Genomic DNA, 65333 nt, shown 5'->3' on the forward strand with positions numbered 1-65333 from the left:
CGGGGACGGGGGCTGGGCACGGGCCGGGGGGCGGGAGCGGCTCTGTGTGTGTGAGGTGGGCAGCGGTCCGAGGTAGAGGAGGCTCGGGGGTGGGTGGGCACAGGTCAGGGGGGCCGCCGGGCGCTCTGAGGGGGTGCGGGTGGCGGCCGTGCTGTGCAGCGTCTCAAGGGGCCTGTTTTGCTCTTCTAGCAACCACTGAAACCGAGACGGAGCCAAGCCTCACCCCCAATGTGATGCTGAACACGGAGAGCAGTGAGGGGTATGTGGTGAAGGTCAGGGGGCTGCCTTGGTCCTGCTCCACTGAGGAAGTGCAGAGGTTTTTCTCCGGTAAGCAGAACTGCGAGGGGAATCCTGGGTTCCTTCTGGGGATGCTGTGGTAGTGGGAATGCTGCAGTGAACAGTTCCAAAAAGTGTTTAGGGAATTTCAGTAGCTGATAAAGTTTGTAATGCAGTAGGTGCCTCAGCTAGGACGTGGTGTGGAAAGCCATGCTGTAGACAGCAGGAACTAGACATAAAGGACCTCAGTCATCAAGTCACTGGGATATGCACAGCTGCCTTAGTTTCCTGAGCAGCATGAAGAAAGAAGCTCTCAGAAAACTTCGAAATTTGATTGAACTAATCGATTTAGTTTTTGATGTTGTCGTAATAGGATGTCTTGTGTGAAGTGCTCAATGTGTTGTGTACTTCCTCCTAATTATTAACATTCTGTAAATGACTAACGTTTTACAGTAGTAAACAGCTGTGATAAATACATACTTTTCTCAGTGGCTGGGGATCTTAAAATGCCTCAGGAATTTGGTGTATTGGACTTTGTTCTCATTCAGTTCATTACACTTCTGTTGATTGATATTACTTCTTGCTTCAGTTCATGCTGATGAGAAAGTCTTATGTCAGCTACGGCCAACACATGAACTTGACTTGAGGCAGTAAACCTTCAAAAACAGCTAATTTGCATTTATCCTTCATGTTTTGCTAATTCTCAGAGTCTGCAAGAAGAGTGACTTGATTTTAGTTATTCCTTTGGTCACTATCAGAACTAGAATATTGCTGGCTTTGTCTTCTTGATATAACATGGTAGTTGTTAGTCTTTTCCTTTCAGAATGTCTGAAACTTGTAGAGTCACTTTACAGTGTGTAAAGAGCATTACAGTGTTTCTGTAACAATTAAATCAATTTTGGCCTTCCTTTTTCAATTCCAGATTGCAAGATTCTGAATGGGGCTTTGGGAATCCGTTTCATCTACACCAGAGAGGGCAGACCAAGTGGAGAAGCATTTGCTGAACTCGAATCAGAGGAGGATGTGAAATTGGCTCTTAAAAAAGACAGAGAAACAATGGGACACAGATATGTTGAAGGTTTGACTCAGTTGGTTTTGTAACTGACTAAATGTGTTTGTGCTCAATGGGTTTTTGGCTAATTGCCTTTTGTTTCTTTTAAATGCATGTGAAAGGACAAGTGGACTTGTATGTCATAACTTGACTAGTTTCAAGGCAAATGGCTGTTACAACTGTTGCATATTCCAGAATGCATTAATTCTAAGTGCCTTTTACAGTTTTCAAGTCAAACAACGTTGAAATGGATTGGGTTCTGAAGCATACTGGTCCCAACAGCCCTGATACAGCTAATGATGGTTTTGTACGTCTTAGAGGACTCCCATTTGGCTGTAGTAAAGAAGAAATTGTACAGTTTTTTTCAGGTATGTGGGATTAAAGTAGTAGCTATAGCACTATTGGTTTATGCTAAAAAGAAAACAACAATAACCAAGCAGCCATGGATGCCCAGTAGTATTTCCAGCAGTAACTGATGGGTGTTAAAAATAAATAAACAGTTCTTGTTACTTATCTGGGCTTGAAGGCTCAATTCCTAAAGTACTTACTAAATAATTGAGGGAACTCAAAAAATCAGCTCTCGTTTATATTTAATGGGACATACAGTCCCAAGTAAGGGTAGCAGAAAACAAGTGTTTCACTTTCTAAATTCAAAGTGAACAGTTCAGGTGGGAGGATATTTCCACCCCCAGTCTCAGGTGGCTCATGTTGTTCAGCAGAGGCTGTACAACACCCCTAGTGCTGGGTTCAGTACAGGAGCAGGGTTTGAGGAAGGGTGTGCAGTGTGTGCATGGCCTCTCAGAAACATAGAGTTAGTATTGAGTAAGATTCCAGAAAAACATCAACGTGCTGAACTCTGCCCAAGTACGGATCTTCCCGCTCTGCTTCCTGGGGAAAGAACCCTGAAACAGTCTTTGGTTTTGTCTAACTTTATCTCATCATCCATAAAAACTTTGTTTTGCGTTGACTCATTTTCACTTTTTTACAGCTGTTGTATGTTTTATGAACTGGAATACTATTATAAATGCCTGAGAAAGAAATCTGCTGATTTAGGGTTTAACTTGTTAGTGTTTCAAAGTAGTAAATTTCTAAATGTGAGCGTTTAAAATTAGCTGAAATGTTTTGCTATAGCAGGATATGATGGAGTTCGCTATTTTGCTTTAAAATACGGTATAAATATTTCCGATTTTGCAACTTCAGAATTTATTTTTTGTTTTCTAAATCCGTATATTTCGAACAAGAGCAATTCCTGAGCATGTGCATTTTAAGTTGTTTCTTTCTTACATGGTTACGTAATTCAAGCTTTAAAAACTGTTAATGTGCTTAATATACAAAATGTGCCTCTTCTGTTCAGAAACTAATACTTTTGAAATTACTTCATGATTTTTTTCTTAATTAAGCACTCCTAAAGATAAAAGAAATTAATGCTGAAACTGATGTTTGCATAAGACTAATAATTTTACCTGAGTGACTTCTAGTAAAAATACTTGTCATATATAGAGCTGTTTAACTTGCTGTGTTTGAATTTAAGTTAAAGTTCATCTTAAATACTTTCACAGAATTGAAGGTTTGTAATAATATGTGAACTTCTTAATGCGCCCTGCATTAGATGCCTGGTCTGAGGAGTTGTTCCTGACACTCAGAATGTTTTCTGTGCTCTGCAGGGTGCGTTAAGAACATAAACTGAATGGTATGTTGTTGACATGCTTTTTCTTCTGCTGTTCTGGACTCAACATACCATTCACTTACAAGTGTTAAAATTCTGGTGTATTTAAAGCTATAAGAACTCATGACTGGGCTTGTGATGTTAATATTGCCCCCCTACTGGGGTTATTTGTCCTTGGGTTGAAGGGTTGGAAATCGTGCCAAATGGGATAACATTGCCGGTGGACTTCCAGGGGAGGAGTACGGGGGAGGCCTTCGTGCAGTTTGCTTCACAGGAAATAGCTGAAAAGGCTCTAAAGAAACACAAGGAAAGAATAGGGCACAGGTGGGGATGGATGGTTGGTTGGCTCTGTCACTTTTCTTATGGTAAACCATTAAATCCATATTCTCTCTTCTGAAAGCTTTAACATCTCACCAGAAACACTCTGCTGGTCTCTAACTTGGCTATAAGTAAAGCTATTGCTAATGTGCCTGTGGGACAGGCTGTTTGGATCTACCCAAAATGAAAGATGAAATTGGGCCAAGCTGAAATGTGCTTTGGAATCTGGGTAATAATGGAGAGTACAAAACTTGATAGCTTGAATGTGACAAAGTTGAGAGACTATGGCTTTAACTTCTCAAATAGCACCAATTATGCCTTTAGCTCTAAAGACATGCACAGTACTCTTACTACCATAAGAAAATGTGATACTTTCTAAACTTGTCTTATAAGTTGAAATGTAACAAATTTTACTTACTGTATTAATCTTCAATGTAATAAGCATAGCTTTCAAGAAATTGTCACAAAGGGGTTTTATTCTATTTGACTTGTGACTATTTTTCATTGAAGCATGCACTTTTTGCCTACGCTGAGTCTCTGAAGCATAGGCTGGGTTCAGTAGCATATGCCAAGCTTCTTGTAGCATCCTGATGGGTTGAAGTCCTGGTGGAGGCCAGGTGTTCAACCCTCTATTTCCATTGCCATGTGAGCAAAACAGTGCTGAGTTGAGTGGACACAGTCCCTCCTGTGGGTTTTTGTTTTTTTTTTCTGACTAACACTTTAAATTTGGGGGGAGGAGGGTTGGGAATCAATATTGCTCCCCCACCCTTAAGGTTGGGATACTGCAAAGTATGTTAGGAGCATGTAAACCCTTCAGTAATTGTAATTTCTTGAAAATACACTGATTTGGAAGTAATGTAGTGCTTAAAATAGTATGTCATTGCCTACATAATGTAAAGAAACCTGGCTTAAAATACACTGCCAGTTTCAAGGCTATGACTGAATGGCTTGTTTTAATGTAAAGTTGTGTTTGTGGAAGGAATTAAAGCCTGACTTCTCTCTGTGGAAACGCTTTGTAGGTACATTGAGATCTTCAAGAGTAGTCGAGCAGAGGTGCGCACTCACTACGACCCTCCACGCAAGCTGCTGGCAATGCAGAGACCTGGTCCTTACGACAGACCTGGTCTCACACGTGGATATAACAGTCTTGGTAGAGGAAGTAGCTTGGAAAGGATGAGGCGTGGAGCCTACGGAGGAGGTAAGTAGATGGTGTCCAAGAGAGGGCTGCTCATCTGAGAAGCAGCAGCACTTGGACCTGGTAGTGTCCTCCATGCTTCGTAATCGCTGGTTTGTATCTGTGTATACGTCGTTCGCTTTATTTCTTCTAGAAGAAAAGAAACTTCCTAATACTAGTTGTCTGCAGTGTGCTCGTGTGCATTTGGATTTTTCTGTAGTTGAAATGAACATGTTGTCCAATCTATTTATAGGTTATGGAGGTTATGATGACTACAATGGGTATAATGATGGCTATGGTTTTGGTTCTGATAGATTTGGAAGAGGTAAGAGATCTCTAATAGGAATAGTAACTGAACTTACAATACGTCTCAAAAGAACCTAAAATACATCTGAAAGACCTAGAATGGACTCTCTTCTCTGCAGGGATGTCGGACCACAGATACGGCGACGGGACGTCCACCTTCCAGAGCACGACTGGCCACTGTGTCCACATGAGAGGGCTGCCCTACAGAGCTACGGAGAATGACATCTATAACGTGAGTCCCAGAGCCACCCTTCTCCCAGTGCATGGCTTCCACATTCCATACCCATTACTGGAGGTGCCTATGGCACAGCAGTTAACGAGTGCTCTGTTAAGAGGAAGCAGTTTGCTGTGGAACTCAGCTCTTGCGTTGGTGCGTTTTAATCTTTGTGACTGTTCCGTGTAGTTCTTCTCACCTCTGAACCCCGTAAGAGTACACATTGAAATCGGACCAGATGGCAGAGTAACTGGAGAGGCAGATGTGGAGTTTGCTACTCATGAGGATGCAGTGGCTGCGATGTCCAAAGACAAGGCAAATATGCGTAAGTGCGCCTGTTCTTCAAGGGGGAGCAGCGCTGCTGTGCCTCTCCTCTCACTGGAGAGCTGGTGGTGTTCCTGCAGGCCGGCTCATAGTGTGGCAGACTCTGGGGGGTTCATGTAAAATGTTCTCATGGCAAATTATTCTTCTTCCAGAACACAGATATGTAGAACTCTTCTTGAATTCTACAGCAGGAGGAAGTGGTGGTGCCTATGGCAGTCAGATGATGGGCGCAATGGGTATGTGTAGACAGTCTTAAGTGTGCTTCCGAGCCAGCATTTGGTCTTTAATGAAGCTGGCTCATGTTGTACAGCTCCTGCTTGTTCTGTGCCTGGCACAAAAACTGAAATACAACATTTTGTCTTAATCACACAGTCAAGGAATCGGAAGGGGTAGTCCAAGATTGGAACACTAGCACATTGGCAGGTACGATATACCTTTTTGGAATACATTCAAACAATTAATAGGCTGAATAAACTCTGATGCTGACTGTGGTGTGAGTAGTGGGGTGAGAGGCTCTTGGGAAGGGTGGTGGTGGTGTGAAAGCAGTGTAGGGGATGCCTGTGCTCTTACCTTACTTCCCTCTCCCTTGGTTTTGGAAACTGGAATGTCATCTGGTGATGGAGGGTGTATCTGTGGCACCACCTGTGACCTGCTGTTCAAGTCTGGGCTTGGTGGTAAGGGAAAAACTGATTTGGAATTTGGAGAGACTGCCTGGATTGCTCTAGCAAACTCCAGGAGTGTTTGAAAATCTAAACTGTGTTTGCAACATAAGTTAAACAAGCAATGCCACTCTGTAGAGCAGATACCCTTCTTGATACCTGACTTGTCTGGTTTCTTGGAGATCATAGTGGTGGTTGGGTTTTGGGGGGGTTGGTTGGGGATGTAGTACTTCGATAACAAAATGCTTGGAGTTAGTGCTGGTGTTTTAATAGCAAGTGTTACGGGAGCATAGACAAGTGATGAGGTGAAGAGCAGTGGTTGGTGAGCTGAAGCAGAGGTCCCCTGTGTGGTGAGCCATAGTGCTGCCATGGTAGACAGCCGGTCTGGAATGGGACTGAGTCCGTGCCAGGGAATGTGCTGGGATGACTCCATTTGATGAGTCAGTGTGTTGATGACAGCTGCAGTCCTGTGTAAGAGCTCAACTCTGTTGGAGTGTCTGTGATACACAATAGCAGATTGATCCCACTACCTATAGCCCCTAGAAGCTGCACAAGTAAACCCTTAGTGAGCTTGAGGTGAAAAAATAAGCAGACTTGGACAAGCAAACTCTTAATGCATCTATCCTTAACTCCAAAGGAAGCCAATCCAGTTATGGTGGCCCAGCCAACCAGCAGCTGAGCGGTGGTTATGGAGGTGGATACGGCGGCCAGAGCAGCATCAGTGGCTATGGTAAGGGCAACTTTTGTCTGCGTCAGAAGGTGCAGCTGGCTGAGCAGGCTCACGGCGCTGCTCGCTGGCATCGAGGGGTTGTGCTTCAGGCTGGGCAGTGCTGCAGGCTGACTGCTTGGCCGGTGTGAACCTGCACTAACGGGGAGCTGGCGGGGATATATTCAAAGCGGAAACTTGGTGCTGGGGATGGGAATGTGGGAAACCATTCTGAAAGGGGTCGGCAAGTGGTGGTCTCTGGGCTTGTGTTGCTGTGCTCGCTTTCTTGGTGTGGAAGCTGGAGTCCAGCCTGGCTTCAATACAGCATGAAGCAAGGGGAGGGATGGGGCACATGGGAGGCTGGGTCCTCCCCGCTTCCATGGGGCAGTTCAGCTGAGCTCGGAAGCGGGGTGAGACAGAGCTGGCTCTTTTCATTAACAACCAACAAACTCCATGACGTTGGGTACGGAGCTGTAAACTGCCACTTTGCAGCGTTGGGCACAGTAGACGGTATTTACGAGGTGGCCCAGCAAGGACAGGCGTTGGGGGAAGGATGCTACGAATCGGCCTGAACCAGCTGTGAACCTGCTGTCGGTTTCCCCCCCAGACCCCGGGAGCCAGGGCGCCATGAACAGCAGTTACTACAGCAGCGGGAATCGCGCGTCCATGGGAGTGAACGGCATGGGCGGCATGTCCAACATGTCCAACATGAGTGGTGGCTGGGGAATGTAACCGAGCGCTGACTTTTGGTCACATCCTTTTTTTAAAAAACAAAAAAACAAAAAACTAAGTTTAACAGTTTTGCAATACGAGCTTGTGATTTCTGCTTGACTGTCAGTGAACCCACGATTGGTCTTTTAAAAACCCTTCAGGTTCAGTATTTTTGAACATACCGAAATCGAACCATTCACCTAGGATGTAATAACCGAGTTGAGTAAAAGACTATAACTGTTAAACAACTTCGGGCGTTTCTCAAGTTAGTTTTGTTGTAGGAGTGTATTTAAGCAGTAATAAGCGTATTTAGGTTAAAGCTGTTTGAATTACGTTAAATGTTGCTCTTATACCATATTACATCCGACACTGTTTTGAATACGTGTGGAAGGAGATGCTTCTTTTTGTAAAGAACTGATGCTATAGGAGCTGTGTCTGAAATTCAAAGTGAACATTTGGCATGTTAGTTCTAGTTTCTTTCTTTTAATACCCTGTAAGGCATGTTAAAGCTTCTTTATTTTGGATTTTTTTTAAGTTAATGGGGAAACATGTCGAGACGCAATACGGCTACTTTAGGATTTGGGTCTTGGTGTTCGTATACAATTCTGAGGCCTTGATTTAATCTTTCATTGTATTGTGATTTCCTTTTTAGGTGTATTGCGCTAAGTGAAACTTGTTAAATAAATCTTCCTTTTAAAAACTGGAACTCTCCCTCCTTCGTGTAGCTGTGCCTGTAGAGGGGGGCCTTAGGGACTCTTGACACCTAACATGTGCCTGCCATGAGCAATGTGAGTGCTCCTAAGGAGCATTTCCACCCCAGTGGGACAGTGGTGGTGACCAGCACCTCCAGGGTGGGAGTTGAGTCAGAGCATGGCATGGCTGTGCTGGGCCTGGGCATGTGAGGCAAGAGGCAATTCTGTATGGCCTCATCAGCTGCATTACTGCAGCAACAGACAGGGCAGCTCAGTGCAGTTGTGCTGCAACAAATTGAGCTTGTTGAAGGTCATGCTTATTAAAGATGGGGGGGTTTATGAGCAGCTTGGGCCCAGCTTTTGAGCACTGGAGCAAATCTGCTTCCAGGGATTTGCAAGGGTGAATCTACTTACCCTTTCAAACCATTCTTCCCTGAGGGTTGGAAATGGAAGGGCCATTTCTGCACTGAAGGAAACCTCCCATGTTCCGGGGCTTAAATTGGCATCATTTGATCCCATTGCCATAGTAAAGCTGCCGTGTGCCTGGCTCAGGACAGCCCTGTGTCCCTGCTGCTCCCATGGGAGGTGGCCGGAGCAGCCGTGTTTGTTCGGGTCTGAATGAAGCCATTGAATGAGGCTGTGCATCATCATGTGCATGGCAGCCGCTGCATCACATGGCACTGATGCAGCAGCATGGGCACTGCTGCCCCCATCACTGCTGTGCTTGGCGTGACTGCAGGGCTCAGTGTCCTGACACCAGCAGCAGAGCTGGGGATCCATTAACAGGTTCTGTCGAGCACAAACTGGACTTTGGAACCCGCCTCACTCAGGTACCAGAGAACGGCTTCGCTGGTGAGGGGCTGGTGGAGGGAGGTGGCTGCCTGGGGTGTTTACAGCGAGCTGGGAATGGAAGCAGGTAATCCCATGAGGTGCACTGCAGCAGCTCCAGGTTGAGCCCTTGCCCGATGGGGCCGTACGCAGCCCCCTCTGACAGCTGTTAAACACCAGAACTCGACCTCACTTCTGTTCTAGCAAAAGGCTTTATTGTGTAACAGTGACTCAGGACAAGTACAATGTGTAGTTTCTGATGGCAGTGACCAGAAGGCACCTGCATTGACACCATAAAGCTCTTTCTGGAGACAACCATAAATTGGCTTTTCCTCCCCGCACTGGAAGCAGACAGACTGAGCACCAGCCTGTGGAGGAACAGAAGCACCTACCGCAGTGTAGGGAGGAACTAAAGTTAATGTGCAGAGCGACAGTGACGTCTGTGGGATCAAACGGATGTAGAAAGGCCATATACAAATTTTAATACAAATATCTATAAAAATCAGAAAAGTGAAGTTGCATTTTAGTTTCAAATAGAACTTTCAGGGAAGTTACAACTAATACAGTTTCCTTAATTATTCCAGTGGGAGAAACACGAGTTTGCATCATCCCTACACCTTGTTTCGCACTGTTGGGCTACAGTGGAAAACACCATAGAGCAGCACCTGCTGCATGGACAATGCCTGCAATTCAGTTACAAAAATAATGGCTACTTTCCATGGTAAAGGGCAAGGTTCCAACAGCCTTAGGAGGAGTTAGAGGAACACCGCTGGAGGAGTAAAGTGTGACAAGTGTCACAGACACGGACGGGTTTAGGGTACGATGGCAGCGCCAGTTCGTTACTGGAACAAGTGTTGCAGAAGATGTCCCCGCAGTTCCTGCAGTGGTGCTGCAAACACAGGGTTACAATCAAAACAATGCCAGAAAACCCAGCACGAGGGAGAGTGAAATCAGACCTCAGAGAAGCTTTTGGAGCAGACTGACATCACCCTCCACTCCCAATAGGCCCAGCCCTCTCCACAGCTCTGCTCTGCTGTGATCCCTGCACAGCCCAGCTGCCCGCCCGGGCTGGAGGAGCTGCTCTGCTGCTGCTCTGCAGCCCACCAAGCAGGCAGCCCCTGCTTCCAGCAGAGCTCTATGGGAGGAGAGCTGGTGCCTGGGCTGCTGGGGACCCCGTGCAGCCACCTCCAGCTGTCCCAACCCACCAGCAGGACCCCAGCACTGAGGCACAGAGCACCCAGACCTCCAACAGGGAGGGGAGGAGAACACAGCACAAGAGAATTCAGGCTCCAACAGCTCCCTACCAAGCACAATACTACTATTTTTAGCATAGGAAATGCCGAATTACTTCTCCCTGTAGTTATCATGCCAGCCAGATCTGGAACGGAAACATCTTCCCCAGCAAACAACAGCACAGTTTCTGTTTTCCGTGACAAAAGGAAACAACAAGGCACCGAACACCACTACCTTCCTTCTGGAGATCGAGAACTCCTTGTCACATTGCTTGCAGTGTGTGGCTTCATCATCCTTCAGCCAGGTATGACCCTAGAAAATGGGAACAAAAAGTCACTGCAGATACAAGTTCATTTCTAAAACACAATTCAAGGGCAGTTTGCAATGGTGGTCATGTTTCTCCACAGCCACCTTTGGGAGTGGGGTAACCAGGGTGAAATGTGTATGTTCAGTTATATCACCTGTGAGGTGTAAGTACCTTTAGTGCTTTATTGACTTCTTTAATATCTTCCATCTTCAGCTTCGATCTGAAAAATAACGAACAAAATGATTCCCTCTGCATGATTTTACCTTCAGGCACGCTCCCTCTGACCTGCAGTCCCACTGCCAGCCACGGAATTGGAACTGATTCTTCAGTCAATTCCGTGCTCAGTATCACCAGGAAACCTTTGTCATTGTCACCTCAGGGTTTGCTCCTTTTCAGTATATTCAGAGGAACGTGGGACAAGCACAGTTCCTCTCTGAGAACTAAGCATTTCCTGTACTGGTTCCCATCTTGGCCATCTTAGTCACGCAAGGATCTCTCCTCGCTTTTATTTCATAGCTGTTCAGTTCCCTGCGCATAGGAGCTGCCTCCTGAACTTCTCAGGTTTATTAACACACTGGATGTGTTCTAAAATGATCTGTATCAGCAAGGTTCTCCCCCCTCCACGCCACTTCCAGGAGTTCAGTTTCTAGGACTTACTGGCTGAGATGAAGTCCCATTTCCTGCAGAGCTTGCTCCTGCTCCTCACAGACCTTCTCTAACTGCTGCTTCTCATCTTGCAGTTTTCTCAGTTCCTACAAAATCAAGCACAAACCCAGGTTTGACCTATCACCTCGGTCAGTCTGTCCAAGCTACCCAAGCAGTTCACACGAGTAAGCTCCTTACAACGCTACCTATTTCTAAGGTGTGATTTTTAGAATGACGTGTGTGAACTACCCATGGGCTCTGCACAAACCGTTAACCAGATGTACCAGAGAGAGGAAGATTTTCAGGCTTTAAACCTCCTTGAGCATTGCTGGAGTGCAGCAATGCTATGCCTGCACATGAGTGTAGACACAGACACTGGTGTACAGTTGTGTCTTCAAAATCTAAACTCCCAGAGACAGCAGAAAATGCTTGAAAACGTGTTTTTAGGTTTGTTTAAACACAGTTGTAAGACCTCCCACAGTCACCGAAAGCCATGAACCTGCCACTCTCCGTGAACAGGGCTGTCTCACCAGGGGACAGCAGAGGAGCTTTGTGTCCCCAGCTATCCCATCTCAGCTGCAGCTCCTGAACAGCCGCGGCTCACTCAAGTGGCTGAGGCAGGGCAGGGAGCTGGAGGTGGCTGAGGAGGCTGCTTGGCTTTTGTCAGGCCTGAGCCCTGTATTAGCATCTCATGTGCAGACTTGTCTTACATCAGCCAAGCTTTGGAAGCCCTCAGAGGAAACCTTCTACTGCAGATACAAATGCAGCATTGGTGCTGAGTCAGCTTCAGCCCTCAAGTTGCACTGTGCGTACCTTTTTCAGTCCTTCCATTTGCTGCAGTTCTGTTTTAAGCAGGGTGGTAGCATCCTTCTCCTGGTGTAGTTCTCTTTGCAAAGTCTGTCTCTGTTCCTTTTCAGACTTTAATTCCTTTTCCAGAGTTGAGCTATTTAAAAAGAATTCATTCTAAGAAATCCTATAGCAGAAAAACACCTCACAGCACTTAGTGATAGCGACAGTATGAGAAGCAAAAGCCTAGTCCACAAGAGGGCAAAAACTGGAGTGGTGTTCTGGGAAAGAACAGGGGTGCTATGGCAGCAGACATTGAAAGCTGTATTAGCATTTTCAGGTCACAGAAAACAAGCAGCAGTGAATGGCTAGAAGAAAAAAGGAAAAAAAAAACCAAACCAAAACCCCAAACCCAGTCCCCACAGGTACGTACTCAACCCCGTGTTTAAACTGCCATGTTTAAAAAAGACACTCTAGTATGAACCCCAAACCACTCCAAACCTCCAACCTGTTTGCATGCCAGTCACTTGCTCAGCCTACAACCATGACCATGTCTATTTAGTGGAAAAGCAATGGAAAGCTCCAAGGCCACTCAGAATGGGCAGACTTCCACTGGCATTTCATGCTCTAAACTGGATATTCTGGAAAAAAAACAAACATTTCCAACCCCTCCTGCTACCTGTGCTATACAGAAGGGCTGTGCTTTCCTAGGTCAGTACTTGCCAAACTCAGTATGAGCACCACAGGAGCAGAAAGCACTTCTTAAAGCAATGGCAGAAGGGAAGTTAAAAACCACAATGAGACAAAATACCATTTACTGTCCATCTGGGACATCTGCTGCCGGCAGGAATCAAGCCTCCCAGCGAGCTCTTGCTTCATCTTGTTGCACCTTTCTTCTGCAGCCTGCCTTGCCTTTTCTGCATGTTGCAATCTGCAAAGGAACAAACATGTTAATTCACATGCTCCTTACCCACACTCTCTCATTCTGCTCTTTTAGATTTACCACTCAGAGCTTTGTAAAAGCTTAAACTGAAAATGCTAATGGAGAAAAAAAACCACAAACCACCACCAGGAAAGCCTCCAACTGTTCCTGCACACACTCCCCCCTGCCCCAAAGCTGCAGTCCTACCTGTCCTTAAACTAAAGTCAACATGTTTTCAAAACAGACTGCCTATGGAAAGGGCTATGGTGTTTGAATGGGTCAATATAGACATGTTTGCCTGGGAAAAGAGAATAGGCAAGCACTGGGGGGTGACAAGGAGGAGGAAGGAAAAGGAGCATTGTGTTGACACACATGCCCAGAGGTCTATGGGAGGTGTATAGAAGGTCATCCTTTCAGCTGGAAACTTTCTACTGACTTTTCAGAATCTAATTATTACCTCTCTTCCATTTGTTTCATAGAGGACATCATCTCATTTGTTTTTCCTTCAAAGGAGGATATTGCTTCTGTTTTCTGTTGTAATGAGCACTCTGCATTCTGTAGGAATAAGGGAACAGACATTCCACATAATATATTTCAGTTCTCTAAAGCACAAAGTGTTATGTTTAATGAATGTCTGCCACTAGATAAAGAACGTTCGGCTTGTTAGAGGCCATGACTGGGTCTAACTGGAATGTACAAACAAAATGCTGGTAATGCCAGAGCAGACACTCCTCAACTTGTTTTTGTAAGAGCTCAGCAAAAAAAACCCTTAACGGTACTAAGTTCTGACCTGTGAGATCAGCTACAAGCCCAAAACCTTCCCTTTAGAAACAAACTTGAAGAAAGAAATTCTCAGATTCAATTGACAGGGCCAATTATGATCTGAATGTAACAACTGCACTCAGTGGGCATGGAACCAGGAAGCCAAATAAAACAAGTAACGCTTTGGAAAGCAAAGGCCTCCCTCAGCACTGGGGTTCCACTGGCCATTGCCTGGCAAGTTTCTGTGCATCTCTGGAGCAGCCAAAGGCCTGAATGGGCATCAGGGAACAGTCCATAAAATTGAGAGAAATCTCTTCTGCATTCGTGGCCCCAGCTATGGCAGGGGAGGTTTAATTGAGCTCTCACTTCATTAAGGGAGACAAGCTCTGCATGTTTTGTGTGAATACTCCTCCATTGCTTCCCTGCTTGTATGTTTTGTCCAATTGAAAAATCAAGACAAAACAAGATAAAAAAAACCCCACCCAAACAACAGAAAGACACAAAACCATCCCCAAACCCCTGCAGTAGATATGACAAAGGAGAGTCTAAAAACTGCAAGGGCAGGAAAAGACTGAGGAAGGGAGACATGCCCAGAAAGCAAGTTTTCCTCTTCTCTAGCCATCTTACCTCTGGAAAGCCAGGTCTTATACCAAAAGGGGTGTAACAAAATACCTAAACCCATCCAAAAACTTTCTGGTAGCTCCAGAGGCCAGACTGAGCACAGAGTTCCTCCCTCCTCAAATCCTGTGTTGCCTTTCCATCGCCTATAGCACTCAGCTGACCATCTGGATACAGACTGCAGATGATACACAAAAATACCCACGTTTTCCATTGGTTTAGGGAGGCCTATTGTTGGTTTAACACAGTAAACAGCGTTAAATATGGTACAGGTGAAAGGCAAGACAACACAACACGGATGGGAAGCAGCAGCAAGACAGTTCTAGGCTGCAGTAAGTCAATTTTTAACTAACTGTTTACTGGTTAGGACAAAAGACTCTTGCAAACACCTTCTCCCCTGGGAGAGCTCTCCATTTGTCTCAGCATTTGTTGATGATCCTGTGCAGCACATCCAAGGAAACCCCCTTTCTTTCCAAACATACCAAATATCATACCACTAATGAAGTGTAATGAAAAAATGAAACAATTCCTTCTACAATTTTAAAATATTCTCAAGAAAATTGTGGCATCTTAAGTATTCCTTCCAGTTCATATAAGTGCGTTTGCAACCCCAGTGCATGTTTCTAATGTAAGGATCAGGACTACAGCTGCTCTTTCTCTTCACTCTGTACATACCTGAGATTTGTGAAACATCTGCAGGTTTATAGCCTTCACTTCTTCTAACTGTTGGCGAAGTGCAACTAAAGTGTCTTGTTTTTCATGAGTATCTTTCTCCAGAAGTTTCATGGCAATCTCCATTTCTGTTTTCATTCCAATTTGCAGTTCCAACTCTTTCTCTAGTTCCTTACAAAGAGGTTTTCCAGTTACAGCTATGTGGTCATATGTCAGAGATATGCATTTCCAAAACCCATTTAGCCAACCCCATACAGAAACAATGTCCTACTCTGAGGTAATGTAGAGCTATGACTTTACAGAAGAACTAGGTTTTAAATGATACCTTAAGTTAATAAAACCAAATTCTTATTTCAGCTCTTCAGTTCAGGGCAAGGGTGCAGCCCTGCTGGCATGAAGTACAGAGCTCAGTGTAACGTAGCAGCCTGTCAACTGAAGCATTTCTCCTGGCAGCTGGACTTCAGCTGACTTAGATCCATCTGCTTCAGCAAGCCTGGGCAGCCTCTTCGCAAGCCACAAATTAGCAGTAACTGTGCAAATGATGTGCACGTACCACATTTCCTTCCCTAAAGACAGCTGCTTCTCTGTGTTTTGAACTTAGTCTCTGCTATAATAATGCTGGTAGGTTCTTAAAAAGGGAAAGAACTTTTATTTTCAGCATTCCAAAAGCCCCAGTTCCCAGTTCCTTACAGACACTATTAATAACCAATTCCTACTTGCAATTCCTTTATGAATTCTGAATAGCTGCAAAAAGTGCATAGCACACATGTTGTATTTGTAATGCTCCCTTAAAGGATGCAGAATCCTGGATCTTTCATTTCAATTTCTATAGTTAAGTTTCCTTACCAGCCTAATTTTTTTTTCTTCTTTCAACTGCTTCCAGACATCACTGTACATTTCATCAAGGCCCTGACGTGACTGCTTGTAAGTATCCAACTCTACTTTTGTATCCTCCTTTGTTACCTACAAGAAACATCAGCAAAAAAGCCACATAAGATCACAGAGCTATGTATCTAAAGCATGCCTTAGAAGTACTGTGTCACACACAAGAACTTAGGAGTTATTCCAAGTAAAATCCCACTGTTTTACAGTTACAAGCTGGCAAATGTTAATAAGCTGAAATTTCAAAGAACAGAATAAAAATAAAAAGAAACCATTCTAATACTTTTACTGTTTTCTCCCTCTTCAAGTATATGTTTAAATGTGTAGTAAAGAACAGTAAAATCTAACGCCTGTGCATACAATACACAAGAACAGTGATCTATACAGCATCTTGCCAAACTGTGCTTAGCATTGCAGTTCAAAGTGCTGTTGAGGGCACTAACTACAGCTAATCAAGAGATCGCTTATTTCAAGGAGCCATCATCTTTAACTGGGTGTCCCACCTCTACGCTTTTTTCACTACGTTCACGAATCAATTCATTCTGTTGTTTTAGCTGCTGCTGCTCCTCCTGAAGTGATCCGATTCGGTCAGTGGCTGCTGCGAGCTGTTTTCAAAGAGAACATACCTATATTTAATCACTGTGCAGGCATGCAACATCTGGAGGAATTCTAAAGTCAATAGCTCAGCCTTTGTAGCAGGTTGCACTGCTCACTTCCCCTTTCATCCCTTTCATTCTCCCCAAAAGCTGCCTGGCCCTTTTGCAGCCACTTTCACTGAACAGCCCAAATTAATGGGCCCACCAACATTTGTTCACTTGTCCTCTGCTTCACTCCCTCATCAATTAGTTTTAAATATTAACTGTGCAAAGAAATGCATCCTGGTGTAAAAGGCGAAAATCCACCAGAGATCACAGATCTGTGTATTCATGCTGGTATGAACTAGAAGTCACACAGCAAGTCAGGGATGACATTCACTGGGGGAACCTTATGGCATTTTCAAGAGAAGATACCCCAAAAAGTATCAGAAACTGGACTATACAGATACAAATATATGTGTGTACCTATATACAGATACATGTATATATGTACACCTCGCTCCCCACATCCACCCCTGTCATGCATACTGCTAGACTCTCTTTTAGTTCCCAGTTAGAAAAGATTTCCTAATTGAAGTGTGATTCTTCTGTTTTTCCAAGTTCTGTTAACTCACATAAGCAGAAGAAAGAGGGACAAGTCATGTTCATTACAGTGACAGTTTTGGGTGGGGACACCATTGCCAGACAAAAACCTGATTAAGGAAACCCTGTCTACCATATAGGCGCTCCAAAGCATTTTAACAACTAACATAACGTGGAAGGTCTCCACAAAGCCTTTCCCACGTGCCAACCCATGCCAGTCCTACTGATTCCCCCACATTCCACCAGTGTCAACTCAAACATTTCAGGTCTAAGGTATATTCTCAGGGAGTTTTGCCTTTGCTTTTGGTAAAGAGCTATGAGAAATATTTAACAGAGGAGATACAAACCTCTTCCTGGAGTTTTGAATTGGTCTTTTCTAAACAGTCTATTTTGTTCTGAAGATCTGCAACTGTGCAACTGCAGCCAGAAAGAAAAGATGCATAAAACAACAGAAGAAGTGCCAATGTTCCACATTTATTCCTATCCTCAACCATACTTCTACCATCTTGCATTTGTTAACAAAGAAATACTTTCATGAGCTGGCAAGAAATCCAGAGGAAGGACAACAGTTCCTCTTAAGCATCAAGAGGACTGTGTATTTCCCGACATTTGGCAGCCTACTGTATTAACTGGCAGCCCTGCTCAGGCTTAGCTTTTGCAGTCTTAACACCTCTTGTGTTCAAGAGGGTAAGTGAGGCCTGCTCATCCCAAAGAGCAACCTATGGCAAAAGAATAGAGACTCTTCCTTTAAAGAATGAATTTCCAGATGCACTTTTAATAGTTTCTCTTGCAAAAGTAGCTCCAAAATCTCAAAAGAAGTAAACTATTGTTACATAGACTTTTTTGCATTTCATATGCCATCAGAGGAGTAAGATTACAAAATGAAACTAAGATTCTGGGAAATAATCAGAAAAGGCATTTCAGTATCAGACAAAAATCTACAAGACTGACAGCAGAGACATTCAAAGCCATACCAGAAAACTAAGCAGGACAAGTGTTTGTACATTAGAACAGCGGAAAATCCCACCTTAGATGTCGGTTCAGTTCTTCCACATAATGCTTCTGGTCAAGGACAGCTGTAATCCCTCCATCTCTAGTTGCAAAAGTGAGAATTTATTGATTAAGAAGAAATCCCTTCATTCTAAAAGGCTAGTTTGTACCAGGGTTTTCAGCACAGACCTGCACACTGAGTGCCAGAAGTACACAAACTACCAAGTCCGCTGCATTCATGCCAGTGCTTCTAACAGTTGCAGTCTCTAACCCAACTAATGTTTCACCTAAAACTAGGATTTTTTCCCTTGTAACTTATCTTTCTCACACAGACAACTACTAAATAGAGAGCATTTCTGAAACAGCACTTAAGAAACAAAGCAGCGATTTAGTAGTGGGTGACTTGGCATCTTGTAAAACCAAATAAAACCCACAATCTAAAACTCTGGGTGCTTTTAATTTGGTCCCAGCTCAAGACACAAACTCTCCACACTGTAGTGTTGTTAGAAGTACCATGGGCTCAGCTTTTAAAAGTTAGCACTTTTGTTTAAATAACAAAATCTATTTTGGATTCTTTTTTTTTTGATGATTAAAAGAGTTTGACATCTCCAGTACTCGTGTGCTGCCACAGACTGACAGGTTTGTTTGACAAAACCTATAAGAATTTACAATCACTAATTCACCATACTTACTGTTTGCCATCACTGTCCTGGGTTTCTTTAAGGTACAAGGAAAAATCAATCACTCCAACCTGAAAGAATATATTTAAGGTATTAACACGCCTTCCCAGTGCAATTCTGTGTTGCAGCAGGCATTCCTTTGTATTTGGAAAAAGGTAAAAACCTGACGTTTAAGTGTAGACAGGGAAGATAATACCTACATTCTTCAGAGCTGAAGCAAACATGCAAGCATCCAAATAGTTATATCTGGTGTGCTCAGTTTCCTGGCAGTTATTTGAGAGCATTTCCATAAACTGCTACTTAGAAACGGATACTTATGTACTATTTTGATTCAAGACAGGCCATTCTGGACAGAATTCTGGACCCATCTCAATAAAGTATTTACAGATATGCTTAATTCTACTACAGTCTTATACTGATTGATCTCATTTAAGCATTAATCTTTACCTGTGAATCCAAGTCTTCTCCTTTTAAGCAAAGGTTTGCATCAATAACATTCAGTCCAACCAGCAGACCCACAATGACTGCTCCTTCCTCCTCCATCATCAATGCATCAGGTTCATAAAATTCACTAGAAGAAATAAGATATCACTACACATCAAGATTATTATGATATTTTCATCACCGAAATCATACGAACAGTATGAAGCTCAGCTGATCAGCCCCTTCTCACTAACTTATTGTACAAGGCAGAAGACGCAGAACTCTTACAGAAAATATTCTGCTTGTTCTTGTAGGTTTACTGCAAAAAACAGTTAACAACTTGCTCCTCTGTGGGTTGTAAGAACAAGCTTAAACAGGTCAATTAATGACCTATTACTACAACAAAACAAGGTTTCAGTGATTCAGTGAATTCAATCTACCTGTGTCTGTACTGTTACCTCAATAGATGCTTATGGTCCAAGAGTACTTTGAGATAATCTGCCAGCTTCTTTTGCATGAGCGCTAGATAAAGCCAAGCCCTTCCTCTTCCCACAGCAGTCCTTCAAAGGAAAAGTTGCATGTTTTGGTAAAAACAAAGCAAAGGAAGATGAAGTTTGCTACTTACTGAAAATACAAAAATTAATAATAATAAAAATCTTGGGGAAATGAAATGCTGTTTCCAGAACACAAAGCAATTAAGTATATCCCATTGCTTCATCAAAGGGAAAGTATATTGTAAGGTCTTCCTCACTTGGAAAGACATACATATTTTCAGCTACTACCATAACCCGACTATTGATGCATCCTAGCCTTGAAACAAGTCTCTTTGCATCATCCTGAATTACCCACACTGAATACTACTAGAACATGCACAAAGTGACACGAAAAATAAAAGCAAGGGAAAGAAGAAGGAAAATGCATGTAAAGACTTTACAGTTATTTTTAGCAAGGTGATAGGAGCTTCCAGATGCTGTTTTTAAACTTGCAGCATTATCTGAATCAGCAGCACTGCATATTTTGAAATATCCCCTTATTTCTTGAAGAAGTCAATGCCTCCTACATATCCTGTTTTATTCTTTGGGTGTAAGAGCTCATTAAGGAAGGCGAGAGGCTACAAGAAGGATTCTTTTTTTTCCCAGAAGTATAAATGAAATGCGTCATCCCCAACAACCAACTTACTTCAACTCTGGCAGATTTTTAACACTAGTTGCTATATCTGATGCTTCAGGACAAAGTTTTTCCACTAGCTCCAAAGGACCAAAAAACGATTTGTTCTGTCCAATAAAAGTCTTCTTCACTAGAAGGAGTATACAGAGAAGTTTGTGAGGTAAAGTGACAGCTTTCCAACCCCAAAATTATGGATTTCAGTCTACCTTTTGTTTTACAGCTCCTGATATGTCAATGAAAAGGGGGCATTAAAAATACCTTGACAGTTTAGGAGGCACAAAATACAGGGCACAGAAGGCAAGGGCAGGTAGGGACAGGACAAGGGGAATGGCTTTAAACTGACAGAGGGGAGATTGAGATGAGCTCTTAGGCAGAAGCTCTTCCCTGTGAGGGTGCTGAGGCACTGGCAAGGGTGCCCAGAGAAGCTGTGGCTGCCCCATCCCTGGCAGTGTTCAAGGCCAGGTTGGACACAGGGGCTTGGAGCAACCTGCTCTACTGGAAGGGGTCCTTGCCCGTGGCAGGGGTTTGGAACTAGATGAGCTTTAAGGTCCCCTCCATCCCAGATCATTCTATGATTCTACCTGTAATACGAATGAGCATTATACAGTGTATGTGATTAATATCAGCATCACACAGGACTCAAACTGGAGACACGGGGGGAGGAGGGGGGGGAAACACAACAGAAACTCATGGATCTGCCTCTGCTGGTGCGGCAGCCGGGGCCGGTGTGGGGAGTGGGCGCCCACCTTTCAGCCCATGCTTGAGGCAGTGCTCCAGCACCACGAAGAACTGCTGCAAGGGCGGGAAGTCCGAGTCCAGCGTCCGGCCCAGGCTCAGGGCCGACTGGATCAGGGTCTTGATGCTGAGCTTCATCATGTTCATGAGGTTGGCGCGCTCCTCCATGGCGTGACACCGTGCACCTGCGTCGGGAGACATGGGTGGAGGAAGAAAAGCTGCTTTTAGAGCCGCAGTCCAGAACCCCTCAGCGCTGACGAGAGCGATGCTTTCCCGTCTCGATCTCTGTCTTGCGGAGGTGAATGGCTTCCGAAGAGCTGGGTGTAAGGCACGAGTGAACCCCCCCACCCAACACCTGTACGCGCGGATCTAGAGCGGTCATCGTGGGGACCGGGGCCGCTGCCCGAGCCCTGCCGCTCTCCGACCCCGCCGCCACGGCCCCCCATGGGGGGAACCAGACCCCCGGACCCGGGCCTAGCGCCACCTCAGCGCCCGCGGGCGGGGGCCTACCTGAGCGGCGGGCGCGGTGCCGCAGGGCAGGCCCCGCCCCCGTTACCGCGGCAACGGCTCACGCACCACCACGACCACCGACCCCCGGGAGATCTCGCGAGACAGAACGAGGTGAGGGCGGGCTGCGCGCTGCGCCAGGCGCCATTTTGGAAAGAGGTTGTGGTGGCTGAAGCGGGTGGTGGTGCTGAGCCGGGTAGGTGATGCTCCTCCTCGGCCCTGAGGAGAGGGCGAGGCGAAAACAGGCTGCCAGCTACCGCTTTGCCTTCAGTCAACAACAAGTTCTCAGAGACGCTGCCTGCTGGCTACCTAAATGGTGGTTTTGAGCAAACGGTGTCGCATTAGGAGAATCCTGCTGTCACCTGTGGGTCAAACATGGCTGTACTCCTTTGCAGAAATAGCCGTTGTGGAAGAACAAGGATTAAAAAGTCTGACAGTTAGAAATTTTGGTGTCGATATTGTGATGTTACACATTGGGAACAGAAAAAAGCTGACTGCAGAAACACAAAAGTCAGTGACTTTCTTAGGGTATTGGGGTGTTTCAGGAGTAATGCCAGCTTATTTTGATGGTTTCCTGAATTTTTTACTTCATGATGGCTTGTGAGCCATGCTCAGGGTACACACATTGTATTACTCACAAGACAAATCAACAATCCAACCAACCAACCATGAAATGTGTTTTCTGAATATAAATTTAAGTAAGGGTTTGTATTCCTTGAATAGTATTTTTAGACTGTTGCAAATTTACAGTCAACCACATCTGTAAAACTGTACAAGTTGGTACATGTAAAATAGACAGGTATGTAGACAAAATAGACACAAGCCTCAAAGACTGGGAATTGGGTTGCCCAAGTGAAAAGATCACAGACATTATGCTGCAATCCTTAAGAATGAAGTCACAGTCCTGTATCTCATTGAGCAGATTCATTTTAACATCTTTTTGAAGCCCCACCTTGATTACTGTAATTACTCTGCACACTTTGAAGTCAGAAAACACGGAAGCAAAGCGGGCAGTTCTCCATCTCTCGGTCTTTAAGGCTACAAGTCTTTCTGGAGTTGTATTTAGATCTGTAGCTCCCTGCCTTCTCTACAAGGCAGGACACAGTTTCTTCAATGGCAGACTGGCTTTATGCTCTGCCTTTCTGTATGTCCAGCTGACTGCAGTGTACAGCACAGTTTACACGGGATCAACAGAGCTGAAGTAGCAGGCAGAGGTTATAAGATCTCTGGGGAAAAGATGGCAGCAGAGAATGAGTTGCTAGATTTCCACATATGGTCTTGCAGGCCTCAGCTTATTCCTTAAAAATACCTGCTTTCAATTGTATTTATAGTGCTTGGGGGAGGTAGTGTTTTAATCTCTTACTTTACAGACAAGGATCTGGCAGATTATGGTAAAAGTTCTATTAAGTGTGGGAGCTCCATTTCAGGCAAGAGAAGATGTTATTTCCCCTTGCCAAATGCTGCATGTTGTGTTGAATTATGTCTATGTACAGCATTATTCCAAATGCAGCTGAAGACGATGGATATTCTGCACATTGTCAGGTTGGATCCCGAGTGCTCAAGATGGGCTCCCAGGAAACAAATCTGTGACAAGTCTGGTGTGAGGCTTAAGAGATGCAGGGAAAGAAAGAATCTAGGGTTTTCAGGACAGAATGAACCTTAAACTCTGGCTATGCAACACATGAATTTTCACAAAAAAATAAAGAATCAGCAGTAGCTTATTTCTCCATGAAGCAACAATCCATCCCCACAGAACTCCTGCTTGAATACTTAATACCATTAAAAACAAAAAGGTCAGCACCAGTTAGCAAACCTGAGCCCCACTGCTCCAAAACCATTATACGCTGCACTGAGACCCTGGAGAGCAAGACTCCAGGCCCAGTCACTGCTACATTTAATGTTTTTGTTCCATGTTATGAACATAATCTAGATTTATAATTTATAGGGATTTATAATTAATAATTTCCATACCAACTAAAGCCCTTTAAGTTCAGTTCAAAGAGACTAGTTCCATAAATCTGTGTGGCTGCTAGATCCATACAGATGTGTAATAAAGCAAGATGTGGTTAAATAGAAGGCATTTTTAGTGTGGTTAAGAAGTAATTTATAACAAATCTGTATCTTAGTTCACTTGTGCCTTTTCTGACATGAAGGTATCCAAGAAGTGCAGCATAGCTCCTTCTCTGAGCCAGCACACCCAGAAGGATAAGGGGTTGATAGATCACTTATGGAGCAGTGAAGCTGCTGCTGAGGTGAACTTTAAGGGAGAGGGCAGAAAGGAACCAAATAAAAGCTGACTGCATAAAACTAACATCCGTTTCCCCCAATATATTTAGACTTCAGAATTTTTCTGATAATAATAAATTCTGTTAAATTCTCCACCTGTGTTGTTTTTCCAGATTTGCTTAAATAAAACTCTGCAGCATCAGACTGTTAACAATAATTCAAAGTAATAACCATGCATCACTGGCGCTAATCAGCAGCACTTACAGGAGCAAAGTTATTTGCGCACCATTAAAGCAAGTTTACTAAATAAGCATAACCATACTTGTTTTTGCTGTGCTGTCATTGCTGACTGGTTTGGACATGAATCCTACCAAAGATGCAGACTTCAGAGCGTGGCCATAGCTCAGCGCTAAGTTTTCCGAGGCTTTCTTGGCCAGCGACAGGATGGGCGCAGACCACCTCCCTTCTTCCGTTCTCCCTTGTTCCTGGTTTTTCAGCTCGGTCGCGTTTGGGATCTGGGTTTTGTCAATGATCTCAAAGTCTTCCTTTCCCTCCGCCGCAGATGCCGTGCAACTCTCCCCTTCAGCCATCTTTAACGTGTCATATGACACTAGTCCTGAGCAATCGAGCCGCGGCCCCGCTCCCGGCCCGCCGCCGGTACCCACGGCTCGTTCAGCCTTGGGAAAGCAGCTGCCCGCATAAGCAGGGCCGAAGGACAAAGGTGCCCAGCGCGGAGCAGCTTGCTTGGTGTGCAGAGCTAAAGGCTCTGGGGAGGAAAGAGTGAAGGGGGATGCGGAAGACCAAGAAAGTTTACTTCTAAACAAGTTATGAAAGTAACGAAATTACACTTCACATCATTTTCTCGCTGTGTTCTCAAACATCATTTCCAGTTAGAAAATTTGTAGTATCTTTTGACATCACAGATTTATGCAGTTAAATTGTGACAAATTAAAGAAATCTCTATTACTTTGCCTGCAGTTCAAGTCACTGTATCTTGATTAGAATAGTGAGTTGGTGTGACAGGTTCACTGTTGTGAAAAGCGCTTGATTGCATCACTGACATTACAAAATGGCTGTAGGCAGTAAGGACACGTCATGAACGTATTTGGGCTGCATTTGGTAGAAAAGATCTGTCATGAAGGGGAACTGAAATTATCCTGGTATAAAAATTTCATCTTTTTTCATGTCTTAAATATTGATGGAGTCTACTGATGCATGGCTTATTATCCATTTTTCCATCCAGCAACTCTATGTGCTTGAGATATGCCACTCATTAGCTATATTAGCTTTTTTGCTACAAAGGAAAGTTTTTTGTTTGGTTGTGTTCGTTTGTTTTATTAAGAAATGTGAAAAGGAGAGTTAAAGATCAATTTCAGTAGTCTTGAAGTGAAATAAATCTTCAGGTCTGTATCTTATTTGCTCTCCAGCTGTAAGCGATTTTCAGAGTGATTCGGTGCTCTTGGCTTCTCAGACACTGCAAATTTAGCAACTTTTGTTCCTCAAAGCACAGGGAAGTTCTTATATTTTTGTTGATAATACAGAGATCAGCAGCCTCTTACTCACCCATGAATCATAGGAGCTAACTATAGGCTTTAAGATCCTTTTGTTCAAAGGTTATACAGGTAAGTTTTACTCCATCTTGTGGACTCCAGCAGTATTTGGCTGTGTTTATAAGGAAGTAGAATCTAACAGCTTTGTTAGATTGCAGCTATCTTGCAGCTGACTGTTTGACCTGGGTAAAACCTGACATTGATTTTCTGACTTTTGCTATCCACCATTAGAGTCAGGGCAATATTGACTAGAGAAGCAAAGCAGAATTCTAAGCATTGAAGTAACTTTTTTTTCAATACATCTGCAGAATAGGGTATAAAAGTTTTGTGACTGAGAAAGTAAGAGCAAACCAAATCTCCTATTGACCTCTTAGTGTTGCTTCCATAAGAGAATGATGTGTCAGATGCCCCTTTACAGCCTTACAATTAGCTACTTTGTAAAAATACTTAGTGAAACCACCACATAGTGGATGATCATTGTTTCTTATGTTACTGTTGAAGAAACATTTGATCATTTTATTGCAGGGGCCTGCAGAAATCAAATAGGAAACTATACTGTGCATAAGAAATTTCCTGTATTTCTTTTGCTACACAGCCATATGGTTTGATTGTAGTTCCTTATTACTTTGGCCAAAATGACTTAAATGTTATGAATTCAGCCACTGAATGTGTTAAATGCCCTCTTTCCACACTCTTCTTCTTTTAAAACAGGCAGAAAGTTTTGTAACCTTGTAAGTGAGCCCTAAGTTAAAGGTTTGTTTTGTTTACCAAGTGTCTTCTTAAAGAGGGGAGAATCACATTTAAAATATTTAAATAACAATTAATTTGAAGTATATAGAAAGATTATTCTTGAAGGAGTCTCTTTTAATCAGGAAACTGTCCATTTAAGACAAAAGTCTGGCTAGCCAAAATGGAAGGTAGCTCATTTTAGAGTAGGAGAAGCTCTATCATTTGCATTCAGTGGTATTGAAAGGAATATTAATTTTCATGCAATGATACTTAGCAATACAATTTATTTGATTAATTCTTCTTTATCTTTGTTGTTTTTTTTTTGGGGGGGGGGAATTAATGTTTTAAGAAACTTTTTTGCCATTTACCATTTCAAGTGAATCACACCCTTTAAATATTTAAAATCAGAAAAATGCCACTGTATGCTAAAGGGAGAACTTTCATGATTAGCTGTCAGTTATACCTTGCATTCCTATAGCATTTTCAATCAGCAAAACATAGATTACATTACAAATAAGCTAGTCAAGTTTTTGACCTTTAAAAAGGTAGTAGCAGTAAATACCAAATGTAGCTGTAGTTAGAATAACATTCAAAACCTCCCCGAAACCAAGTGTGTTGTGTTTTTAACAGCATATTATAGAACATTCATGTGGCAATACAAGTCACAGTATTCAGTGAGAAAGATTCAGTGGCTGGTGAGTAGAGCTGGATCCTCCAAGTTCTGAGCAGCCACTTTGTGCTAGGGTGAGGGCAATAAGTTATATATTAGCATAGCTGATAGTGGTGCAACTGTCAAAGGTCATCTTCCAGTGATTACAGTGGCATCAAATACCAATAAAAGTGTAGTATATGTATTGCTCTACTCTGAACTATTACCTGCTTTTATAGGATAAAACAAACAAAAAGAAAAGCTTTTAGTAGGAGTACAGTGGACTGAAAAGTGGAATATCTGAAAGCAAGTAAAAGCCCCACCGGTTTTCCTTTTTTGTTGTTTAATATGTTTGTTGGCACTGTAGAAGAGAGGCAGTAAGCAGAACTACCCACTAGGTGACATCACGGCACTGCTTTATTCACAGAGCAGCATCTAACATACAGCAAGGCCACGCTGAGAGCAGATGCCACGTTGTGAAGCTACCTGGGAAAAAACAAATAGCTCACAAGGTGTCACCTTCCCAGGCGCAGCTGTAAACACCAGGTCTTTATGCCAGCCTTAATAGACGTGGTTTAGGCGTGGTCTTTAAGTGCTCCTCTGTTGAGAAAAGAACTGATGACAACGCAACAATGTCTCCTTGAAAGCTTTACTTTCTTGGAACAAAGTTTGTAAAATAGGAAAAGAAACGTTGTGGTGCTCTGTTGTACAAGCTGTGCTAGCAGAGATCCCTTGGGGAAAAGGAAGTAGTCACCCCACCAACTTTTATAGGAAGTTCAACTTGTGACTTGAATATGTGTCCAGAATATTCTCTAATGTAATACTTGCTGTTAATGAATTCAGGGTCATTTCCCAGTTCTAGAGTCTGAGGTGGGATTATGAAATGATTAGTGTTTTACGAAAGATTTTCATACATTAACAGTTGTTATAGAACATTCCAAGCACTTCACAAGATTCAAAAAGTTTGGATAAATGGTCTAATTTGGTTTAGGCTACATACCAAATCAGAAATCAGAGCACATCTGCTTGCATAGTGCAATTTAGAGACTTGATGACCTGTGTGACTTCGGGTTACATTTTTCACGGCTTGTGTGTTTTGGGTCTTCTTCTTGGCTCTCACTAGCTTGGCCTTATTCTGCTATTGCATGCAGACAGTTACGGATCAAGTATAAATTTGAAGGTTTTATAGAAGTGCTGTAAATTGACTCAACTGAGGGGCATAGGGTCAAAGGAATTATAAATGTTATGACAGGCTGAATCCTAATACGAGATGAATGCAGCATCTTTGAAATTTTTTGCTACTTAATGCAGTTTTCAACTAACACACATGAGAATACTTACACAGGACTTAATTAGATGAAGAAATGGGCTCATATCACTCAATTAATGTAACAGAAATGTTGCAGATTGCAGAAGAAAGTGTTCTTAGATATACATATATATATATGATAAGCCACTGAAATACATTATATAGTTCCTACACAAGCCTAGGAAAAAAAAAACGTTGTTAGTTTAGTCATATATTAAAAAAAAAAAAAAATAATTGGAAGTTCATTAAAAATCTGTTATCCATGAAGGTCAAAAAAAAATTCAGACTTCGACTTAAAAGACAATTTCTGCTTCCTCCAGTAACATGGCATGATTTGTTATATCATGGCTACAAAAAATCCTGAGGCAATCACTTTATCTGTGGTGAGTGGTTCCCAGTATTTTCTTCCTGCCAAGTACCCTTTTGGCATCCAGCTACACTTCCAGGTTTTTCTTCTTCCCTTCCTTCCCAACCAGATACAAACTTGGTTCTAGGCTCCACAGTCACTTTCTGAAAAGCTTTGGAAAGTTGCAAGTTCACTGGATACAATAGAGATGTGTGCAAGATGATTTGAAAGTTACTAAATAATGGTATTATAAGAATAGCAGAGTTTAAGAGGAGTTTAATTTTTTGCACATACCAGATAACAGTGTTTTGCTGCTCCGGTAAAAAGGAGAAAAGAGAAATTAGACGAAAGGATGTTTAGTTTCCTACAATATATTGAAGTGGTAAGTTTCTTCTCCAAAAGGAATACTGAAAGACTCTTTTCCATTTAAGATTCTAAAGAATATTTAGGTGCTTGCACACAATTCTGGTGACAATACACTTGTGCGTCTGAGGGCAGAGTGTGGCACAAACTGGCTAACTCTCCTCCACAAGTAGTTGAGGTGTTGCAACTGAGTCACATCTGTAAGATGCAGTGAACAGGCAGTTGGAAAAGATTGCAACAGGTAGTGTGAGAAGTGCAGCTCCTGGCTTGCTTGTTACCTTCTCAGTGAATGACACTGCATACGAATTAGTAAGATATCTGAAGAACCTAAACTGAAGTAAGTACATCTTTATCTAGATTTTTTCATTGTTTTAAATAGAAACGGTATCTTCTCTACCTCGTTTCTTTTCTCAGAGCTTTTGTCTTTGCAGAGCTGTAACTAATAGTTGATTTGCCACACTTAAGGAGAGACTCTTTGATTCAATGGGAATTTTTATGGGGGTAAAAAGGGAAAAATGAACTAGGTGTTTTACAGATGTGAACAAGCACCTTAGTTTTTGACAGAATAAATGGGAAACCTAAGCTTTTGAATAATGCAAATGTGTAGCTCAGTCAGCTTTACTGTTTCTGTGTTACCAGTTCCCCTTACGTTACAAGTTAGCTAATTTCTCTCAAGGCCTTTCCATATGTCAGGAGTAAGATGCAAGTTAGATGTTAACAGTTGGATTGCTTAGCAATCTCTCACCAAGAATCCTTTAGGAATATCTTCACTACTCCATTTGAGGGAATTAATCATACATAAGCATCTCACCTTTGGAAACAGAACTGAAAAACTTAAGGCACTAGTGACTCAAGTGGTTTAAACTAATCTAAGCCAGGCCACTGGAGTGTTGCTGTTCTCCTTTTCCTCCAGCTGTGTGTTCCCATTTCTTTACAACAGTGCTGCTCCCCATATGACCTCTTGATAAGCCAATCAAAGGTTAAATATGTCAGGAAATAAAAGCTGTAGTTCTCTAGCAGCCCAAGGCAATCTAACTGCTGGCTGCTTTCTTGCTGTCTCTTGCCTCTGGCCAAACCCTTTCCCTGACTCCCTTGGTCACGGTTGTTGAGCCATTTCAGTGCACTGACTTGGCAGAAAACTAATACAACAAAAGTGAACAGCTTTTGTGCTGATTTAATGCACTGAAATGGCTCATATTTTCCAAATTGTGTGTTGGAAGAATTGCTTGGTATATGAATGTCCTGTACATCCCCCAGTTTTCTGCCTGCCCTGAGTTCTTCACAGAGACTCCACGTGGCAGATTAGCAAAACAGATGACAGCCTTACTGCAGGAGTGTTTTTTCTTAAACATCCTTCTTTCCATCTTTTGTCAATCAGAAGCATCACACCAGCAGTAAATCCATAGGGAAAAAAGACCAGAATTAGAAAACGAAATCATTACCTTGCAAAATCCCCAAAGCTTCTAGTAACCAATGGATTAGGGACTTTGTGATTAGGAGTTGCATCTGAGGTAGCTATCTTTCGATAAAAAGAAAGAGGAAACATGATCTGAGTGTAGAGTGAAGGTTTATATGCCCAGAACCAAGCCCTCCCCCGAAGCCTTCAGATGATTATTCTTTCAAATCTGTTCTATTTCAATCCTCAATATATACTCTTCCTGACTTATACTTTTAACCTTGAACACTGGCATATGTAACTTTTTTCCTTAAATCCTGGGAAATGGAGCAACCAAGGAAGCAGTACAGGTTTTTCAGTTAGAAAAAAAGAAATAAAAAATAGAAGGGTCTAATAATGCCAGATAGTATGCTACAGGTGTCATTAACTGCAATTGCACGCCATGGCCAATTTCTGTTGACATCTCACCTCCTGTAATACAGATCTCTCTAAACTATCTCATATGATCAAGAGAGTTCCTTTCTCTACAGAAAGCCTCCTTCCTTGGGGTGAACTTTAAAAGCATACAAAGATGAAAGTTACAGAATTTATCAAATGGTGAAAGAGCCATAATTTATAACAACAAAGAAGCATAATAATGGCTTGAATGAAATGAAGTGGAGAACATTAATCTTTTTAGGTGAAAGTTGTTTGAAATTTCGAGCTGTGTGAAAGAAAGAGATCTCTAATTGAATTGCCACTTTGTGCAGGTGGGGAGACACAGACACCTCCGGTAGATGGCTGTGTGCTGTTAACAGAGAGCAGTAATTGGCACCCAGCTGTTCAGATACACTGTGTTGCCATCTTTCCTTTTCCTCTTTGTTCTATTAATTCTAGAAGATACTACACCTTGCCCTGACTGCTACTTGTAAATACGATGTTACTAACAGTAGCAACATGTTCTAGTCAGGTATTTAAATCATCTCTTTTAATCCAAACCCCCAAACCCTCATCTGAATATGGCCTTATTGACTGGAGCAGGGGAGAGATATGTGAGGCCCTAAAATAGTAACAAAGGCTGAAGTTAAGCAGATTTGTTTTTTTCAATAAACATAAACCAAACATATTTGCTTAAAAAAAGTATAATAAGAGCAATAAAGAATCCTGTCATTCTCTCCCAATTACCATTTCAGGCTGTGATCCTGTCAGATTGCATAAGCTCCGAACTCCAGTACTGCCAGGATATGCTGGTATCGATCTCCCTTGAGTCAATGCTTTCTAATGGTTTAGGGCATAAGGCCACCCAAGGCTCTAACTATCACATAATGCTGAGGCCCTACACTGGTCTTTAACTGTTTCAGGGTTGCCATATGCAGCCTGTAAATAATGAAGGAAAAGATCTCTTTTGTTTCACAGTATTGTATTGGTGTGTTACCTGTGCTGTCTTGGACCTCTTAAAAAAGGATGGTATTTCAGGTGCTTCTCCAATTGCTCTAAATATGATGCTTTTTGCTGGTCAGGAATCCAATTCTAGGATGAGCAAATCTCGGTTTTACTATTACTGTTTTCTTTATTTCTGAAAAAGACACAAGTGATTTTAGGTAAAGGAGAAAATCTGGACATGCTGTTGAAGAAGATGAGTAAATGGGATATAAATGCAGTCACAGTTGGCTGCATTTTAGCTGTAAATTAAAAAGTCATTAAAGAGTTGCATGGAGGCAGAAAACTATCTGGGTTTGGTTTTGGAGAAAATATTGTGTTTATATGTAAGACAAATACTACTTGATTAATAAACTTCATGGTTCAATACTAAGTCGTGCTGCATTTTACTCAGTTGAAGAAGCCTTATGGCTAAGACATGGGAGAAGGAATTACAAGATCTTTGTTCTATTCCCAGATCTGTGGTAGTTTATTTATATCCTAATGCTCATATTGTTTATGATTCAGAACTTTGCCTTAGCTTGCTTTCTACAGCATAGTCACTATCTCCCTTCATTTTGTCTGCTCAGACTGCAGGCTGTTTGGAATGGGGATTTCTTATTGCATTACTAAATGCATATATCATGCCTGGCACAATCAGAGCTAATGTGGTTTGGGAAAATAGATATATATTTAATGCTACTGTTTAAAAAAAATGACTGTAAAGTGCTGCTGCTGAATTGGAGTGCTTCCAGTTAAGGTTACTCTTATGTCTGGTCATAGAGAAAATGTTTCACAATGAAAGCTATAAATTTTCATTAATAAAACCAACTAAATTTGCCAGAGGCTTCTAACTTCAGCTCATGACACATCTTTGAAAGTAAAGCACCTTAGTTATTTGTTATTTGTAGAGGCTGAGCTGCATAACCCGTACGTGCTTGAGAAATGACGTAGGTACGCTGGATCCCAAAATAAGCAGGAGGAATGAAAGGAAAGACAGCAGCATTTTGTCCTGAACAGACTGGATGTGAGAGAGTAATTTGAACATATTTGAACTTTTTGATAGTGCAGCTGGAGAGTACTAGGACTGTATGATAACAGAGGAAAGTTTTTCCTTATATGACTGATTTATTTTTCTCTCACCATTGTGCATGTATTTTATAAAACCCAATTAAAGAAAATCCAGTTTGAGTGCTAATACAGGCATTGCCACAATTTTAGCATAAACCCGTTAACTTTCTTTCAGGCTAGTCTCTGTTTAGTGCAGATACAAAAAGTAATGGAACTGTGGATCTAGGTGGCAAGAAAACTATTTTAAAAACTAATTTCTGATACAGATCTCTCTTCATTTGGCTGACACTCTGTAGCACTTTCTAATTTCCCACTTCTTTTTAAATGCTATTTTAGATCAGGATCAGGGCAGTGAGCTGTTTGAATTCTGATTTTGCTCATTACATAAAGTTTAACTTCTAGAGCAGCTCTGAGATGCACTGAGCAGAGAGTCCAAAGGAAAATATCTGCTTTGTGGCTAAAACGTCTCTGACATTTATTAAATCTAGTCTTGTGATAGACTGGAGGTAGATCTGAACTTTGGGCCTCAGAATACTGGTCACAATTCTGCTTTTTGTGTTCATCTTACTCCTTTGTGTTCCCTAAGTGAGCAGTTGATGGTGTTATGGTCACACTGTTTTCTTAGCTAAAATTTATATTGCTTCCTGAAGATGAACTTTGCTGGCATTAACTTAAGATATGATGCCTGCTATTAGAGGAGGAAACAAATAAACATAATGTGACCAAGGGATTTTAGATCTTGCTAGTCAAAATTTCAGTCTCTGCAGTGAATAATGGGTAGGACATCTCAATCTCTTTAAGTAACAGTAATTTATACTCATGAAGAGGACAGAAGCTACAGAAGGCTGGTAAGAACTTGCTTTGGGAAGGTTCCTCAGGATAAGAACCTTCTTCATGATCATAACTGCGAGGCTTACTGTTACTTTTATTCAACATTCCAGCAAACCTTTATTGTCCAGGCTGGATGTGGAGCACTTTAGGTGCTAGTAGTGGAAAAGTGGAATGTGATAAACTACAACATGCACTGCTATTAGGGACCATAGGAAGCAGAGATGAAATTAGGGGTGATAACAAATTGTGAGAAATGAAAAATCCTCAGATATTTTCCTGCATAGGTTTCTGTGATACATGTTTTGTATTAAATCCTGTATTAAGCCTGAGCCACTGTGCTCCTCCCTTCATTTTCCCTGTGTTGTCTCAGCTGCTCATCTGACACTACCATAAGCTGATTCATCTGGCTAAGTGAGGAGAAAAGTAACCCCCCAAAAAGCCCTCAGTATTTTTCTTCTGGCTTTGAGAGCTGAATCAACTCACTGAGGGTCAAATGAGTGGCAGAGTCAGTGCAAGGCTGAGAACATCTAATTGGAAGAGGAGCTTTTTCTCTCCATGGGAAATTACAAAGCACTTCAGTTGCAGGGCAGGATTTTTTGTTATGAAATCAAAAATCTAAGTGCAATTCTTTTGATTTTTAGTAAGTCTCTCCCTCTCACAAATTAGAAACCCTTTGAATTTTCCTATATGCATTCTTTTTAAAACATGTCAAATATTAATTAGTTGGGATTTTACATTTTTCTTCTCTGTTGTTAGGAGACCATCAATACATAAATCTAATCTTCGTGAATCATGCAAGCTGGCAAGCACAGCTTCTGTATTTGCTTCAGTTACAGCAAGCAGCGTTCCATAGGTGGCACTTAACAATATTCTTAACTGTAGCATATGCTTCATTTTGCTGATTTGAGTGGTTTTGCTTAGGAATGAAATGGACAGAATTTGACCCTTGATAACCCAAAAAATGAGGCACCTGCAGAAATGCTATGTTCCCATTTTTGCGGGTCTCATTCTGCTTAGCTGGTTAGGCCTGTTAATGAAGTGTCTGATTTTAATGTCACTGTCTACACAGACATACTTGTCTTTCTCCTTTGACTGTGATAGTTTCCTGCTATACTGCAGAGTCTGATGAGAATTCAGCTGCTGTGAGGAACGTGTGGCACCAACACTGTGCTGTGACTCAGCAGCTGGCAGGTAGCCTGACATATTTGCTGAGTAAGCTGTTATTCCCGAGTTTGCAGTTGAATGGCTTATATTTTGTTGGGAAAATTAATACAGCAATATGATTGTGGCTTTTGGACACATTTCTCCTACCTCTCATTTATCTGCTGCTTTAGTACCAGCCTAGTGTGAGGATTTAAAAGCAATGGTCTCCTTTTCACCACCTGAGAATATCACATAAACCTGTTTCTCTGAGGTATTTCTGACCGATACGCTGAATTATAAAGGACAAAGAAATAACCTGATGTTCTGGGGTTTGTTCTATTATGATAATAGGAAACAGGAACTATGCCTTTATAGAAGTAGCAGGTTTTGCTGGACTGAATTTTCGTCTCTCACAATTCCCAGACCTTTCAGTATTAAATAGAGTGAAATTTATTTTGTACTACTTGCAGAAAGACTACGTTAGAATATAGGAAATAAAATACAGATGTTACAAGGTTCTACATTTTCTCTTTACCCTGATAAGTTCAATTTTAATTTGAATTTTGACATGTTTTAACAAGGCATGGGAATATCTTAAAAAAGGCTCAGTCTGCTGCTACCTCCACATTGGCAAAGAAACTTAGGAAACACAACCTAGGAATCTTTATTTTAATATAGATCTGAGTATACAGTTCATTACTGTCACCAAGACACTCAGTTTTAGCTTGACTTAAATGTCAGGAAATATTATTCAGGTGTGGAATACACCAAAGATCACAGCTAACGGGTCTGTTGAATCTTAATTAACAAGGAACCATGTAAAACTCAGAACTAAGACAGCAACCCTGACATTCTCTGCTCGGCTCTGGGCATTTGTTGCTGACTTTGATCTCCAGTGGTAATCTCCAAAGAGCTCTGATTCTGGCTCACTTAAAACCTGGCTTTACTTTCAAACACTGCCTGGTCAGTCATTATTACCAAATAACTGGAGGGACTACAACCTCATAAAAGGCACTTTATTTCCCATTATGAGACTTAGAGATTAGGTAACAACATTACATAAACCAAAGCTCGTTTCTTCTCTGCAGCTCCGTTTACTCAGTGTTAAATATATTGTGTGCATTGAAACTGTAGCCTGTATTTTTAACAAACAGCAGGCTTATGTTTAGGAAATAGCACAATATTTTTAAAAGGTACAAACAACAAATAGTTGTGAAATGGACTAACGCAGCATCCTTTGCTTGAGGTAAGGCCACAGTCCACATCATAGTTAACGGGCTCATCCGGCAGCTTTTTATTCTAGCTCTTCTTCTTTAATATTTGTTCTTGGCAGGATTATTTCTAATTAGATTGTTCCTGTTCCTAATCTTAGAAGGGACACACACAGGGAGTGAACAAGCAGACTTTGTAGCTCATGCATCTGAACTGCAGCTAATAAAGTGCAGGCTCTTGCTGAGACCAGAGCTAATATTACCTTTTGAAGAAGTCCACTGTCACCACTAATTACACAATTTCCCTTTATTATATGAGGACGCTATGGGAGAGATCTGTGAAAGGCTCTGCCTCAAACTTCACATTATTGGGACATTCATTATGGTAAAGTTTACGAATTTATGGTATGACCTTGAAAAATATTTGAGGCACTCAGAACTCTGTGGTGAGTTGAGCTTTTATTTGAGACAGACACGTTCAGTGTTATCACGTACTTACGTGAAGTTTTGTGGGCACCATGTCACCCGTGTAATAAAAAAATTATTGGGATACTGGAATCTGTTTCTTTCTTCTGACACTTCCAGAATAAAGTATTATGAAAACCAAAAAACTTATACCAGACAAGATGGAAAATACACTCATGTTGGTATTTAAACACAAAGCAGCTCCAAGCCTATTTTTTCATTTCTATCTTGAGTTAATAAAACCATTACTGGTGTTTTCTAGGCAGGTATCTGCCTAAATCAATGAACTAGAATACAGATTTGCGTGAAGTGCTGCAGAAAAAGTGCCCCAGGGAACCCTCTTGAATACGTACACAACGACCTTGTTGGTATGCATTCTGTTGAAGTGTTATGTTCTGCTAGGACAAACATGATAAACGTTTATGGCATGATGAAAGTGATGCTTGGCGAGGATGAGGCCAACTTACAGAGTCGGTTTGTTAACATTTTGGTTGGCTGTAGCATACAAACCTTGTTTTTGTTACTGAAGCTTATGTAGGAATAGGTGTGGGAGATCGGGGTCAGTACTGAATTGGTGTTTTTATGCAGAATGGAGCTGATACAAACTTGTAATTTTCAGTCTGTAGGAAGTTCTGAATGCTGTGGTTTGTTTTCAGCTCAGGATAGGAAGCAATGCGCTTTCAAAAGCAAGTCCTGAATGCAGCTTTGTTTAAACTGGCACACTGCTGGCAAAAATTGCCTATAATAGCACAACATAATTTTTCCAATGGCTGCTTTGCTATGTAAGACTTTATTATGGTGCATTCTGGACACCTTCAGGTATGTCCTCTGTCCTTTGGGAAACAAAGTGATACCATTGTCACAAAATACACAGAGTATTATGAATACTGTTAATTTTACTTCTAAGGTTTGGTAACATGGTTACAAATAGCCCTTTTACCTCGGACTCGCTTTCCACATTTTGGAGTGTAGACTTCATTTAATGGTCAAATTGATTTATTTTCATTACCATTTTTTTCAGTGTTTGCAGGAAGAATATGGAGGAGTGTAACACCTGCATCATGATACCACTCTGGTAGGTCTGCTCTAAAGGGGAAAGAAAACAGATCTTGTCCCAGAACTCATCATCTGTTTGGGAAGTTGTGCTGGGGCACAGTCAGTCAGTCACACTGCTCCTGTTACAGCTTCACTGGATTTATAGTTTATGAGTTTGGGCCCAGCTTTGTGCCTGCAAAACCTGCTGAGAACTGCTGCCCAGTCGTATTTCTCTGATCCATTGTCCTGTGCAGTTCTTCAGTGAAGTGGATGTCCTGAAGCCCTTGTGGTTTGAATAACTGTGGAGGAGCAAGCAGAAATAAGTACTAATGATTTGCATTTCACTCAGCTCAGAGCAAACACAGACTGGATACTCTAAAGGCCTCTAGAGAAGTGTTAACATAGCTGTTAATGACTGACAGAAAGCTTTGTTAATTGTTTTCCAGTTAACTGATTCAGGAGATTCTGAAAGAAGGTAAGGAATCACAGTCTGTGTTTGCACACACAGATATGACAGGAGCAGATGACTTAAGAGGATGAAGGACGGATGTGCAACAGGAGGATACCACGTGTGTTCTCCAACTCTTTAGAGTTTGAATATATTTTCAGCCAAATAAACAGAGTCTGAAACTTATTTATACTAATCAGTGCATGGATTCTTGTGATCAGATTCCAGCTAATGCCAGTCCATGTCACTGCACTGAAATCGATAACATCTGCCTTGGGGCAGATCTTCAGATCAACTCAACCAGTCCAATTGCACCAGCTTTCCTAGAACTAGCAGTTGCATCAGCTGCAGAGTGGCCCATTCATGTGGCTCTATGAACCAGCTGTTGTCTGTGTGCTTCCTTTTCACAATGACAACAAACTGGTTTAGTGCTTTGAAAAGAACCACATCAGTCTGCGAGACTGCATCTTAGGAACCACAAGCAGTGAGTTGGCCAGCAGATCAGATACAATTATGTATGTAATATTGGGTTGGCTGTGCTATATATTAAATAAATATATAGCATGGACTTCAATAGGTTTTATTTTGTTGGGTTTTTTTCTTTTTGAGGCTTGTATGGTTTGAATAACAGCTTTGACAGAAGAAATTTGATTATAAACCAGAGAGAGGTAGTTATAGGCCAAAAATAGGTGGTAAAAGACACCTCTTTGCTTAGATTATGGGTTCTACTGGTAAAAAAAGATTCTTGATTTTGTAGTCTTTAACTTCTGTTTATCTGGATCAGACTTCTTGTGCTTTTGTTTTTAAAGAAAACAGTTCTTGACTGCTTCCTATATGATGGGATAATGTGAGTTATTACAATGGTGAGAAATAGAAATGAAGAAAAACGAAGATGGATGTGCTGACTTGTATGATTTTTTTGTTGCTAAGGCAATGATTTCCATTATTTTCTATGACATTTTTATCAGTAAACATTATTTAAAATTCTTTAACAGCTCATTCTGTGACACTCTACAGTAACTACTGTATTTCCTCTGGCAGTCACTGTTAATTCAGCTGTGCATTAATCCACCTGTACTCAATACGTTTGAATGAGAGCACAGTACTACATGCATGGTGATTTTCCCCAACATGTTGGCACATTCATTCACTGATGTGTGTCTCAGCCTCTCACAGGGTTCTGTAAGAATAAATGGCTATGGAATGTTGATGGACATTCACCAGTTGTCATGATGATCATAGAAATATAAAATTACCTGCCTTGTGAACTTAAGGAAGAACTGATGCTCAGCACTGTTTATCGTACATACACGTTAGAACGGAAGGGTCGGAGTATCTCTACCATCTGCTTGTGCTAGAATTCAAGCTTTGAGAATAAGATTAGTGAGAAGTTTCTCAATGACTGTTTTTGATGGTAGGATGGGTTTTCAATCTTTTTTTTTTTTTTTTTGTGACTACTGGTTATCTTCTAATTCTCGTTGATAAATTTTAGGAGAGTGAAAATAGCATTTGTTCAACTGGTGTGCAGGAAGTGTGATTTGGCATATCCAAGCGGCTTTTAGATGGTAGGTGCTTATAGATAATAACACAAGAGTTACATTAACTTAATTTTACTTTATTTAAGCAACAGTGTAAGATGTAAATACTTTGTCAACTGGCTTCCAAGGAAGAGGAGATGTACGGCCCATAATATGTTTCATTCCTAAACCCGTAGAAACATGGCTTTTCATCGCAGACTTTGTTTTCCTACTATTGCATATCTTAATCTTTTATCTTTTAATGTCTTTTGTGTATTTATAGAAGAGGTCATTCACTTTAGCCCGTGACTGCCAACTCTTCCCTTTAAGAATAGATTATTGACCATTTTCTAGTGCCTTCAGTATTATAAAATGTTTCTTTAAGTTTGCTCTTGTGGAATAAAAGAATTAAAAAATCATTTCAGTAGGGCTGGCTAAAGTCTGTAAGTCACATATTATTTTAGCTTTTTATCTTATTGAATTCAGGAGGTGAAAGTGACAGTAATGAAAAGTCAGAAAGGGGAGAAGTGGATCAATATATTGCTAAATTCTTATTGAAATTCTCATGCTTAGACTGTTCTGGGTGGTTTTATTTCTGCTTAACATTTGCTGAGTAAAAGTCATTGCCCCAGAGATGCAAGATTTATTGACACACAGAGATGAAAATGATTAGCTAAAAGGTTTCTGCACGAAGAGAATCAGAATCAGCTGAAACACTACAGTGTGGCTCATGTGCAGGAGTCTGAGCTATTTGAAATAAGTCATTAATGGTCAAAATTATAAGCTGAGCTTGTCAGTATTATACCAATTGTTCATTCTTTGCTTTCTTTGCAGGAGACCTAACATTCTGAAAAAAGCTTTATTTATGTATCTTTGTATTTCTATATTCTATATACAAACGCTTGGCTTGTTAGAGTTCCTAAGGGCGTTGTATTTTCAACAACTAATTTAGTACATGTTTGTTTATTTGCAGATTGCAGCTTTCCAAGGACTGACTTTATGGAACGTTACTTCAGTGCTGACAGTGTTAAACCTCTGTGGCTCTATATTCTGATTCATTAGGAATCATCCTCTTTCATTTTCCATTTTAGTTCATAATCCACAAACTAGGAGTATCGGTAAACCCTGTTTAGCTTTTCAAACATCTGGAAGGTGTTAGCATGATTTGGCTTACGGTGCTTCTGAGTCTGCAGGAAGTACTAGGCAGAACTCTGGCTTTTTGGCCTACTGAAGAGCAGGTTGTGTCTTCAGACTTGACTTTCTCTTGATTTTGGACAGGCGGAGTGTAGCAATGCCTGCAAAGTTTAATTGACAGACAGCTCAAGTGGAAATACCTGTGGTTCAGTGCTCTCAGAAGTCAAATATAGGGAAAAAATTGTTTTCTAACTGGGTGGCATTCAAAAGAACTTTCTGATCTCACTAATGCTGCTTACAGTTCACGTCACTACACTTTTAGTGGTAAACTCCAGGAGGCAACACCTCTGATTCCTTCATCCAGTGGCTGAATGGACAATCATCCTTACACATGGTCCTGAAGAAAACCTGTGGTAGTCTGTAAGAACACACTGTTCCCACCCCTAAGTGGCACAAAGGCTGCAAAGGGGCTTCTCATTGCAGAGGCTGGGATAAGAACAAGGTACTCAAAGCTGTGTTAGGGTTCTGGTGGTCCTCAGAATCTGAACTGGGTTTCAGGAAGGAGATGTTTTGCTGCTCAGCTTCTTGTGATCAAAGGATGGGGCTTTATGTGTCTCACTGTTTCTCCTTGTTGAATCTGGAGTGTTCTAAGCAAAACTTGCTAAATAAAGAAGATTGAATACAACTCACAATTCAGAGAAAATGAGATAAGAGATTACTGAACACCAGACAAACATGGAAGTATTGAATAATTATGTAAATTGTTGCAGGAAATGTTGTATGAAATGTAATTGCAGGTTTCATGCACGTTTTAAAGCTCTGAGCAGGTTTTGTTTTCAAATAGAAATGATTAAAGATAATTTTTCAATACTTTCACATGATTAATGTAACAGGCTGATTTTTCTTTGAGTACGTCATAAATACCATCCACATTGGTGTGCTAATATATGGAGAGTTTTATTGCTGCAGCGCTTTATGAAATTATTCTTTGGGAAATTATAGATAGTCAATGAATAATTCAAGGGAAAGAATAACCCAAAATCTAATAAATTCTGTGTATGATTGAACTTTGACATTATTCCACTAACGTGTATATACAAACCTTGCTGTTATTCTGGAAACATAATTCAAGTAGAGCTTGATTTTTATGAGAAGAGATGGTTTCACACTTGTCTGAGAAGAAAAGTGACAATTATTAACTAATAGATAACCTGAATACCCATCATCCTTTCTTCTCTTTCCAGAGAAGTAAGGAGCAAAAGATCTAAATGATAAATTGTTGAGGAAATATTGTATTTTTGCCAGGGATTCAAATTATTACAACAATTTCTGGGAGTTTGAAAACACTCCTGTAAATCAGAAAATGAAAACCCTTAAGGAAAGCCATGTCTTACAGGATTGTAACAACATCGCTGTGCTAGGCACAAAGAAATCACAGAAACAGAGATGGCAGCAAGTGCGGAATGGCCCAGCTGGAATGGGAAAAAGGAGTAGTGTGAATCCTAAAAGCAGCCATATGCTTTCCTCTCTTTGCTACCGTGGAGAAGGTAAAGGCGTGAGGCAGAGGTGGTTACCTCTGGCAATGGGAAGAATGGTGTGGATTAGACTGAGCTGGGAAAAACTGGGGCAAGTAATGAGAGAGACTGGGGAGGCATCGTGCTTGTGTTTCTTTTGTGTACAGCTGCAACACTTAGTTTCCTGTTTATACTAAATTACTGGGCTAGGTAAAATAGTTCATAAACTCTAATGCATGGTGTAGACTGGTGTGAGAGTCCCTGTCACTAACACCTTGTACAACTCCTTACAGGAGGGGTAAGTAACTAGAAGGGGCACAGAAGTGTACAGCCAAAATCTTAGGAGTAGCTTTCACATCTTTTTGCAATCTTACAGTCATAAAGGAAAAGGGAACAGGGCAAGAGAGGGGCATTTCCTCCTCCTGAGGGTTAAAGCCTCGTTAGCACCTGACTCCTGCTCTGAGCTGCCCTCAGGAGTTTGAGCTTCCTGCCGCCTACCTGCACAGGTGCCCTCCTAGTTTTGTATGGAGGTGATACGAGTGCCTGTAGTATCTTCGTGTTATGCAAGCTTTGACTTTGAAGACAGATATAGGGAAAAAGCTTCGTCACTTCAATGGTCCTTGAGCCTGGGAAAAGGACAGTCAAAATCAAGCCCACCTTGTATTCTGAACAGCTACACCAGCTTCAGGCTCTCCATGTTTATATAAAGTCCTGGGGCTCCCCTCCCGACAATTTCCTACAAGCATATCCCATTTTTCTGTTTTATTTGGTATATAACATGACATCACTTCTTCAGTGGCTGTAAATTGAGTACCATCATTGATTTTAGTAGGAGTAAATGAATTGATTCCAAGTGGTGGGCTCTTGATTAACTTCAGTGGTCCCAGAGAGGTTTATGTCAGCTGGAGTTCGCTCCCACTGATTTCGGTGGAGTGCCCAGCTTATTCAATGTGAGAGCTGCCTCAGCTCCTACTCTGATTTCTTTCTAATTTGGTCAAAAACAAAGAATTGATCACAGGGCACAGAATTAAGAAAAACAAAATAATGATGAGCTTGATAATGTTGATGACTGTCATGGAATTCCCTCAATATGAATGGATCTTTAGGTTTAAAACTGAGTCTCCTTCTGCTTCCTGTAGATTCCAGCTCTTCAGCTGGTCCCTAACTTTAAGTAAATGAACAGCCTGACTGAAGCTGTTAGACATGTGCCATGGTACTGCGACGCTGTTAGACAGTGACACAGTACTGCAGAACTAATGTAACTGAGAGTTGGATCAAGCCTTTTTCTGTTTGTGTTTCCTTTCATTAGAAAAGGAGAAAATAAGGGAATGGTGAAAAATCAGGTAAGTGTTCTCATTTGTCTGGAAAAGTCGTGAGCACTTCCTGGAATTGCCTCGTGGCTTGGTAAGAAACTGTAGCATTTTTGTTTGTAGTTTAAGCTCATGACTGATCGCAGTTTGGGAACTTGTAAGTCTGTGGGGATTGATGGGCACTGATTTCTGTTCTTCCCCCTGCTCAGTCTGGGAATCTGCATGTTGATGTGTTTCTTTTGAATTAATGTTTATTTCAATATGCTGAGGGAATTGGTATTATTATGAAAGGGCCTGGTATATATGTAAATGAAATGCAGTGGAGTAGAAGAAAGGAACTAATTTGCTGTTGGATTCAAGGATCTTGGCTAAAGCTTCTAGGTAAATATTATTTCATATATCAGACCTGCTTCCTCCTGCCTTAATGAATTCTTGTATTGTAAATTTGTGTAAAGGAAATTGATTTGGAATACCAACATTAGTTTAATCACGGTCACTTTGTATGTTACTGGAATATATTTTCAGTTACAAGAAGTGTAACGTGAGTCCACCTTATTTTTAAGGAACCTGGGGAAACAGTTGTTCTCATTGCCCGAGTGTGATGGGGGGATATTTTAAGACTTCTCTCTGCAACAAAATGTGGGTTATTGTCCAGTGGCACTTGTCAGAGTAAAAGTGAATACTGAGAAAAAGACTTCAATATTTATTAGGTGTCTCTCTTAAAGTGTTTAAATGGGCTCTTGAAATGATGTTGGGCTGTGAGAAGTGGCTGATTACTGTTAACTCTAGTGAGCCTTGATGGGTCAGATAAAACAGAGTTACTCTTATCTGCTGAAGATCCAGGTTTTAGAGTGTAAGTATTTTTTCTTTCACTTTATTTTGCTTGCAAGGATTTTACTTTGATAAATTGCTTAGAAATGTGGTCTTAGGAGACTTGACTCTTCAGTTATTATATGGGGAATGTGCATCCTTTTCATCTGAGGAAGACTTGTTTTTATGTGAATTCCTTTGGTACTTGCAGTATATACAACACACAGTGGGATCAGTTATCAAAAAGGTGACTTTCTAATGCAAGTTAAAGACTGAAATGATGAATTCCACATCTGTTAAACAGACTTAATTTCTGGTGACATTATAAACTGAAAAGGGCAACAAGCTCCTTTTTCATCACATGGAGATCTCTCCAGAACAGATTACAATTTAGAATGTGTTTAGAATTGAAGGTAAAACATTCCTCAGTCACTGCTGAATGCTCTGAAGAATGCGAGTTACCCTGTCAGGGGAATACTTGCTGACTTTTTAGGATACATTTTGGCTCTTAAAAAGAGTTAGAAAGATGGGGTCTTGAAGCAGGTAACTGGTATCAGTAACTTTCCGTGGGAACATGAATTGTATTACCTGCCAGAAGTTAGTTTCATATTTTGATATGTTAATCCACTGCATGGTTGAAGGGTACAAAGGTGAAAACCAACTATTAGTCATACTTTAGCATTGAAGGATGCAGTCAAATTCTGGTCTCATGGTGAGCTGTGGAATTGTTGCTGGTGTAGAATTTGAAGGAAGCATTGACAAGGCAGAACTGACTCCAATACTTTTTATACATCTGTGTCCAAGGTGTTAAGGAAAAAATTGCAGAATCAAGTTTGCAATGCAGCCTTCTTTCAAGGATGCTGCACAGTGGAATACCTTCAGGTTTGATACCTTCTGTAATAATGACTTTGAAATGGGTCTTCCTAGTGCTGTATGATTTCTTCTCATGGAAATTTGCCCATCTGCTTCACAGATACTTGTTTTAGTCCATTTCCTCCCAAACCCTTTTCTCTCTTCAAGGAAGTGATCTTAAAGTTACTATTTCTACTTTTATGATGAGTCTGTTACAGAACACACCTAATCTTTTCCTTCATTGCTTATATGAGATATAAAAGATATATTCTTTATATGAGATATATTCCATTAAATATGGCAGTTAAAATGAATTTGGAAGTTAGTTTTTATAGCTGATGATTATTACACGAATTTCTAAACTATAATCCACATGCTACTAGTTAAAATACTTCGTCATGCACAGACTTCCAAGCCTTTGGCTTAGTGATATTTTCAAAGAGATTAGGGTTGTTTAAAAGCTTTCTAGCAAAAAATACAGTTCTGGAATAGGCTTAGGCCATTTGTTTATCTTGTGGTTTAAATAATCTGCACCAACTCTCTTCTACATCTTCAGAGAAGGTTTTTCTTTTCCAAAAAGAAACTGTCTGTTTTACATAAGAGATCTAGACTCTGAACCACTGAGAATGAACAAGGTGGCATCTGTGAAACAAGCACGCGTCCTCCTCAATGCGTACATCTCAAGTGTTACTGCTGCTCTGAACTTGGGGATACACAGGTCAGGAAAACATGGTCATAAAGGCAGTAGACAATTACCTTTCCAGAGCTGCATAGCTGAGAAGTATAACAAGAATTTGCAGAATAAATGTGCTTTTTAAATACATTTCTACTAAATAAAAACACTCTATAAAGTCAGGGCTAGGAAAAAGATAGAAAGAAGAGCTCTACTTAGGGTAGCTGACTTATTTCCAAGCATGGTTATTTTGTCCTTCTCCCACTTCATCTCAGCAATTTTCTTCTGAGTTATAACATAACTCCACATCCTCACAATTCCTTTGTAAATAGCATTCCTGGTTAGCATTCCACAAAGGGCAATTTGTTCTTGACATATGTAGGTAAGGGCTCAATCATGGGCCTGGCATTGCTCTGATAGAAAAATGACTTCAAGCTGCTCTGTAGATTGCAGCAAACCCATCCCGACAGTTTAAAAACAAAGATGCAGCAAAACTCTAATATAACTTAGAGGAATGGTGCCTTTTGAGAGTGAGGATGTCATCGATGGGGGAAGCTGAGGGCTGCGGTATTACCGTGATTGTAGATTTTCCCTAGGAAATGATTTCTTCCTTGTATTTGTTATTCTCCTGAGGATATTAGTTCTGCCTTTCACCCTGTACTTGTGCCTCATAGCTTTTAATTAAAACCCATTTCCCAGAATGGAAGGGAAATTATAAAATTTTAATGAAATGCTTATTTTTATGAAATACTTAATCCTACATTGTTCACTGTCATTTTGGGACAGCAGGTGCTTGAAGGGCTCCTGTTTGCTTTGTGTTTTCTGTGAAAGTTTGGTGTTATTTGATGTAAATAGCTTCTGACAAGCTGAGGGTATGGCTGGGTCATGCCAAAGGTAGTCACCCAGAGGACAGCTTCTCTGAGAAGTGCTGTCAGGCTTGTTTCCCATGCATACGATCATTTAATAGGCAAGATGGTATCACTCTTGCTTAATACAATGGATTTTACCTTAAAGAAGCAACAAAGAATCTTGCAGGATTTGACATTTACTTTTAAAACTGAGAGAAGAGTAATGCAGTTGTCTGTGTTATTGCCACCAGGTGTCTAAGACCCAAACATTATAGCAACAGGTTTTTTGCTCAGTTCTAATAATTCTGTTTCAACAGCACATTGCTGAGCAGAAGCCGATGTCCTTCTGTTCAGGTGCACTTTTTAGAGTCCTGAAGAGTTTAGATTGGATATAAGGAGGAAATTCTTTCCTGTGAGGGTGCTGAGGCACTGGAATGGGTTGCCCAGGGAGGCTGTGAATGCTCCATCCCTGGCAGTGTTCAAGACCAGGTTGGATGAGGCCTTGGGTGAGATGGTTTAGTGTGAGGTGTCCCTGCCCATGGCAGGGGGTTGGAACTGGATGACCTTAAGGTCCTTTCCAACCCAGGCTATTCTATGATTCTAAGTCTCTTTTCTGTTTCCTGAGCAGGCTGGTAACATTGCAGGCAGTTAGGACTTTATGGCCTGTTTTAAGTGCACACTAAATCATGTGTCTAGGAGGAGCAAGAAGGGTTTATGTGCACAACACAATGAGGCAGATGATTGAGGCAGATGATTAAAGAGAGTCTCTTTCAGACCACCTGAGGGGAAGACTCTTCTCTTGTAGCCAGCCCCACATCTTGACTCTGTCCTAAGGGTTTGTGAGTAGAAGTACCTTTACACTGTTTGTCCTGGATTTTGGCATAAAAACCCCCTCCAAAATCATTAGTGTTAAAACTGACCAAGGCAGAGAATTTGTGTCCATATTGTACTGGATTACAAGTGGTATCTTTTGAGTTGGTGCGATCAATGGAGGTGCTAGCACTCTGTCGTACATGGGGACTGCAGTATGGATTTGTAGTAGCATATCCTCAGAGCTGATGATGTAAAATGTCACGATTTCCAAAAGATGTTGTTTATAAGTAAGCTTACAAGTGAGCTCTGGTGTGTGGTGCTCTCTCTCTTTCATAGAGGTCTAGCTGCTCGGCTGTCAAAGCACTACGTCTGATTCTGTCATATCTGTCTTTGCTGCTTCTTAAGCCCTGTCATGCCTTCTATCATCAAAGCAGCCTCAGCCTCTCTTGCAGTTGCACTCAATAGCATCAAACAGTAGTGCAGGGGATGGCTCAGTAAAGAATGGAATGTTTTTATGTTCAGTGAGAAGGAACCCCATGGAACATTTAGCCAAAGTGACTTCAAAATGAGAAATTACAGCACTCATCTTCTAGCCAGAAAAGGGCTCTGCTGCTCTGATCAGGTGTGAATGAATGGGAGAGATGCTTCTGTGGGACCAAAGCAAAGGTGAGGCATGTGTTGTCTAAGACATTTTCTCCTTTGAGAGCATCGGCTTTCCTCTAATTCAGGAGAAAGTGTAGAGCTCTGGGTTCTTATTTAGTTTTCACTTTGGAAAATACTCATCCAAGCCTGTGCCAGAACAGAAATCTTCAGCCATGGGATTGCTCTGAAATCTCATACAATGCACTGCTTCTTTTTCTCATCATATCAAGACAGTGCAAACATCAATGCCATTTAATGAACTGTGATGCCAGCTCGTTGGTTCCAGGCAATAACGTTTTACTTAGCTCTACTATACGAAGATTAATATTAGCATGGTCACTTCATCTGATTATTATTTTTTAAGCTGTCCCAATTTTATGGATGTTGTATGAATAAATTGTATTTATTCTTCTTCTTCTTCCCCTTGCAAGCACAGTTCCCTAATATTAAATCTTCCAACATCCTGCATCCTTTCTATCAGGGTGTGCTGTTGCTGAGCAACACCAGATTTGCTCTTTAAAATTATCCAGGTTTCTTTAGCCAGCTTTGTGAGTTGGTGCAGCAGGGAAGCAATAATATATGTCTTAATGCTTTAAAATTATATGTATTTTTTATTTACACTATTTATTAACATTTCTTGTATTTGGGCCATCATACATGGGCATGTGGCTATACATTTTAAAATAATACAGTTTCACATCAGTTTTTAGTTCTGCTGTGGGGATTTTTGGTCATTATATAACTGTACTTGTAGAACATACATTAAGTCCTTATACATAGGTGCAAGAAGAGAGAAAAATTAGAACATACATCTCCTTAGGAAAGTTCTTACTAGAAGGATTTTTAATTGAGGTTTTTTTTTCCCCTAAAGCATATGTATTTCTGCTTTCTGAACGTGTGAGTGTGGATCCTTCATAGTTGGAGCTTTAAGATGGTTCACCCTTTTGCTGAACCCTGCTGACCTTCCACTGTCCAGGTATCATAAAAGTTGTCAAAATGTTCCTTTTGACCTCATAACTGAGTGCTGGAGGAATTACGTTCATGTAGGTCAAGTGCTATTTCAACGTAGGCTGCAATTTTAAACCTTGACCACAGGACCGTGTAATTCCCAAATGTTTTATTCTTCAGTGTCCGTTTTTAATGACAAGAGCAAAAATCTTCGCTTGCAACACTCAATTTATTGAACTGATGCCATGAATGATGCAGCCATTACTAGCAGGTGATAAAAGGTATGTGTGAGGTTTGCACATATGGTCAAGAGGACTCCCCTGACCCCTTAATTCAGTAAAGATAGATCTGAACTTGGAGATTCTGAGCTCACAGTGTGGAGGCATCTGCAGCTTCCCCAGACTTGCACTTCTCTATAGAATGAAGCATATGCAAAAAGAGGGAAGTCTAAAGTGGACCAAAGCTGTTATAGGATTTGGCCTTGCAGATCTGGTGTTGCAGCACTGTGGCAGAGATAGTCAGAGGAATCATTTTTCTTTGGTTAGAGCTAGAGCAAGATGAGAGTAATTTTAATGGCAATAGTTGCTTATTTTGATAGAACCGATGATTGCTGACAATTTGAAAACAACTGTTTATATATATGAGGTCACAGATTATGCTGTTATTGAATCCTTTGCTTTGATTCAGGATCCTGTTGATTTTTATAGGAGCAAACAAGGGCTCTTTCTGGCTGTTAAAAGAACTTTTCCGTTGTTCACCACTGTTTGCAGTAGATGAGATTTTGATGATGGGTTAAATCCAGCTGACCAATTGCATTTTTTCACTTACTTAATTGGGAAAGAGGTATATGTGTGGCAAGCAAGGTTAGTGGTTTCTGTGCTGTTCATTTCCTAAGCATGAAGATGACAAGGTTACGTCTCACAGTGTCATTAGAATCGAATAACATCATCAGTCTGTTTTCTTAGGGATCAGCTTTTTGTCACTTGCTTTGGTCATGTGGTTTGCAATGTGCTCCATTTTGTTGGGAAAGCAGCTGGGAATCCTCACACTGAAGAAAACGGGAAGTTAAGTTAATGCAAACATCTCACCAAGCAGTCTGCTGAGACTATGCCAAACCTGCAAAGCCTCCTGCACCAGGAGGCACACGGCTTGGCTCTCTCCTTGTGCCATGTTTCTTCTAGTTTTGTATCTCGACCAGCACCAATGCCTCTTCATGGCTCTGTAAGACAGATCGGATCTGCTTGACCTGACTCAGGACTTGCATCTGGCTGTGGGGATGCAAAGCAGGAGAGAGGCTGAAGTTTTGCTTACACGGTGGAAGCCCAGGCTCCAAAGAACCCTAGTGAAAACGACAAACCTCAGCTATAGCAGACGGCTGTGAGTGCCTTCCTTCTCCCATTGCATGCCTGAACACAGGGGAACACTTTGAGAAAGACAAGTCTTGATGAGCCTGCAATGTTTGCGCATTGCTTGGGAGCTGTTTACCAGGAGCTGAATCTGTTTGAAGCATGTTCTTCCCTGTGTTCAGCAGAAAACGGTGTTAGCATGAGTTCAGACTGTGAGCAGAAGGAGGTGAGAGGACAAACCGGTGGCAGTAGGCTTGGAAATGGAGCTGCAATTTCAGGCGCAGAAGGGAAGCTTCATGCTTACTTTTAGTTGATTTTCAGCTCACTGCTACTAAACAGAGCAATATCTGCCGCCTCAACACTTCACCCTCAGCAGCATATGTCCCCTGTTCTCCATTGCTGGTGCTTGTAGAGCTACACAGTGAGTTGGATCAGGGAGCTAATTTGACCAGAAATGAATATTTGGGGGGCTGTTGCTGGGTTAGTTTGCAGTTGCATCAGTTCCCTTATCAGACTCAGTGTGCAACCCTGGGAGAGCTCAAGCCATCATTAGAAAGGCAATGAGAAGGACTAGTTTCATAGAGAGGGAATTTAGGAGTACCCCATTTCACTGGCAGACTGGATTTATGCTGGATTAAAGCAGCTGTGTAACCATGGCCACAGATCTCATAGGATAGCTAAAGGGTTTTACAGGTGCTCTCTTTGCTTTTCTGCAAAGCTTCTAAATACCTGCTTTGCAGAGGAATAGTGCTGCAGGAACCTTGTGTGCGAACTTCTGGAGGTTTATGGGACTTTCTCATTCTGTGTATGATAAAAGAAGAGGGAGTTCTGGGAAGAAATCTTTGCATAAACCAACCCTATAGCCACCAGCTGCATGTGGAAGTGGGAGAATCTTGCCTACTCTCCATCTCAGCTTCCTTCTTACGGACTCTCTTGTGTGCTCAAGTCAATATATCAGAGATCAGTTTTGAATTAAAAGGAGATAATATTCAACCCCCAGAAGGCAGAATGAAGGAAGTGCTTGAATGCACATGCAGGACACAAAGAGCTAGAAGAAATGTTTTGTCAGTCATTGCAGAGGGGGCAAAGAAGACGAGCACAGCCAATAATGATCCAAAAATGTTGATTACCACCTTTTTAAAGCTGTGAGATCTTGAAAATGTTGACTACAATTCTATGATTCTATGACCCAAACAATGATTCCACCTAAGAGAAAGAAAAGACAATTACTTAGAAGCTAATAAATCCAAGAAGACAAAAACAGTATCGGGGAAAGAGTTAAAATGATGTGCAAAGATGAAAGGGTATTCTAAGTCCAGATGTTTCTTGATGAATTTATGGGAAATGAACCTGCTTTTGAATAACACTTTGAAAGCTCTCCAAGGAGAAAAAATGCATTCTTAAATTCTGTAATTCTAATATAGCTGGGAGAAGTCTTTTCACTAATCAGGTCTCAGAAGGATGTCCTCAAATGAAACTTTGTATTTCTCTTTAAGAACCTCATTTCCACCAAGGCTTGTAAAAAGAATTGGCTGCGCTTAGGTTGCTGCTGTACCGACACCACAGCTTATGGCCCTAACAGGTAGTGGTCTGCTTGTTCACATGTCTCCTCTCTCTTTGTGTGTATGAGATTAAGGTCTCTGTTTTGTTTCTGTTTTGTTTAAGAGGCATTGTTTTGATTGGGTGTTGCTACCCACATTGCGTGGCTGGGTCCTAACCCTTGGCTAAGAATCCTCTGTAGTGTCACAGTAAGGATAATGTCATTCAAATACCACTCAACTTTGCCATGCTTCAGAGCCTTCTCACCTTTAACCTGTGCCCATTACAGTGAATCTCTGTTGCCATTTCAAGGCTAAGTTGGGCTGCTTTGGGCTCCTGACCTTCACTGTCCCAATTTATCAAATGGAGTGACAGTAATTCCATTAGGTGGAACAGCTAGTTGGAGAAGTAGACTAAAAAGTGAACCATAAAGACCCCAAAAGCATTAAAGCAAATGAAAATAACTCAATGTTTATTACTGAAAAAAATATCTAAGGTGTTTTTGCATTGATATCTTTGTAAGATATAAACCATAAGCAAATGCTTTGCCGCACCATAGTGTGAAAGGGGAAAAAAATAACAGTATAAATCCATGTGGTGAATCCAAAAAGTGGCACTGGTCATGTTCCTCAGGGTGAAAGACAAAGTTTAGTATACTCTCTAGGTTCTAAAACAGTGTTTACAAGCCAACTTATATTTACTTCCCTTCTTACTAGCATAGAGTCCTGAAGAAAGACCATGGCCAGTTAATAGCAATGTAGTAAGTGGAAGGGTTAACTGGGAATGGAGGAAAAGGTGTTTTGTTAAACAAGGCTGCTGTTCTTTACTCATTTGTTAGAGGGATTATGAAGAGTATTATTATTGTGATGATTGTTTGTATGTATTGATGCACAGCCTTCAGCAGGTCAGACGAGTAGGTCACTAGTTTTGCCTGGTGTACTTCAAGTCTTATGAAATCAAATTGCATCCACTCACCTGGGTGATCTTACACTTAACTTAGATTACAAAACATTCAAGAAAACATTTTTTTTTCCCAATTACATGAAAACGAAGTTCCCAGAAGTCATGAGCAATGAAGGAGTTTTTAATGATATGCTTGATATTTCCGAATCTCTAATTTCAGTTTCTGAAAGTCACAAGTAGCTGCGAATGCTGCACATCATTATCTAAAACAAACACTTCATGATTTCCCTGAACACATCCTGGAAATAATGATCAGTTGCTGCCTACAGAAGATAACAAACAACAAATATTGTACTGTAGAAAGAATGACATTTTGCACGGAAGCACTTACCCTCTGCCTCTTCTAATTTGCACGTTATTGAGGTCATATCTAAAAGAATATTTATTTATACACCAAAAGTTAAACTCATTATAAAGTGCTGCCACACAGACAACTCAATGTATATTTACTTTCCAAAATCTCATTAAGCTCAGGTACTTGTTGTACATTTCCTCCGTTAATAATGAAGCACATACGGACTCTCTGCCAACACTGAACAAGGAAGCTTTTAAAGCAAGGTGGACTATTCTTACAGGGGAAAACTGCTAGGACAATGTATTCTGCCTCCCCTTCTGTTTTTCATTTAGCTATCTGCAAAGGACTGCGACACCTTGCCTGGTCCCCTTCTTCAGATACAACTTGAACATGGTGTAAAAAGTATACATTCTCAGTAGTTGGAAATAATAACAAAGGTTTCAAAGCATAAGGCTGCTCCTTGTATTAGTTTCATCTTAATGTGGAGTGGTTTGGGGGTTTCTATAGATCAACATGGCACTAGATCACAGAGAGGCAGGTTGGAATTTGTCAGTCACGTTACTTCCTCAGCAGCATCACCACTCCATGGTCCTGCCTGGGATGTGTGTGTATTTGTCTGCATGTGTCAGTAACTGCTTAGGAGTAAACCTGCACCAACAGCTCCACACTGCGAGTTCTTGCAAGTGAGTCAGCTCATAATGACTTTGCGTTGCATTGAATGCTCAAATGCTCAGGGTAAATTTCAGGGCCCAGATGCTAATGGTCTGGTTTAGGAAAAGACTCCTCACTGATGGATCAATTCAGTTGCAACTGGCAAAGAAAATATCCTGAGAAAGGCTTCCAGATTATGTCCCTTATTTTCTGCTGCTTAGAAACAGTGAGTCCTCTGTTAGTTTTACACCTTCTAATTGTCATTTAAAGCGTGCCTGTTAATCACACTCCCCTCATAAAGTAAGAGGGAGTTTAAACTATATGAAAAGTGTAAAACTGTTTGGTTACTTCATGTCCTTTACTCTTGCTGGAGTTAAGTGGAAGATAAAGTTCCTAGCACGTGGATGTGCACAACTTTTAACATGTGGAAGATGAAAATTACATGGAAGAGATACTTTTCCTGTGCCTTACTTTTTAGCCACTACCATCAGGGTGAAATTCCCTTAGCAGAACTGGGCCTTGGATTTCCTAGTCACTTTTTATCCTTAAATACTTTTAAAAATCATCCTATAAATCCATTAGTGATTGAAAATACGTCTGATCTTTACATACTTGACTTATCTAAATGCTCTGGCCTAGCCCCAAAAAGCTCTTATTTTTCAAAGTTGTTTTAAATTGGAATGACATTTTGAATTCCTCCTTGTATGAGTAACCCGCCTAAAGATGGCAAATATTTGTTACATTGCAAAAGAGAGAAATAAAGGGTGCAGCTTCCAAAAGGCTTTTTCCCTTTTTCTCTCTCTCTCCTGCAAGATTCTGTATGTTAATACAAAGAACAACATTGAAGAAGAAACAAGTTAAATCTATCCTTCCTCTCTTCTTACTTTCAGGGACTTGTTAATGTGATGGTAATATTGGGTTTTGGCTTCTTGAATTCTCAGCAGAATCACCTTAGTGTCTGTTTATGACAGTCTTTTGAGCAGCTGTTCAGAATAGGGATGTTTAATGGAAATGTGTGATTAGTGCAAGGTGCACCCAGAATGTCCTGCAAACAAAAAACCCTACTCTCTGTGACTGTGAATAAAGTATCTCTATAAGTTCTGCACCAAGTTTGCCAACCTCTTTATAACTTGGCCTCCATCACAGGGGGAGAGCAGTGGATTAAGTAGTGGGAGTTACACTTCTTTATTTTCATTAGTGTAATAAAATATAAGTATTATCTAATAAGTATGTGAGGATGAATTCAGAAGTAGGGTTTGAAGACTAATGAAAACGTTAACTTTAAAATCTCCCTAGCATTGCCATTTCCCTGTTCCAAGAACACTTAATCAGGACCATTGTGGCAGTTCCCAATTCTCTTTTCCCGAGGGAGATACCACTCGCTGACATCGGTCTCTGGAATGTTATGGAAAGAGTTGTGTTATGTACCATGGATGTCTTTTACCATGACCAGCCCAGCAGCTCTGCAGGATTGAAGTGTACTTCAAGTAGTGGAGTATACAGAGTATGATGAGGCACTGGAGAATTAACAGAGGAGTTGTTACATGCACAGGAGGTGGCTCTTTCTCCTCTAGATTTTATTCCCTCTAGAATGAGGGTGACCTAGTTTCACCAAGATCATCATCCTCTAATAAGGATGTAGCTTGCAGGGCTCATAACCTTTGCTTTAAAAGATGTCATTGAGTTTCTTTCTAGTGATGAAGTATTCGATGCTGAGAAACAATGCTGAGCATGATGATAAAATAGTGGAAATGCTGTGCTGGGGATGTACATCTGTAAAGATGGTATTTTTTGTAGCTGAGATATGTTATGCTGAAATACTCCCAGTTGGCCTAATTAAAACTGAGAAGCAAATGAATGCCATATTTGCCATCTTCATGTTCTCACTCTCTTAACTTCTATGACATGCATTTATGCTTCAATAAAGTTCATTAAGGACCACATAAAGATAAATGGCAGAAGTGGCAATCACTGGATTATAAACTCATGACAGTGTTTTACAGGAGGTATAATGAATTTCAGAAAACTCCTTTCCATAACTTTGGGCTTAATCCAAAGAGTATCATAAAGCATTAAATGGTTCTTTATACTAACAAATTTGAGTTGTCCCCATGTTGTACATGTGAGGTACTGCATACAAACTCCAGTGACCAGAGAATCCTTTTGTCAGGGCATTAGAATGAACTAAAGAGAATTGGTGATCTGGCATCTGTGTGGTTTTCCTAATCCAATTGCACTCTGTTCCTAAGAGAAGTCACTTTAGAGATGTGAAAGCTATTGTGTCCTGTGGTGTGTTTCCAACTTCTTATGACGTGACAGCCACATGATTTAGGTTTATTTCTGTGGCATTGCAAGAGTGGCACAGTGACACATATTCACCACGTAAAGGATGTGAAAGGAAGCAGTGGTTGATAGTTATTCAAGAATTAAAACTCAGTGTTAAAAAGAGATGCATTTTAGAGACAAATCTCTTTGGCTAAGTAATTTTCTTGATCATAATTGTAAAACCCTGTATTTAATACCTTATTGGACCTTTAAGAACAGAAAATTCTCATCGTCTAATAGATATTCTTCATTTTTCTTGATTATTTTCAATTTCCTACAGGATTTTTATATCAACGAGATTTTTTCAAAATGTTGAATTAAAGAATGGCTTGTACCCTTCCTGTTTAGTAGGTTCTAGAATGCCCACCCGTTTGTGTACCACATCTTCCTAAAGTGCAGTGTAGCTAATGGTTATGTCACCAGCCGGACAGTGACCTCTAATGGTAAATAAGCAACTCACACGATGAATTGCTAAGGCTTTTCTCAATAGAATTGGAACTAAACTGCATTTTCTGTACCTCTCCTCAGGACCCACAGTAAGGCACAGCACAGCAGTAGTCACCTAAGGCAGCAGGACAATTAGGGGCAGCAAAACGCAGCCCTGACCCACTGCCAGAGCACTGATAAACTGGCTTTTGCTGATGCCTAAGGAGAAGCCAGCATATGTAACACTATATATATATATAACAGCATCACTTCAGGTGTGACCACAGCAAAGCCCTCTGAAAAACCTGTCACCCCATGTCATATTATCTCATTCCTTTGTACAGTGCCAAGTTTTGCTCCCTTTCAGGACCTCTGTCCAGTTTTTCTCTCCTTTCTTCTGCATCCTAGGAAAGGTGTGACCTGTCACTGTTCCTTCAGATGCCAGTACTTCTTGCTTGTGTGGCTGTGCTGAGAAGGCCTGGGCCAGTTTTGCCTTTCCTGAGGAGGCAACCCTGCATTTGAAAAGAGCAGGTACTGTGTAGAGTACAGCTGGGAAACAGACAGACATTGATTTCCTTGATGCCAGAGAGAGCCAAGAAGGGAAGTGGAGCTCTGATAGCCTTTCCCTTGTTTGTGGTTAAACATGGAAGAACCTTCACCCTTCCCTATACAAAAATCTTTACTAATACAAAATCAACTCTGAAACTAGTGTATAGAAATAATAGTTTTGTTACAATTTTTAACTTTATATATATTTCCTTTTAGTCTTCATAATGCTAGATAATATTACAAAGTTATTCATTGCTGTTTGAATGGGGATAGTGCTGTTGTGGTTGATCATGTACAGATGTACTACACATGGAGCTTTCAGCACCAATTGCAACCTGGTGCAGACAGTGCTTAGCAGTGCCAACACTAACAGGGTGTCTGTTTTGCACTTGTGGGGTATCATCAGCAGGTCAAGATGAGAAACATTTGTTGAAGTGGAACCAGATCAAAGTAAAGGAGCACATTATGTCCCAGTGTAATGCTCAGCTTTCTGGGCAAGAGACTTTGAGTTTTTCACTTTGAGCTGCGTGGGGATCTGGAAACACTTTGGCCAGAAAATTTCCAATGATACCGTGCCCAGGCCTGCTCTGCTCTTCAGCTGCTTTGGTGAAACTTGCGCCGTCTCTCAGGAATTTGGTCTTTTATTTTTTGCTGCAATTCACATTTTGATGATTCTTACAGTTGTGGCAAGAATTATCGGTGTTGAACCTGCTGATCTCATCAGTGAGATTTTCAAAGTCAATCAGAAAGTGGCAAATCTGTGCCTGAACAATTGTTTCTGTGCTGAAGTCAGAAGGGTTCTATTATTCCAAATTCTGTTGCAATACTTGATATTGAAGATTTTGCACATCCTGGGTCAAAATCCTATGAAAAAAAAGTATGTGATTTGAGCCTTAATTAAAAAAGGGATCTCAAAGAACAGACTGTTTCCTGCACATGTAGATAAGCCATTGGGAACAAGTCAAATGCTTGCAGCAATATTTAAGGCTGATATTTAAGTATAAATAAGGAATCTAGCTGCATTAGGAAATGATAGTCAGTAGACTGGAGAATCTTCACCAAAATAGCTGTATTTCCTTAGAGTGCTTTTTTTCCTGCAGTAACAGTAACTATATTATAAGTTGATGGTGATGTACCAAAAAAAGACTAAATGATGTGAACTAATCTATGGCATTCCAGATTAGGATTATTTTGTCTATCTTGATTAAAAATGAATGCAGAAGCGTGGGATGAGATTCTGAAGGATGGGACTAAAATGTAGCGAAATTCATACTTCAGGAGTATCTAACAGTTCTGATTTGGAGGAGTTTGGATGAACAGCCACCTCTCCTAAATGTCCAGACCATGGAGTTCAAGTATCTCCTTGCTGCTGATTTTGGACTAGTACTGTTTGATTTCTCTCTAAGCACTCTAGGTCCTTTTTCTCCTGAAGTTTTCTGTCTGAGATTACAGAGACAAAGACACTTCTACTCTCAAATAATTTCTTATGTTTGACCTGTTCAATGCAATTTTTTTCCCTCTGACTTCCTCACTGATTATGATCCATTGTTTATAAAGCCACAGGCTTTACAAATGTTTGAATAGTTGTACCTTCAGAGTGTTCATGTATGTAAAACTCACTGGTGCCATAATGTTTGGCAAAGGGCTGGTGATTTAAACTTCCTGCATTTATAGTCCCTCTTACAGATTACCAGCTCTTACATTTAAAAACAATCTGAAAGCAGTTATTTATTTTGCATGTTTAGCAAAATTATTGACATTTTTCTGTGATAGGAACACAACATAAAATAAAATTGGCTAATAAAGTAAGTATTATGTAACTGGAAAAGGTAAAGGAAATGAACCACATGCAGATAAATTTTTGGTGGATGGTGGTTTTGGAAGCAAGGTTTGTTTAAGAATTAGTTTATACAGTTTTAAACTGATGCGTTCCACAGAACTGTAGCGGGCGTAGTAACAGCAGCCAAAGGAGAAGGTAGCAGAGTTTATGACTTCCTGAAATGTATTCCTTGGTGAAGCCAGAAGGTAAAATATTTGAAGATTTGTATGGTGGCAGAGAATAGATTCTAAGTGTGCTGAGTGTTGGACACTGGACCAGAAGGGATGGGTAAACCCTCGTTTATAGTAGGGTTCAAAGCAGCTCCTGAATTACCTGTGACAGAGATACTGAAAAATGTATGTTATTATTCTTTCCTGGTAGCTGGAGCATTAAGAGCAAACAGGAGAGCATTATCATAGATCTAGATAGGGATGCAGGAGTGCGTGTTAAAAGGCTATACAGGAATAGTTGCCTGTGTGTGTTCCATTGCTGTGGTGCTGCAGCCTTGTTCTGTGGAAGCTCAGAACCTGGGAAACAAACTTCACCCCATTAACAAATGCAATTAATGACAGTCTCAAAGGGCTATGGATCTTCAGAAGGAACCTATACATTTCAGAAGCTGTTCTCAGGAGCGTCTAGGTCTTCTCTATTGCAAGCGCGGATATGCACTACTTAATAGACAGGGACAATTAATCTGTGGTAAAACTTTTGCGTGGCTTATTCCTTGAACCACAGAGAGCAGACATCATGTGAAAGGCAGCGAGGTCCAACTTTAGGACACTAACCACTTCAAAGCTTAAACAATGACATTCTGCAATTAACCTTAAAATCTGCCTCTGTAGCACTGCAGATTAATCAGACTTATATCTCAATCAACCATGAACAAGCGATATAGTGCATTGAGCAGAACTGAAGGTTTCAGCACAGCAATGAGTTTATATTCGTGCTGTATCTGTAATAAGAATTTTAATCCTGTAATTCCTCTGTGTCACAAGCTTGAATCTCTAGGTCATAGGAAATGATCTCCAAGAAACTCTTAATCTGTTCAAAACCCGTATCAGGTAAGATGCACATAAATATCTTGTTTGACAAGTCTATATTATTTAGAATCACTTTTTGCTCAACAGTAAACACAGTATGGAACAGAAAGGAAATATTAGAATTGATTATTCCAGGGTTGCTGGTGGGTTGGAGGAGCTGCTAAATGTGTCAAAAGCAACTCGGAGAGATGCTGCATTGGTTTATTGGTACATGCTGTGGCATTTAAACTGGAACTGAAAAAGAAACTTCTTTGCTGGATCATGGAATAGTTACACACGCTGCATTGCCCCCATTCAGTCATGGCTCAGGAAAGCAGCATTGGCTCTCAAAGGAGCCAAGGATTGTTTTGTTCCTCACAGTAACAGAAATTCAGGAGTGATGACTGAGGACATTTGGAAGGGTCTTCCTCATTGTTCCCATTCTGTGATTTAAAAGTTTATTTGATATAAATGTGCAGAGAATAATGAGACTAACAGGACAAAGTTTACACTTTTTCATTAATGACATCTAGATGCCACCCAGCATGAAGGCAGTATAAACCACAAAGGACAATAGTAAAATAGAGACATTAATATGACTCTGCCTGAAATAAAGTAGTGATAGAGATGTCCCAAAGAGTCTTGATTCTCATGGAATCAAGCCATGTAGTTCAGATGAGGCAGTCTGAACCATTGCATTCCAAGTAAAATACCATGGCATTCTGTGCATTGCAAAGCTTCTCTGCCAGTTCCCTCAGTGGTCTAACTGATGGAGTTATACCCATGGTTGGCAAATACAGGTGTACAGCAAACTCCAAATACACTGTTTTGATTCCCATCTGCCCCAACTATTAGTATGTCTGAAAGTGCCCTCGACAAACCAAAGGGAACAAAACATCTGGTGATCCAGGTAGATTAAAAACTACAACTGACAAAACAGGGAAAAGATTTTTTTCTCCTTAATTCATTTCCAGGAAACCATCACAGGAGCTGCACTCTAAAAGAAATGAAGCCAATAACTGTGGTTTTATACAAAGTTTTACTGAATATCGAGGTGATGCATTTGAGGGTTAACATTGTTTAGCACACCATGTCCATGGTGGCTCTGAAGTCAATCGAATATGAATTTGTATGTCTCACATGCTGAAGCAGGAGTGTGACGTGATGTGACTCTTTTTCTGCCCGTCTTCTGGACACAACCAGCTTTATTTGGAATGGGTGAGCTGTTGTGTTCAGTCTGTTCACAGTAGCTCTCCATACTGAGCTGCCATTAACGTTAACGGGAAGTATGCACAGGGAGAGGAAATTAAATGTCTTAATTTGCTTGCATCTGGTATACAGCTGTACTTTAAAAGCAATGCCGTACAGGAGAGTGAGTAAAGAACAGCACTTCCCTTTTTATGCTGATTCCTACTGTAATAAATACAGGCTAGGGAATGAAGTATTACGAGATCCAACTACTGCTGAAAGTGTTACAAAGCCCCGGACAGCATGTTTGACAGAAATAAGCTGTAATGTATCCCCAAACCGCTCTTTTTTTTTGTTTCTGTATGCAAATTACTGTTCAAAACTCATTTTGGGCAAATTCAAATAGTACATTGCATCTTGGGAACATTCCAACGACACAATCATGCGGAGTTAGTCTGGGAAAAGATGTTCTTTTTCTGCTCTGTTTATAGTGAATTCATGGTGTTTGTGTGTGTTTCTGAAAGTGGTCAGCATCATTTTCCTAAACCAAACCTGTACCCAAGAATCTAATATGAGTTCAGTGTTATTAAGCACTACCTGTGACAGTGTCAGACTGACAGCACCAGAGATCAAGCTGGTTCACAGAGAAAACCAGGCTCAATCGTGAGCCGGGGATGTTCTAAACTGCAGCTGATCTGCCCACAGGTGGGTCAGGTACTTTGCTGTACATGTATCCACACAAACACACGTTAGCAGAGTGATCTAGGACCCAGTGATGTTAGTGTTGGACCCATTTGGTGTCAACGCAGTTTTAGATTGGCTTAAACTGGTTATGAAGCCCCATCCTTGCATAGGAGTGACGATATAATAGGTAGGTGGGAAGCAATTTATTGCATTGCTGTATGAATGAACAAGTTATTTTATCCAATGAAGATACCGAGCTTCAGTTTATCCCGGCACATGTCCTTCCATGTCCTTCAGGCCATAGTATGGTTGCAGCAACATTCCTACCATTCCAGCCACTATGGATGTACAATAAAACTTCTGTTTTACCCAAAACCCTCCAATATCTGATTATGAATAATAAGCTTCAACCTCAACTAATCCTTTTCTTTCAGCTCCTCACTAGGATTAATGGGTATAAATTCCTTCACAGGATCCCTAATTTCTTCTAAATTTTTCCATCTGTGGATACAATTTTCTTTCCTTTTTTTGCAGTGAAAAGCTCATTTTGGTGTCTGCATTTTCAGTAGACACAAATAATCCTCATTATTGTTCAGTTTCTATATGGTTTTGAGGAACTGACAATTTACAAGTGGTCAATTTGACTTTTACTTCAGACAGGAGTCAGCATGTGCTATTTCATCTTTATTTGCGAATCAGACTGCATGAAGATGAATCTAAAATGGAAAGCGGGCACTGATGAGTCCTCAGAGTGGTACGTGGCTATTTTTGCTTTGTACTCAGAGGCTGGTGCTGAGCCACAGTGGCAGACAGATCATCTGAGTTGCACAATACGTTTGTTACTCTTCATTCTAGGAAGGATTTATAGAACTCAGGGCTTTGTGATTCAGGACGCAGTCCATACATGGTGTTCTTTTTGCACAGAAGGAGGAATAAAAGGTTCTGGTTTATGACCTGGCTCGTTCTGCTGCTGGGATAGTTTTCTCCATTGCGTGTGTTTTTCTGTAGTAGAATCAGGGGTGATGGAAGTGAAACACAAGTAGCAAGTTACCAAATGGTAACTTGATTTTAAAGACCAGAACTGGACACGGATGAACTGAAACCCCTTCCTGCACATGGAGTTATTCTCTCCTGTGGTGTTAATCAGAATAACTCCAGGAAGCGGTAGTGATTCAGATGAAAAGAAAAAGGATGTAGCAATATCAGGTTTTCGCTGTTTCCAGTATGGTGCTGTGTTTGATGGGATGCGGTAAGTGATGTCAGAATTAAGACTCATTACAACAGCAGTGGGTAATCTCTAGAACTGAACTTAAAGAGAAGTACAGCCCCAAAATATCTCATTCCATTTGGAAGATGGGATTCTCAGTGCATTTAAACTTGGCTGTGCAAAATCCAGTTACCCCTAAATAGGCGTTTACCATAAGTTTCACTGAAGCTAGTTTGAGCCTCTCTGAAGCAGTTCTCAGTTGACTTTTCTCACTTGCCCTTGTTTGCACCAGACATTTTACTGTCCTATCTTGCTGTGTGCATAGCCTGAAAATCAGTCAGCTGAAAGAGATTCTTGCCATAAACATAACTTAGTTTCACTGAGTTTCCAGAGAGTGCTGCATTTCACTGCAGCAAGAGAAACCTTCCTGAAGAACAGGGCACTGCAGAGATCAACAGTATAATAACTTGGCTGCTGAGCACCTGAATGTTTCTACAGGGATTTGGAATGCCTTGACATAAGGTGGAGTAAAACATAGGTCATGTTTACAGGGTGTTATTATTCCTCTGTAATGATGCCAGTCTGCCTCTGCTCTCCTGTGGGAATGCTCTGTTCCCGAATAATCCTTTAAATCCTTTATTCTAAAATAGAATATCTGCAGAAAGGAGATACATGACAATACTTAGGGTCTGAAACTTGTTTGTTTGTCATTATCCTGCTCAATCTAACCATGTAGACAATATTTTAAACAGTGTGGAAAAGCCAGAAAGGTTTCTGTGTTCTGAACTTACAGATCTGAATCTTACAAAGGTTTTCTCCCCATGTCCGAGTATGTGATGTAGTAGGCAGTGCTCTTTTAACAAATACTCTTTTGCATTCTCCCACATGCCTAATTTAAAAAAGAGATCTTACAGTAAAACCCAGAGCCACACCATTACATCTTCTCTCTCTTCAATCTCTCAGGTTCTTTTCAGCCTTGATGTATCTTCTGGGCACCCAGAGCCCACCGGTGAGCTTTGACTGTTCTATTCGCTCTTTGCCTTCTTTTACTTGTACCTCATACAAGCACCTAATTCTCCATGCCAGCTATTCATAATACATCCCTATTAAGGAAACAAAACCTAGCAGAACAAGAAGCATACTTCTTACAAATATACTTTAACTTTTCATGCTGTTCGTGTGCCTGCATGCTGTCACCTTGTACCTGCTTCTCTGTTCATATCTCGCTTGACACCAAAACCTTTTGAGGCAAGACTGGGTTTTATTCTGCTTTTGCATAGCACAGGAGTAATCTTTCCTTGCACTCCAACTACTGCTATCATATGCGTTTTCACAATAGTAATGGAGAAAGGTTCTACTACTCCAGAGAATAAAGAAAGAGGAAAATATGCAGTTAACTGGACTGACTGTAGTGATGGAGGATTCGTACAGACTGAAAGTATAGTGTAATATGCTGGACTTCATGAAACTCCACTGTTAAATAACTTTATATAAATTTCAGAGGAGTGTGACTGTATGTCCATGTCATTATCAGATCGTCCTCCTTTAGTATTCACTTTTAATTAAAAACAAAAAAACCCTTCAGAAGAGTCTGTTTATCCCTGCAGAGATCTTTCAATAAAGCTAAAAGAAAGGTAACAGCTAAATCAGTATTCTCTATCTGTCAGGTCTGCGTGGGTCAGAAGGAGAAAAGAAGTGGTAAAGTAAGACTCTGATCTCATTTTACACTCAGAACTCATTAAGGTTTTGCATAAGATGATAAAAGTCACAGTCACTCTATACAAACGTAATAATGTTGAAGACATTATCTAGGTGTTCCTGCTCTGGCAGGGGGATTGGACTAGATGATCTTTTGAGGTCCCTTCCAATCTCCAGCATACTGTGACTGTGACTGTGACTTTTTATGGGCCTAATAAAGAGACTGCTTAATTTATATTGCAGTGAAATAGCCACTCTCACTAAAAACATCCCCCAGCTGAGATTCACTAATACCAGATTAAAATCTGAAGTAAAATGAGTAGAAACTAAAATAAAAATAGTGTTTATTGCAGTGGGAAGGGACAAACACAGCTCTTCTAAATGCAGCAAAGCTGCTGTAGGGTTGCGACTTGCTGCGGCCAGGAAGAAGTGAGCAGTATTAACTTCTGTTGGAGGTCACAAAACACATACGGGGAGATCATTTCAATCAGATGAACTCACCTGACTCAAGGTCTCCTTTTCATCCCTTGTGAAGTTAGTAAGAAAAGAACAAAAATAATGGTGTGAAATTAAATATTTTCAGCACATTTGCCAGTGCAATTTATGCCTTCTCTAGCAGAAGTGCCACAGAAGTAAGAAAGCCTTTCTGCTGATCCCATCGGACTTCTGATTCTGGAGGTAAAAGTCACTGGCCATGCTCAGCAGGAACTTCATTGACAAATTGGTTGGGTTTGGGGAGAAAAAATTCCATAGGAATTTTGTTACTGTTCACTAAACCGAACAAATAATAGTCTTTCAGTTGACTCTCATTAAATTGTGGATCTTGCCTAATAAAAACATAGTTTTTTATCTGGGTATTACAAAACACTTAGCTAGATCTGTCTTTGGGAGGATGTTTATACTGCTGAAAATACACTACTGACAGAAATACAGACTGAATTATAGCTGCCTTAAAGTTTTC

At 41.0% G+C, this 65333-nt stretch overlaps 2 protein-coding genes and 1 long non-coding RNA gene across 11 annotated transcripts; 2 read left to right on the top strand and 1 right to left on the bottom strand.

Annotated features, from left to right (window-relative positions):
- Window positions 1-154: 154 nt before the first annotated feature.
- Window positions 155-8111, top strand: HNRNPH1 (heterogeneous nuclear ribonucleoprotein H1). Of its 5 annotated transcripts, XM_062637959.1 has the most exons (13): window positions 155-327; window positions 1199-1354; window positions 1552-1695; window positions 3179-3317; window positions 4331-4509; window positions 4739-4810; window positions 4890-5023; window positions 5195-5330; window positions 5482-5565; window positions 5702-5750; window positions 5924-6003; window positions 6626-6718; window positions 7302-8111. In XM_062637959.1, the coding sequence occupies exons 1-13, from the start codon at window positions 234-236 to the stop codon at window positions 7424-7426; spliced, it is 1485 nt and encodes a 494-aa protein (XP_062493943.1). In that variant the 5' UTR covers window positions 155-233; the 3' UTR covers window positions 7427-8111. The 5 variants fall into 5 exon arrangements, with proteins under 5 accessions (XP_062493943.1, XP_062493938.1, XP_062493941.1 ...); XM_062637954.1 differs by lacking the exon at window positions 5924-6003 and having other exon boundaries at window positions 156-327; window positions 4911-5023; window positions 5702-5752; XM_062637955.1 differs by lacking the exon at window positions 5924-6003 and having other exon boundaries at window positions 157-327; window positions 5702-5752; window positions 7187-8111.
- A 1007-nt stretch (window positions 8112-9118) lies between these two features.
- RUFY1 (RUN and FYVE domain containing 1) lies at window positions 9119-24277 on the bottom strand. 4 transcript variants are annotated; one of them, XM_062637968.1, is made up of 18 exons: window positions 23981-24277; window positions 20937-21110; window positions 20203-20320; window positions 19482-19583; window positions 19048-19171; window positions 18613-18671; window positions 17958-18023; window positions 17278-17347; window positions 16256-16357; window positions 15717-15833; window positions 14874-15041; window positions 13276-13373; window positions 12708-12827; window positions 11924-12053; window positions 11123-11217; window positions 10637-10685; window positions 10393-10470; window positions 9119-9814 (listed from the first exon to the last, which is right to left on the bottom strand). In XM_062637968.1, exons 1-18 carry the CDS (start codon window positions 24246-24248, stop codon window positions 9671-9673), a joined length of 2082 nt encoding a protein of 693 aa, XP_062493952.1. In that variant the 5' UTR covers window positions 24249-24277; the 3' UTR covers window positions 9119-9670. The 4 variants fall into 4 exon arrangements, with proteins under 4 accessions (XP_062493952.1, XP_062493956.1, XP_062493954.1 ...); XM_062637972.1 differs by having other exon boundaries at window positions 24030-24162; XM_062637970.1 differs by lacking the exon at window positions 23981-24277 and adding an exon at window positions 21436-21575.
- A 129-nt stretch (window positions 24278-24406) lies between these two features.
- LOC134173796 (uncharacterized) lies at window positions 24407-41320 on the top strand. 2 transcript variants are annotated; one of them, XR_009968402.1, is made up of 4 exons: window positions 24407-24818; window positions 37141-37194; window positions 39095-39167; window positions 40093-41320. It is a non-coding gene; the product is annotated as an uncharacterized LOC134173796 (long non-coding RNA). The 2 variants fall into 2 exon arrangements; XR_009968401.1 differs by lacking the exon at window positions 24407-24818 and adding an exon at window positions 36612-36938.
- The last annotated feature ends 24013 nt before the right edge of the window (window positions 41321-65333 follow it).

Source organism: Pezoporus occidentalis, unplaced genomic scaffold, assembly GCF_034315485.1.
Source record: "Pezoporus occidentalis ecotype Australia unplaced genomic scaffold, CSIRO_AGI_Poc_V1 ctg55, whole genome shotgun sequence".
In the NCBI taxonomy this organism is placed as follows: Eukaryota; Metazoa; Chordata; class Aves; order Psittaciformes; family Psittacidae; genus Pezoporus; species Pezoporus occidentalis.

Bases quoted from the DNA above. Each gene is read 5' to 3' on its own strand.
- HNRNPH1 (XM_062637959.1), top strand. From the start codon at position 234: ATGCTGAACACGGAGAGCAGTGAGGGGTATGTGGTGAAGGTCAGGGGG. The intron at 5,566-5,701 runs GTATGTGTAGAC...TTAATCACACAG, and splicing joins TCAGATGATGGGCGCAATGG to TCAAGGAATCGGAAGGGGTA. The intron at 6,719-7,301 runs GTAAGGGCAACT...TTTCCCCCCCAG, and splicing joins GAGCAGCATCAGTGGCTATG to ACCCCGGGAGCCAGGGCGCC.
- RUFY1 (XM_062637968.1), bottom strand. From the start codon at position 24,248: ATGGCTGAAGGGGAGAGTTGCACGGCATCTGCGGCGGAGGGAAAGGAA. The intron at 15,834-16,255 runs GTGGGACACCCA...TGTTTCTTGTAG, and splicing joins GTAGTGAAAAAAGCGTAGAG to GTAACAAAGGAGGATACAAA. The intron at 10,471-10,636 runs GTACTTACACCT...CCCATTTTCTAG, and splicing joins AAGTCAATAAAGCACTAAAG to GGTCATACCTGGCTGAAGGA.